The sequence below is a fragment of the Octopus bimaculoides genome, chromosome 22 (assembly GCF_046866305.1).
Source record: "Octopus bimaculoides isolate indiv1 chromosome 22, ASM4686630v1, whole genome shotgun sequence".
Lineage (NCBI taxonomy): Eukaryota > Metazoa > Mollusca > Cephalopoda > Octopoda > Octopodidae > Octopus > Octopus bimaculoides.
In genome coordinates this window covers 6,823,124-6,895,212 of record NC_142949.1, presented here as the reverse complement: position 1 = coordinate 6,895,212, position 72,089 = coordinate 6,823,124, and the positions used below count along the sequence as shown (strand labels likewise).

The window sequence follows — 72,089 nt, the reverse complement described above, 5'->3', positions numbered from 1 at the left end:
AGTTCTTTACTGAATTCAGTTGCTGACTGGGGAACTACAACTTGCTCCTTAGCTGATGTTCGGAAACTTAGATTCTTACTGTACCTGCGGAGTCTTTTGGGGATAACTTCCAATTGTGGCTGTAGGGAAAAACAATGAAATTGTGTTGTATTGAATATTCTGGTACATCTTTCTTCTGTTCTCTACAAACCCTATATGATTGTACTGATTACTTTTTTTTTACATAACCTTATCCAGTTAGCATCTCTCTCTCTCTCTCTCTCTCTCTCTCTCTCTCTCTCTCTCTGTTTGTATCTCTAACTATCCATCTTTTTTTTCTATCTATCTATCTATCTATCTATCTATCTATCTATCTATTTATTTGTCTATATATCTATCTGTCTGTCTGTCTATCCATCCATCCATCTGTCTGTCTATCTATCTATCTATCTGTCTGTCTGTCTGTCTGTCTGTTTGTCTGTCTGTTTGTCTGTCTGTCTGTTTGTCTGTCTGTCTATCTGTCTATCTATCAGTCTGTCTATCAGTCTGTCTATCCATCCAACCATCCATCCATCCATCCATCCATCCACCCATCCATCTATCTGTCTGCCTGTCTGTCTGCCTGTCTGTCTGCCTGTCTGTCTGTCTGTCTGTCGGTCGGTATGTCTGTCTATCTATGAATCTATGTATCTCAATATTACAAGACATCTGAACTATTAGCTTCTTCCACTTACTGTTTCTCCTCAACAGAAACATGCATTATATGCCTAAACATCAGAAATGAATCCTTAATAATAATAATAATAATAATAATAATAATAATAATGATAATAATCATAATTTAGTATCTATTTTCCATGCTAGCATGGGTTAAATGGTTTGACAGAAACTGGTAAACTGGAGAGCTGCACCAGGTTCCAATCTGATTTGGGAATGGTTTCTACAGCTGGATGCTCTTCCTAATGCCAACCACTCCAAGAATGTAATGGCTGCTTTTTACATGTCACCATGTCACCAGCATAGGTGACAGTTACATGACATGACTATGGTTATGTTTTCATTTGGCTCGACCAGTCTTCTCAAGCACAGTATATTGCCAAACGTCTCGATTACTTATCACCTCCATCAGGTTCAACCTTTGAAAGGTGCTTTTTATGCGCCACTGGCATCAGCCACCTTGATGGGTCTTCTTAAGCATGGTGTCTTGCCAAAGGTCTTAGTGACTTGTCATCATTTCTGTGAAGCCCAATGTTTGATGATCCTGCTTCACCATCTTCTCCCATGTCTTCCTGGGTCTACCCCCTTCTAGCTTTCCCCATTGGCATTGAATGGAGTCTATTTTCTGTATATTTTTTAGCGTTTATTGTGCCTGTGCACTTTGCACCCATGCATAAACTATTTTCATTGTTAACCTTCCTCTGATATTGCTGCACCTCTTATGTGTCCACAGCTTACACTGGGTACATCTTATAGAGTTTCTACCTATGCCTTTTCTACAGATCGAACAGAGCCATCTACCTGAGGAGATATGTGATTTGTCCACTTTCTTACTTACTAAGATTTTGGTTTTTGTTAGGTTAACCCCAACTAACCATCACAAGCATAGACCTCTTTCTGAAGCAAATTCAAAGCAACTGTATTTCACAAATAAAACTTAACCTAATGAACCCATTGTAGGCTTCACAGACATTTTGCATGGGCAATGGTCAGATGTGGCTTTCCTTGGTCTCAAGTGAACACTCACCATCATCATCGTCGTCACCATCATCATATAGAATTAGGGATCTTCAGTGTCTGTCTTCTGTCTGTTTGTGTACTCAATATGTGTTATACTTTGTTTTTTTTCTTTGTTTTTTTGTCGTTTGTGAATTTACAATACAGTTTTTCATTTATCAAGTAACAGAATGTAATGCACCCTGGCTTTTATTAACAGTCATTTATTTACATACTTTCATACACACACACACACACATACATGCAATGGACTGACGTCTTTCAGTTTCCATCTGCCAAATCCACTCACAAAGTTTTCGTCAACCTGGCCCAGGGCTGTGGCAGAAGATTTTTCCCAAGATACCAGGCAGTAAGATTGAACTCAAGACCGTGTGGTTGGGAAGAAAGCTTCTAAACTCCTTACTGCACTTGCATCTACACAGCCACCCCTGCACTTGTGCAGCTACACCAACACTGACACAGACAGACATGCAAGCGTTCAGAATAAAGTTTAGTTGTTCTTACCTTCGCTTCCTCTTGAATTTTTACTGTTTTAGTTTTCAACTTCATTACATCAAAGGCTTTCTTGCCAGTTCCAGATGCGAGTGTTTGGACATTTCGAGCTGTTAGTCTTTTACTACGTTTCTTCTCTTTCTTTCGAAAGTACGCATGCTGCAGTTATGAAAACAATATAAATAAATAATTAATTGATTGATTATTTTAAGACCAATCGAAATATATTTGAGGGAAATTTGAATGCGTAAATAGTTATGTGACACTGGCATCGGCCATGACTACAATCTCACTTGGCTTGATGGGTCTTCTCAAGCATGGCATATTACTGAAGGTCTTGGCCGCTTGCCATTGCCTCCGTGAAGTCCAACATTCAAAGATCATGCTTCACCATCTCATCCCCTGTCTTCCTGGGTCTACCTCTTCTACAGGCTCCCTTCACAGTTAGAGATCAGCTCTTCTTTACGCAGCTGTCCTCATCCATACACATCACATGACCATCCCAACGCAGTCGTCACCCTTGCACACCACACCTGATGCTTCTTATGTCCAACTTTTCTCTCAGGATGCTTACACTCTGTCGTGCATGCACATTGACATTACACATCCAGTGAAGCATACTAGCTTCATTTCTTACAAGCCTACACACGTCCTCGGCAGTCACAGCCCATGTTTCACTGCTGTGTAGCATGACTGTTTGCACACAGGCATCATACAGTCTCCCTTTCACTCTAAGCAAGAGACCCTTTGTCACCATCATAGAAGCAGAAGTAGTCTCAGGTAGATTGGTATCAAAAGAGTCAAAGACATTTTCTGGAATTAAACAGCATAGAATTTGAAAGACTGAATGTAATGAATTTAGATAACTTACCTTTCCTGGTGCTGCTGGATAGCCAAGAGATTTGTAATATTTTTTGGGGTGTTTCATATCCATTATAACACCATGTTGATTTAAAATGATATTTTCACCAGAGAATGTTCGGGAAACAGACGGCTGATGTTTATCATTGGGATACTGTAGTTCCTGGGCTCGAAATAAATTCGGAAAGCCTATGCCAACTAGAGGTTCATTTAGTTCTACCAGCGGACTTGCTGGGGTGTATATACGGAAATTTGGTGGCTTACTGTAGCCGTGAAACTTTCTTTCAAGAGATACAGGCTACAATTAAAAAACAAGGATAATAAATAAAAGTTAAAAAGCAATTAAAAAAACATTTAAACAATGTTGGGTGTATTAAATATTCTTATATGTCTTCTATTTTGCACTTGTATTGAGTACTGTTTTAATCATATCCACTGTGCCTCTACCAGCCCCAAACCCACACTGAGATTCAGGCAACACTAAGCTGGCAACGGAATAATTTAGTCTAAGATAACCCTTCCAAACATCTTCCCAGCAACACAGAGAAAGGGAGATAACCTCTATGGTTGTCACATTCACATTTGTTACCTTTGTGCATATAAAGATGGACAATAGAAGCGTCTTTGAATTCCTGTGGGACTGATCCTGATTCCCAGATTAAGGAGAAAAATTTACATAGCTTGTTCAGCAGGAGACTGCTACCACACCTATATATCTCGGCTGATATGCCATTGTTCCCAGATGACTTTCCATTCCTGAGCTTTTTATGGCTTTTTTTAATTTCAGCATTTTTAATGGAGCAAATGACAGTTCTTCAAGGATAGGCTTTTGTGGTAGGTTGATGATCAGTTCTTCATCATCAATTGAGACCATATTCCGAACATTTGAAAAGTGCTCTACCCAGCGCTTCATGATCTCCTTTTTATCTGTCAGAAGATTACCCTCAGTTGAAGGTATGGGAGTTGAGCTGCCAGACACAGGTCCAAAAACACCCTTTAAATTCTGGTAGAATGACCTAGAGTCACATCTGTCTGCAGCAAACCCAATACCTGCCTCTTTTTTTACTTCCTGAGGCTTATCCAGAAAAAAGTGTATCCACCATCAACTTCCTGATTAGTCTGCTAATTTGGTTTCTGAAAGAGCTGCTATTCCGATGTTTCTTTTTTTTGTCCTTCAAGAAACAGGCAACCAAAGCAGTCCTATGTTCTATATTTTTCTTGCTGTCCATTCATTGTAATATATACACATCATATATCTGATGTGTATATATTACAATAAATGGCCCAAATTTGTACAATATATATATACATATATATATATATATATATATATATATATATATATATATATATATATATTTGATTAATAAATTCAAAAAGGGGATAAAACTCTTTTACAAGAATTTTATCAAGAAGCCAGTGTGTAAAAAGATTCATCAGGGAAATTTCTATTCCCACCCATCAGGAATCACTCCCATCAGGAATCACTGCAGAGATGCTCAAAATATCTGGCAGTGTTGGCTATAGCCTAGTCACCCGTATTACGAACCAGGTGATACACGAAGGAGTCATACCCAATGACTGGTGTAGCAGCATCATAGTCAACTGCTACAAAGGTAAAGGTGACGCTTTAGATACAAATAATTACAGAGGCATCAAGCTGTTAGATCAGGTTATGAAAGTTACAGAGAGGGTCATAGCCCAACTAATTAGGGTGCGAATCAATTTAGATGAGATGCAGTTTGGGTTCGTGCCAGGTAAAAGCACTACTGATGCCTTATTTCTAGTGAGACAGTTGCAGGAGAAATACCTAGCTAAGGATAAACCTCTGTACCTGGCTTTCGTTGACATGGAGAAAGCCTTTGACAGGGTCCCCCGATCCCTTATCTGGTGGTCAATGAGGAAACTTGGGATAGAAGAATGGTTAGTGGGAGCTGTGCAAGCCATGTACAGAGATGCTGCCAGTAAGGTGAGGGTTGGAAATGAGTACAGCAATGAATTCCGGGTAGAGGTAGGGGTCCACCAAGGTTCCGTCCTCAGCCCCCTCTTATTTATCATAGTCCTCCAGGCAATCACAGAGGAGTTCAAGACAGGTTGCCCCTGGGAGCTCCTCTATGCTGATGACCTTGCCCTAATTGCGGAGTCACTATCAGAACTAGAGGAGAAGTTTCAGGTGTGGAAGCAAGGTCTAGAATTGAAGGGCCTTAGAGTCAACCTAGCTAAAACCAAAATCCTAATAAGTAGGAAGGTAGATGAAATACAAACCCCTTCAGGTAGATGGCCCTGCTCAGTATGTAGAAAAGGAGTAGGTAGTAACTCTATAAGATGTACCCGGTGCAAGCTATGGACACATAAGAGGTGCAGCAACATCAAAGGCAGGTTAACTAGCAAGTTAGTTTTTGTTTGTGGCAGATGTTCATGTGCAATAAAGACTGTAAACAAACAGGAAACAACTTCTATCTCATTCCAGGGTGAAAAACTAGAGGTAGTCGATAGCTTCCGCTATCTGGGCGACCAAGTTAGTAGTGGGGGTGGGTGCGCTGAAAGTGTAGCTGCTAGAATAAGAATAGCCTGGGCAAAGTTTAGAGAGCTCTTACCCCTGCTGGCGACAAAGGGACTCTCACTCAGAGTAAAAGGCAGACTGTATGACGCATGCGTATGAACAACAATGCTACATGGCAGTGAAACATGGGCTGTAACTGCTGAGGACATACGTAAGCTCGCAAGGAATGAAGCCAGTATGCTCCGTTGGATGTGTAATGTCAATGTGAATACCCGTCAGAGTGTAAGTATCTTGAGAGAAAAGCTGAACATTAGAAGCATCAGTTGTGGCGTGCAAGAGAGACGATTGCGCTGGTATGGACATGTGGTGAGAATGGAGGAGGATAGCTGCGTGAAAAAGTGCCACACCCTAACAGTTGAGGGAACCCGTGGAAGAGGTAGGCCCAGGAAGACCTGGGCTGAGGTGGTGAGGCAAGACCTTCGTACATTGGGCCTCACCGAGGCGATGACTACGGACCGAGACCTTTGGAAATGTGCTGTGCGTGAGAAGACCCGGCAAGCCAAGTAAGATCGTTGCCAGTGCCCCTGGACTGGTTCTTGTGAGAGTGGCACATGAGATGCACCATTTTGAGCGTGGCCGTTGCCAGTACCGCCTGACTGGCTCCTGTAGGATTTTCGAGCGAGATCGTTGCCAGTGCCCCTGGACTGGCTTGTGCGGGTGGCACATAAAAGACACCATTTCGAGCGTGGCCGTTTTCGTGCGGGTGACACGTAAAAGCACCCACTACACTCTCTGAGTGGTTGGCGTTAGGAAGGGCATCCAGCTGTAGAAACTCTGCCAAATCAGACTGGAGCCTGGTGTTGCCATCCGGTTTCACCAGTCCTCAGTCAAATCGTCCAACCCATGCTAGCATGGAAAGCGGACGTTAAACGATGATGATGATGATGATGAAGGACTGGCTCTTGTGCGGGTGGCACATAAGATGCACCATTTTGAGCGTGGCCGTTGCCAGTACCGCCTGACTGGCTTCCATAGGATTTTCGAGCGAGATCGTTGCCAGTGCCCCTGGACTGGCTTGTGCGGGTGGCACATAAAAGACACCATTTCGAGCGTGGCCGTTGCCAGTATCGCCTGACTGGCCTTCGTGCAGGTGACACGTAAAAGCACCTACTACACTCTCTGAGTGGTTGGCATTAATAAGGGCATCCAGCTGTAGAAACTCTGCCAAATTTAGATTGGAGCCTGGTGTTGCCATCCGGTTTCACCAGTCCTCAGTCAAGTCGTCCAACCCATGCTAGCATGGAAAGCGGACGTTAAACGATGATAATGATGATGATGATATATATATATATACACACACATGTATATACACATCCATCTATCTGTCTGTATGTATGTATATACACACACTTACCTTTTCTGGTAACTTGACTTCATTGGGATGTGACACAAATTTAGTTTCAGCTTTAAAATCAAATGCAGATGTCGGTGTATCGTCTTTAGTACACATCTCTATACTTGGAATTTGGCTATATTTTGTACTCTGCCTTGGAAGATATGTTGGCTACCAAAAAAAAGAAAGAATAATAAACAAAAGTCGCACTAAGCAGCAATGATAATATATATGTAAGCACACAGTTTTATTTTTAATCATTACAATTTAATATGCCTTGAATGAATTAATTCCAGCTTGACAAAGCTTTGCGTACACCAGCAAATTTATTATTTGCTTTTTTTTACATATTAGAACAGCTGTTCTTAGTAAGCTATGAATGATAGATTTGGAGTCTGTACCTGGTAAAGTGTAATGATGCAGAAACATGTGTCCTACAGGTTAAATGACTTCATTCACAGCCAGGATTGGTGTTTTAACATGCATTGTCTATCAGCAGAATTTATCTTTGGAAACAGTTATTGCAGCAAAGGTTTTTCCACATTTGAGTGTAAACTAACATGTTAAATATAAAGGTACTTAGCTTTATGTCAAGTATGTTAAATGATTTTACACATTTTCTATTCTGTACTAACTCTACACAGACATACTTGTACTGGTTACTGTTTTGAAATAACTAAACCCAGTTACTCTCTCTCTTTCTCTCTCATCCTCTATCTATCTATCTATCTATCTATCTATCTATCTATCTATCTACCTGTCCATTTGTCTATTTATCTGTCTATTTGGCTGTCCCTTCGTCCATCCATCCATCCATCCATTCGTCCATCTGTTTATCTGTCTGTCTATCTACCTGTCCATCCATCCATCCATTCATCTATCCATCTGTCCGTCCGTCCGTCCAGCCATCAACCATCCATCCATCCATCCATCCACCCATTCATCCATCCATCCATCTATCTATAAATGATGGACAACACAAATGGAAATCATTGGACCATAGGTCTGCTGGATCAGAGCTGCCTGGGATTATACAACAAAAGCACCTAGGATTCTGGGTCTGCTGACAGACGATGGCTAAGCTGGCTGAAACTTTGAAGTCACTATCAACAACATTTTTGCTTAAGAATAATAAATTTGTACTCTACAAAAGTACAGAGTAACCCATCAGATTAATGTAAAATTGTTTATAACTGAGCATAAAAACAAACATTAATGTGTGTATGTGTGTGTGTGTGTGTGTGTGTGTGTGAAGGTGCGTAATCGTCAGGGTTTTGCACTCACGATTGCGAGAATGTGAGTTCAATACCAGGACCGGGTGATGTGTTGTGTTCTTGAACAAAACACTTCATTTCATTTTGCTCCAGTCGACTCAGCTGGCAGAAACAAGTAATACTGTGATTGAATGTGTGTGTGCGTACGCACGTGTGCGTGAATGTATATCATCATCATCATCATCATCATCATCGTTTAACGTCCGCTTTCCATGCTAGCATGGGTTAGACGATTTGACTGGGGACTGGTGAGCCAGATGGCTGCACCAGGCTCCAATCTGATTTGGCAGAGTTTCTACAGCTGGATGCGACATCACTGGTGCCAAGCTGTATCAGCCCCTTTGCCATTCCTTTGGATAGCATCAGTGGCATGAAGAGGGGAGACTGGCTATGCATGGGTGACTGCTGGTCTTCCATGAACAACCTTGCCCAGACTTGTATATTTGAAGGGGAACCTTCAAGATGCAACTCCATGATCATTCATGACCAAAGGGGCTCTTTACCCTATATAACAAAACATGGACCTGGAAATTTTTATGGGTATTAGTTACTCCACCTTCCGGTTTTGTTATACAATTACTTTGTAAATAATATTTCCATAACATTCAGTTTTAATAGATATTTTGCACTAACATCCAGCAGCAACTGAGACTACATATTGGATTGTAATAACGGAATAAGCAAATGTGCTTCAAGAGGAAACAGCTGGAATTTACCCTAACTACCTACATTAACTAGGTGCAGGAGTGGCTATAGGCGCAGGAGTGGCTGTGTGGTAAGTAGCTTGCTTACCAACCACATGGTTCTGGGTTCAGTCCCACTGCGTAGCACCTTGGGCAAGTGTCTTCTACTATAGCCTCAGGCTGACCAAAGCCTTGTGAGTGGATTTGGTAGATGGAAACTGAAAGAAGTCCATCGTATATATGTATATGTATATACATGTGTGTGTGTTTGTGTGTCTGTGTTTGTCCCCCCAACATCGCTTGACAACCGATGGTGGTGCGTTTACATCCCCGTAACTTAGCAGTTCGGCAAAAGAGACCGATAGAATAAGTACTAGGCATCTAAAGAATAAGTCCTGGGTTCGATTTGTTCAACTAAAGGCGGTGCTCCAGCATGGCCACAGTCAAATGACTGAGACAAGTAAAAGAGTAACTATATGTATACACATTAGCGATTTGCTAAATCATCCATAGATTTCTATGGCGTTGAAATATATGCTGGAAGTGATCGTCTAAGAACTGCTGAGTCAGGCTGATCCCTGATCCCACTGAAGAGGCTACAGCGAAAGCCGAAACTGACTGAGCAGTCTGGGAATATCTTGACCACTGTTTTTGGGGTGATTATGGTCCCTGTCAGCATGTATGTGTACAATTATGTGCTTTGACTGCAGTATTAGAGCATTTAGTTCTTATTTCTAGCAACGGAGGCGTTTCTAACACCTTCAGTCATGTTTAATGATGTTTATAGTTTTCCTTTTTGACACACATTGCTTACATTAATTATACATATATATATAATAATAATAATATTAAGGATAAAAATCCAAATTTACAGGTAAAAACTCAATTAAAATCAATTTATCAAAAATCAAATTAAGTTTCATAGTATAAAATATATAAATATATAGTTTTAGTGTAGTCGTTTTATTATATTTTTCTTATGATTTTTACTTTGTATTATATTATACTTATTTGTCGTGCATTTACTTATTAATTTTTCTATATGTGACAATGGATTTTCATGAATGAGTTCATGAACTTTGGTTCTTTTCTCTAAAACTATATATTTATATATATATATATATATATATATATATGCCAAGTAAGATCGTTGCCAGTGCCCCTGGACTGGCTTGTGCGGGTGGCACATAAAAGACACCATTTCGAGCGTGGCCGTTTTCGTGCGGGTGACACGTAAAAGCACCCACTACACTCTCTGAGTGGTTGGCGTTAGGAAGGGCATCCAGCTGTAGAAACTCTGCCAAATTAGACTGGAGCCTGGTGTTGCCATCCAGTTTCACCAGTCCTCAGTCAAATCGTCCAACCCATGCTAGCATGGAAAGCGGACGTTAAACGATGATGATGATGATGATATATATATTTACATTCTGATCACTTAACTTGGAGCTGTGTGGACGATACTGAACTCGCAAGGTGCCTCAATTTAAGTACCTAATTCAACTGAATCTTAATTATATCGTTGTTTAACATCTGCTTTCCATGCTAGCATGGGTTGGACGATTTGACTAAGGACTGGTAGACCAGGAGGTGACACCAGGCTCCAATCTGATTTGGCAGAGTTTCTACAGCTGGATGCCCTTCCTAACGCCAACCACTCCGAGAGTGTAGTGGGTGCTTTTTTGTGCCACCGGCACGAAGGCCAGTCAGGCGGTACTGGCAACGGCCACGCTCAAAATGGTGTATTTTACATGCCACCTGCACAGGAGCCAGTCCAGCGGCACTGGCAACGATCTCGCTTGAATGTCTTTTCACGTGCCACTGGCACAAGTGCCAGGAAGGCAACATTGGTAACGATCAATGGCCACGCTCGAAATGGTGTATTTTACGTGTCACCTGCACAGGAGCCAGTCCATCGGCACTGGCAACGATCTTGCTTGAATGTCTTTTCACGTGCCACTGGCACAATTACCAGGGAGGTGACATTGGTAACGATCAATGGCCACGCTCGAAATGGTGTATTTTACGTGTCACCTGCATAGGGGCCAGTCCAGTGGCACTGGCAACATCTCGCTCAAATGTCTTTTCACATGCCACAAAATACTGAAAGGATCTTCACCTCTTATATCACACCTTTCTTCCTCCTTTAACGCCGATGTGATGTAATTTCCTGGGAGAGAAATACTTTTGCGGCTGAAGATAGCTTTGTATTGTAAATTATACACTGATATAAAGCTTGAAACACGTGTACCGCAGAATCCTTTGTATTTTTGCTGTTATTTTTTGGATTTACAATTTATATATATATATATATACACATTTATATATTTGTTTTGCAAGATTCTTGATGTGAATTCGTGTGTTGAAACAGATATTGTTGTATTTGGGGATGGTCATGTTACCAGTTTAGCCAATGAAAACCCACTCCCTATATATTTGGTGTACACTTGCTTCAGCTTTATATTGTATTAATCGTATTTCGGCCAGAGTTCTTTCGTCACACTTCTGTGACCTCATCAGTGGTCCTTTGCTTTCTTCTTTCCTTTTTGTGTGTCTCTCCTTACTAATGATCAGCCATTTTGTATTCCTATTGTATGTGTCTTTATTTGTGCATGTGTATATCCCTGTGTGTGTGTGTGTGTGTGTGTGTGTGTGTGTGTGTGTGTCTGTTTGTATGTATGTGTGTGTCTGTTTGTGTGTGTGTGTGTGTCTGTTTGTGTATGTGTGTGTATCAAGAGTTACTGAAGCAAGCAGGTGAGCTTCTTGAATCAAGAACATTTGTCATACAATGACAACGAGCATATTCCACTCAAAAGGCTTTGTTTAGCCTAGGGCTATAGTAGAAGACACTTGCCCAAAGTGCCACACTGTGGGACTGAACCCAACTGCATAATTAGGAAGCAAGTTACTTAATCATACTATGTCTATGTAATCTCAAGTGTCCTTTCTTACTGTTGTTGTTAAACCCCAGGTCAATCCTGCTCCAGTAAGTCTATGATCGAAGAGTCCAACTGTGGCCCTCCTAAATTTTATACAGATATAAAGTATCTATGATTAAATTTATTTGTTTATTGCACATAGGGGGCTAAACATAGAGGGGACAAACAAGGACAGACAAAGGGATTAAGTCGATTGCATGAACCCCAGTGTGTAACTGGTACTTATTTAATCGACCCCATAAAGATGAAAGGCAAAGTCGACCTCGGTGGAATTTGAACTCAGAACATAATGACAGACGAAATATCGCTAAGCATTTCGCCCGGCATTCTAACAATTCTGCCAGCTCACCATCCTAAAATATAACCTATGATTATATTATCTAATGCAGTGGTTCCCATCCTGGGTTCCACGGACACCTGGTGGTCCACAAAGATAGTACTGGGGGTCCACGAACAAAATTCAAAATTTCATATATATATATATATACATAAGGATAAGCATATTAAAAGGGGTTCATGGGAAAACTCATTTCAATAAAATAGGAACTACTGATGGGAACCATTGATCTAATGTATCCCTTCTCATTGTTGTTTGGGCACATGACAGCCTTCATCCAGCAGATAAATGATCAATGACATTCCAAATATGACCATCCCGTCTTTTATTCATCTATCTTTTATTTGTTTCAGTTTTTTTTTTACTGCGACCATACTGGGGCACCACCTTGAAAGGTTTTAGTCAAAGAAATTGACCGCAGGACTGAATTTTTAGGCCTGGGACATATCGTAACAATTTGAAATAAACTGCTCTCTTTGGACTGATGTAAATTGTGCTAAAAACTGGTTTATTCTTTATGTTGGAAATCTGTATGGTTAGCTGCTTCCGAAGAGAGCAGTTTATTTCAAATTGGATGTAATGTTTCCATTGATCGATTAAATGGAGCCATTCGAAACGGTCATAATGCACTGGACATCCTTGTTACTTATTTGCTTTATATATATACATATATATATATGAAAAAAAATAAAAAAATAAAAATGGGGTTTGTATGATCGTGTATAGAGGAATATATTATTTAAAAGAGTTTTTATGTTTTATTTATATTCTTATAAAATTAATGTGGGATATAGAATATGGAATATATAATATAAATAGTAAAATGAAATGAAGTATTGAATGTCTTATTGAATATATGAGATATTGAGTATTAAATATAGAGTATTAAATATATAAGGACTAGTATACTTTCCTGCCTCATGGCAGTCATATATATATCATCATCATCATCATCATCATCGTTTAACGTCTGCTTTCCATGCTAGCATGGGTTGGACAATTTGACTGAGGACTGGTGAACCAGATGGCTACACCAGGCTCCAATCTGATTTGGCAGAGTTTCTACAGCTGGATGCCCTTCCTAATGCCAACCACTCCGAGAGTGTAGTGGGTGCTTTTATGTGCCACCGGCACAAGGGCCAGTCAGGCGGTACTGGCAACGGCCATACATATTATACACATACTACATATATATGTATGTATGCATGCATGTGTGTGTGTGTGTGTGCTTTCATTTCATGTTGCTCCAGTCCCCCTTTTGATCAGCAGAGGGAACATTGGCCTGCTCCTTCTAGCCAGCAGGGTGGTGTCATTTGAAGTCTAAAACAAAGCACAAGCGCATTGTGACCAGTGATGTGTAACAACATCCGATAGCTTGTTCAGTCATCTGACCACATGGTCACATGACATATATATATATATATATATATATATATATATATATATATATATATATATATATATATAGTGAAGGCGTGTGGCTCAGTGGTTAGAGTGTTGAGCTTACGATCGTGAGGTTGTGAGTTTGATTCCCAGATCGGGTTGCATGTGTTGTGTTCTTGAGCAAGACACTTTATTTCATGTTACCCTAGTTCATTCCGTGTAGAAATGAGCTGCGACGTCACTAGTGCCAAGCTGTATCGGCCTTTGCCTTTCTCTTGGATAACATCAGTGGCACAAAGAGGGGAGGCCAGTGTGCATGGGTGACTACTGGTCTTCCATAAAAACAACCCTAGATTGTGCTTTTGCCAGAGAGGCAACTTTCTGCCCAGACTTGTACCTAGAGAGGACCCTCTTAGGTACACCCATGGGCATTCGTGACTGACGCAGTCTTTCATATATATATATATATATGACAGGCTTTGACATAGTTTCTGTCCACCAGATTTGCGCACAAAGCATTGGTTGGCCCAGGGCTATAATAGAAGACACTTTCTCAAGGTGCCACACAGAGGGACTGAACCAGAAACCTTGTGGTTACAAATCAAGCTTCTTAACTACACACCAATGCCTGCACCTCTAGCAGAATATTTCAAAATAATAATCAAACTTTTTAAAAATAAAATTAAACAGGGGATCAGACTAAACATCACCACGGGCCAGACCAGCTTCAGGATCCTGTATTTGTAAGGCCTGTTTTAGGGCACATCCAAAGAAATGCTTCTTGACATAAAGCTCCTCACCATTTCACTCATTTTCAAACCTGCCAAAATGCTCTGTATTATTTCTCTACATGAAGGCGGTAATCTGGCAGAATCATGTTGGGCAAAATGCTCAGCAACATTTTGTCTGTCTTTACGTTCTGAGTTCAAATGCTACCGGAGTCAGCTTTGCCTTTCATTCTTTCAAGGTCGATAAAATAAATACCAGTTGAGTACTGGGGTTGATGTAATCGACTCACCCTCCCCACTCCGAAATTGTTGGCCTTGTGCCAAAATTGGAAACCAGTATTTCTCTCCCATTTCTACTACTACTAAGAGACTTCTCTGCCCCTTGGAACTGCCTGGTTCCCTACTACCTCCACTGGGATACTCTTAACTCAATTAATTTTCCTTTTCCCACCTATATCATGCCTACCCCTCTCTAGGCCATGCACTAACTACTAAACCTAGTTTTCTGTTTCCAGAGTACTAGTCTTTGGAATTTCCTCATGCGAGTGGCACATTTTTTTTACATCTATTAACTAAGTGAAATGTTAATCATATTCTGGTTCGACATGTATAGACAAAGTGAAGGGAAAATAGGTCACCTCTCCCCAAGGTGCACTGCTTTGACTAATTGGAGTTAATGTTAGTTGCAACTCTAATCAGACTGTGACTCTGAATGCATGCTAGCTACATATATTTTATCTTTTATCTTTATCTTTTAATTACTATTGTTTCAGTCCTCAGATAGCAGCCACGTTAGAGACAGAGGCAGTATTAGCAAACATATATGTAACAGAGGCAGTATTAGCAAACATATATGTAACAGAGGCAGTATTAATACCAAGAGGTGATATTTATTCCCATTTAAACATGGATGTTCTGTTAGAACAAGCTATACTGCAGTATTTACCATGAGAGATTCTCTCATATAGGCCGTTGGTGCAAAATGCACTCTTGTTTATATCACTAGCAGGAGAAATAAATTCCCACCTCCTCCAGCGCTCAACCTCTAGAAATAGCAGCAACTTAATCATATTGTGTGGAGGCGCAATGGCCCAGTGGTAAGGGCAGCGGACTCGCGGTCAGAGGATCGCGGTTTCGATTCCCAGACCAGGCGTTGTGAGTGTTTATTGAGCGAAAACACCTGAAGCTCCACGAGGCTCCGGCAGGGGGGGGGCACCCCTGTTGTACTCTTTTGCCCCAACTTTCTCCCTGTTTCTTGAGTAAATTTTCAAATTTTGGCACAAGGCCTGTACTTTTGGGAGAAGAGGTAAATTCATCACATCGACCCCAGTGATCAACTGGTACCAATTTTATCAACTCTGAAAGGCCGAAAGGCAAAATCAGCCTTGGCGGAATTGGAACTCAGAATGTAAAGACGATTGAAATGCCACTAAGCATTTAGCCCTGCATGGTAACAATTTGACCAGTTCGCTGATATTAATGATGATGATGATAAAAACGTTGAGATAAAAAATGAGTTGCAGGAACGTCTTTGATTACAGGTCTGTTCAATCAGAGTTGGCCTAGGAGAGGAACATGTCTAAACAACAACATTCCTTTGTAAATTCCGTCCAAGTGTTTTAAATTCTTTATTTCCATTAGACAGATATTTGTCCTCATCTTGTTTGTTGTTAACACAACGTTTCGGCTGATATACCCTCCAGCCTTCATCAGGTGTCTTGGGGAAATTTTGAACCTGGGTTCCCATTCCTAAGGTATTTTTCGAGGTTATTATTATTATTATTATTATTATTATTATTATTATTATTAGGTCACTGCCTGGAAATGAACTCGTTATTTTGGGGTTAAGAGTGGGGGCTACTAACCCCAAGATTCCGAGTTTGATTCCAGGCAGTGACCTGAATAATAATAATAATAATAATAATAATAATAATAATAATAATAATAACAACAACAACAACGAAAACTACCTTAGGAATGTGAACCCGGGTTCGAAATTCTCCAAGACACCTGATGAAGGCTGGAGGGTATATCAGCCGAAACGTTGTGTTAACAAACAAGATGAGGACAAATATCCGTCAAATGTAAATAATGTGCATAATTCCTCATCTCTTAAATATAGAACTGTGTTTTAAATTCTATAATAGAAATATAACGATAGTTAACATGGATGATTAGAACAGATATGAAAATTCGGTCTGAAATTAAGCACAGAGACAGTAACTATCGCTCTACCTTTTTTAAATTATACATTTTCTTCAAAGTTACTTCCGTCCGAAAAAATAAAAGAATTATAACAAGCACCAATATTTGATCTTAGAAAGCCTATTTCGAATGGAAGATGATGCTTTCTGGACGAAACTTTGAATCGGAACAAACTTCTTTTCTTTTCTTTCAATTGAACCCATTCTTCATAATTCCTAATCCCCCTTTTGTTTTTTCATTTTAGTTTTTTTTCCCAAATAATATCAATATTGGGTGAACCGTTCCATTTTCGGCCAAGGGAGGAGGGAACATCTGTGCCGACATCAAACACTGGACACGTTGCTATAGTAATTCTTTCTACCTCATCACCTCCACTCTCTCTTTCTCTATCTTTCTATCTGTTACTTTCATTCTTTCGCTCGTTCTCTTATTCATTTTGTCTATCTATTTATTTCCATCTCACTTTCTCCCTCTATCTCTCACTATATTCATCAGTCTCTCTTACTTTCTCCCTCTCTTTTTCTCCCTACTACCTTCTCCTTCACTGTCTATTTCTATCACTTCCTATTTGTCTCTCTCTCTCACCATCCCTTTTTTTATCTCTCTATCTTATCAATTTCTTCCTCTCTGTTAGACTACCTATTGATCTCTATTACTTTCTCCTTCCCTCTTCATTTCTCCGTCTTAATGTACATCATTCTCTTTCTCTTTCTAGATAGATAGATAGATATATGTATATTGCTTTCACTCTCCTTGTCTCTTATTCTTTCTTCCCCTCTCTGTATCTGTCATTTTTACTCCCACTCTCCCTCTCTTTACCTCTATCACTTTCTTTCTCTCCCTTCCCTCTGACTTTCTCTCGCTCTCTTTACCTCTCTCTCCCTTCCCTCTCACTTTCTATCCTTATGACGTCACTACCGGTTTCGGCCTTCATTCATGTCAACTAGTTCCTCTCCATCATGGTAAGTTCTCACTCTGATCAAACTCGAATATTTTTCTATCGATATTTCACATGAACTCAACTTAAACTTAATTACTCCAAATATTCTAATTAATTATCAAACTTCAATTAACCCCAATTCCAAATATTTCACTACTAATTTAACCATAACCTCTTTTTTTCAGCAGTAAATTCTCCAATTAAACCGAAACTGCTTCAAATTGTTACACGTTGCATAAAAACACACACACACACACACATACATTCTTTTATACAGATCTGTCTTGATAATGTCGATGTTGATGTTATACTACACTAACCAACCTTAATCCAGCAGATTAAATGATTTTAATGTAATCGTAGACGTTACAGAAGTGACCATCACGATTTTTATGCAGGCAGCGTATCTAGAATCGAATGCATACATCTTATAATAACACAAGTACAGTTGTTGTTTTGCTCCCCCCCCCCACTCATCGGGTCAGCTGTGATTAAGGAGACCTACGACCAAAGGCATTCCATACATGACCATCCTGTTTTTTTAAGGATATGTTGCACTATATAAATGTAGGAATCGGAAGAAATATTTTCAAGGAAATAAATTGTAAAGAAGTGAAAAAGTTACGGAGCGGGTAAATGTTTCGAAACTCGGCTCGTGTGTGATTCGAGTGAAGATTTGTGTGCTATTTCTAGCAGGTCGTATACTATTGATGGCGAAAACGCATAACCGGTGGTTAGGGTTAGGGTTACACTGAAAACGGGTGGTGTGCATATTCTTTACCTCCACCCTATTGTTGTTATTACTTAGCTTTAAGTCAGCCTCGATCGAACCGACCCATAATTTGATATCGTTCCACCCGTGACCATTCGTTTTATATATATATATATATATATAAAGGATACTCATTCTTCCTGTTTCTTGAGTAAAGCTGCAATGGACTGGCGTCCCGTCCAGCTGAGGGGGAACACACACTCCATAGAAACTGGGAAACCAGGCCCCTGAGCCTGGCTAGGCTTTAAAAGGGCGCATTAATAAATATATAAAGGATTAGTATCGAAAGATCGCCTATATATATATATATATATAGAGAGAGAGAGAGAGAGAGGTGGGGGCAGAGATTAAGTTAGCCAGTGTTACTATTTTTCAAGTTAGTAAGATGTGAGTTGAAGAAGATTTGGTCGCTATTTCTTGTACGTTGAATGACTGCGTTGGCCATTTATTTGGTCCCACGTCACCTCTGGCACGACAGACATTCCAATTAATGCCCTATGACCACTACGTGTAATGAATCTCGTTTAACCCTAAATCAGCCCCACTCCAACGAAAACTGGACGAAAGACGCTTCAGCCACGACCACCAGGCTTTTATTCAGACATAGTATACCTAGGACTACATTATCAAATGTGACCTCCCTTCCCAGGTTAACTTTGGTCAAGCTGACCTGTAATCAAAGACATCCTACCTGTAACCAACCTGCCTTTTTTCTCAAACATAGTTTAGTTTGGGCTACATTTATCAAATATGTCCTGTTTTTTTTTATTAAGACGGTTGTGTAGTTTGAGGGCATTTTGGCTGTTATATCTAGCAGCTGAGGTTATCATCTGTAGTCTACCCTCTTATTATATTTATTCATGTAACATCAGTTTATGTCCCCTTTTCCATGCTGGCTTGGGTTGGGACGGGTTTTTCTGAGACAAAATTTGCTTTCATTTCGCAGGTGGCTGTGTGGTAAGATGCTTGCTTCTCAACCACATGGTTCTGTGTGGTGCCTTGAGCAAGTGTCTTCCTTGGGCTGACCAAATCCTTGTGAGTGGATTTGGTAGACTGAAATTGAAAGAAGCCCATCAATTATATATATATATGTCCCGTCTAGCTGGGCAGGGTAACACACCATGGAATCCGGGCCCATGAGCTTGGCTAGCTTTTAAAAAGGGCGCATAAATAAATAATATCTAATACACACGTTTTCACATGCACGTGTGTGTAGATGCAGGCATGACTATGTGGTTAATAAGCCTTCTTTTTAAATGCATGGTTCCAGGTACAGTCCCACTGTGTGGCACCTTGGGCAAGGGTCTTCTACTATAGCCCCAGGCTGACTAAAGCCTTGTGAGTGAATTTCATAGATGCAAACTAAAATATCCTGTCATATATATATGCACGCATGTTTGTTTCTCTTTGAGTTTTATTCAAAGCTAGTCACTAACAAAGCAAAGAGACATCTCAGTGTTTGTAAATATGTGGTTTGAGTTGAGTTGTTGTATGAACTCTCAATGCATACAACTGTATGTCTCTATTTGAAGAATCTTTGGAATGTCTGACAAATTTTCACTGTGCCACTTGTTGTTGGCACTCCGTCGCTTACGACGTCGAGGGTTCCAGTTGATCCGATCAACTGAACAGCCTGCTCATGAAATTAACGTGCAAGTAGCTGAGCACTCCACAGACACGTGTACCCTTAACGTAGTTCTCGGGGATATTCAGCGTGACACAGTGTGACAAGGCTGACCCTTTGAATTACAGGCACAGCAGAAACAGGAAGTAAGAGTGAGAGAAAGTTGTGGTGAAAGAGTACAGCAGGGTTCGCCACCATCCCCTGCCGGAGCCTCGTGGAGTTTTAGGTGCTATCTCTCAATAAACACTCACAACGCCAGGTCTGGGAATCGAAACTGCGATCCTATGACCGCGAGTCCGCTGCCCTAACCACTGGGCCATTGCGCCTCCACTCTGTGCCACTTATTGATTGAATTTGGAGAATGAGCATCAGTTTCTTATTTTGTTCTTTCTTTGAAAAAGTTTTGTATTTCTCGGATTTTGTGTAAATTTGTAGATGCATAACCTAATGCACCTATGATGATAGGTACAAATAAAAGCTTATAGCCAAGGTGCAAGGGCTGTAGGTTCCACATTAGTTTACCATAAATGTTCTCTTTTTTTCTGGATGTTTGATGGTACATTTACGTCCATTGGGCAGCTGACCAATCATTTTTATGTCCACTTTACATACTGGCATGAAATGGACAGGTCATTGTGGTCCTAGATATTTCTTACTGGGTGCTGCAGCTGCTGCTCCCAATAGACAGATGTTCACGTGTGCCATTTGGCCTGCTTTCTACAGCTGGATACCCTTACAAAGTGTACTGGATGTGTTTTCTCATGACACCAATAGTAGAGAGGTTGATTAAAGGGAGCTCATTTGCCAACCACTTTACATTGAATTCTGGGTCCATTTCTCTGAAATTGTTTCACTCTCCGGTCACTTTTGAGTGGGGGCTGGATTTGAATTCTGAATATCAACCCTTTAGCATTCAGTTTACTCTGTCAAATGCAATGCTTATTTATTCACAGTGTTTTGAATTAAAATCCTGCATTATTCTATAGCTTTGCAGTTTCAATGATGTGATTGTGTATTTTTAGAATTACATTGTAGGATAGGTGTGAGAGGCTGGATGTGGCCAGTTTGAACATAAAACAGGTTGAATATCTTGGCTGGATATAAGTGGTTTAAATGCTAAAGGGTTAAGTGCCATAACTAAATACCATCATCATTATCATCATTCAGCATCCGCTTTCCATGCTGGTATGGGTTAGATGGTTTGAGTGGAACTGGTAAGCCGGAGAGCTGTAAACCAGTCACCAGTCTGGTTTGGCGTGGTTACTAAAGTTGGATGCCCTTCATAACATAACCCCAACCACTCCAAGTGTGAAGTGCAGTGGATGCCTTTCACGTGTCACCAGCACTGGTCATGACTATGATTTCACTTGGTTTGATGTCTCTTTTCAAACACAGCAAATCACCAAAGGTCTCGTTCACTTGTCATCACTTCTATGAGACCCAACATTTGAAGATCATGCTTCAGCATCTCATCTCATGTCCTCCTGTAATGCAAAGTCTAAAGCAGACGACTATGTCAAAGAACTGTGGTGGAATGTCTTGACTGGGTTATCAAACCGATTATTAAGAGCTCAAAAAGTCAAATCTGCTGCCACCAATGAGTCTGGGATTCCAGTTCATGGAGTTGTTGGAAGTTGCCTCAACCCTTCACCAAAATTCATCATTTAGTTTTACTTCAGGTTTGCCTTAGCATTTAATCCAAAGACTGGTGATAAACCTAATCATTACGCAGATTAACTGTTTAGCATTTAATCTAGCCATATTCGACCGAAATATTCTATCTTTTTTATGTTGAAGCTGGCCAGACTGGACTCACTCCAACCTTACAATATCATTCTAAAAATGAGCAATTACCTCATGAAAATATCAAAGCTACAAGATGATGCATGATTAATTAAAGGCATGTGAATAAATGCTCTTTTACTTGTTTCAGTCATTTGACTGCAGCCATGCTGGAGCACCACCTTTACTCGAGTAAATCGACCCCCATGACTTATTCTTTGGAAGCCTAGTACTTATTCTATCAGTTTCTTTTGCCGAACCACTAAGTTATTTTTGAGAGAATTATGCGAACGCTAAAGGGTTAACACTTTTACCTGATCTTTGGGTTCCTTTAGCAGAATCCAGTCTGTTGAGGCCAGGTGTCAATTCCATCCATCAGTCTCAGAAGTTCTACCATTCCTCTGACTTAGTCATTTAATGAAAATCAATGAAACTCCACCATATTTTGGAAATTTATTTAAATTCCACCATGTCTTGTAATTAACCGACTCCGCCCTGTTTTGTAATCATGTAAATTCCACCATGTCTTATAATTATGTAAACTCTACTGCGTTCTTGTAATGAGCAAATTTCACCTTTTACTGTAATTAACAAGCTCCTGCAAGTCTTGTAATTAACGAACTGACCATGTTTTGTAATTAACTCACTCCATCATGATTTGTAATTGAATCAGTTCACCAGTGTGTGTTTCTTCTTATTTTTCAGACAACGCTGGAATCAATGAGCCGTTTTGTCAGCCCTATCAACCCGGCTGTCTTCCCCCATTTGACAGTTGTGTTGTTGGGGATTGGAATCTTCTTCATGGCTTGGTTCTTTGTGTATCCTTTTGAAGAATTGCAGAGAGCAATGTCGGTAGTGGTTGTTGTGGTGGCAGTTGTTAATGTCTCTCTATGTATTGACACAATTTTAATGCTGTACTGAAACTACAAAATATAAGGCAGCGAGTTGGCAGAAACGTTAGCATGCCAGGCGAAATGCTTAGCGGTATTTCGTCTGTCTTTACGTTCTGAGTTCAAATTCCGCCGAGGTCGACTTTGCCTTTCATCCTTTCGGGGTCGATAAATTAAGTACCAGTTACACTCTGGGGTCGATGTAATCGACTTAATCCCTTTGTTTGTCCTTGTTTGTCCCCTCTATGTTTAGCCCCTTGTGGGCAATAAAGAAATATGAAACTACAAAATATAAACATCTGCACCACCACACCTGAAACGTACCTGTTATGACTCTTCATCTCGATTTCAATGGACGTGAAGGTATTTAGAATGCCCAAATATATTTCTGCAAATGTGCTAAGCAAGGGGGTCAGTAGGGCTTCATTTAAGTGGCCCTTCAGAAATTTAACCCCCTTATGATACTCCCTGGGAATTCATGGTATGAAATTCATTGTCATTGCTCCAATTTGGTTGCCAATGCCATATATTTAGTTTAAAATGCAGTAAAAGTAGGAGGTCGGTGGGGCCCCAATTAGGCAGCCCTTGAAAAAATAGACCCCCTTAGGACATTCCCTGGGATTATGGGAGTTGCTGGTTTAAGTTTCGTTATTCTTGCACCAACAGTCTTGGAGGAGTTAAACATAAAAACATAACGGACAGAGAAACATCACTCAAATTTATAATAGGATGACATTGTAGGCTAAGTGTGAGAGGCTTGATCTGGCCAGTTTGAAAACATGAAACAGAATATTTAGGGTGAAATTGGCTGGTTTAATCCCTTAGCATTCAGATTATCCTGTCAAATGTAATACATACTCATTCACAGTGATTTGAATTAATCTTGCTTTATCTCATAGCTTTGCAATTTCAATGGTGTGATTATCTTTTTTTCTTAGAATGACATTGTAGGGTGGGTGTGAAAGGCTGGATCAGGCTGGTTTGAAAATGATACAGGTAGAATTTTGGGGGCTGGATATGGCCAGTTTAAACGCTAAAGGGTTAGTTAAAAGAGAAGCAAACCTTAATAAAATTTCTTCTAGGATTTCCCAATTTTCAAAGGTGATGGTCACTTTGACCAGTTGTCACCAGGTGGGATCTCTGAACAAACCACCCAAACCTTTCATACTGTCAAAAGTTGCTACAGTATAGCCTACATAATTAAGTCTCATTTCACAATTTAATTTTTTTAATTAACAAATGCTTTTTATTAGATAATTATTGGCTTTTAATGTAATGGTTTTATAAAACTAACACTAAATATCTGTTTTCTTCAAGTTATTATTTTTTTAAAATATATTTAAATGGAATTAATTAAACTGTTTCAATATTTTGTAAAACATCAAATAACGTTTTTTTTTTTCTTCTTTTTTACAACCATTTTTACAGAAATTGTAAAATATTCCTGTTATATTTCTCTGACATATTTTCTTACAAATGTTTGCAAGAATAATTTTCTGTGTTGTTTTCCAATCATTTTTATGAAAAAAAAAACATACACAGATAATATAAAATGGTCCACTATATACATAAACACACACACACACACACACACATATATATATTTAAACACATACGTATGTACATACATAATATATATATATATATATATATATATATATATATATATATATATATATATATATTTAAACACACATGTATGTACATACATAATATATATATATATATATATGTATACACACACATACATACATAATACATATATATATATATATATATATACATATATATATACACATACACTCATACATATGTAATATATATGTGTGTGTGTTTACATAAATATACACACACATGTATATAATTTATATACAACAGTAATGGTGGATTTTCTTTCAAATATTAACAATGCTGTTTTATTGCAGATGAATATCTTTTTGTCTGTTTGTTGTTGTTTTTGCAAAGAATTATATGAAGTGGGGAAACAAATAATCTACTGAATAATCAACCATTTTAATACAGATATTAAATTTTTTTTTTCCTTTATTCTCTGCTGTGCCAACATGGCTTACAGATATTGAAGATATAAAATATAATCAACAATGGGTCTTTGGGGGTTTTTTTTGTTGTTTTACCATTTTTTTTTTATCCCTCACTAAAATATAATAGAATTGAAAGAAAACATTGACATTTGTTTACAAACGTATTGTGAGGAAAAGAATTGATATATTTCAGTGGAATAAAAGATTAAAGTGAGGAAATTTGAACATTAAAAGCAATCAGACAATCCATTAGTCTGAGAGAGATGGAATTTCATTAATTTATCCTGATGTTGACAAAAAAACCAAGTTTTTCACAGCAAAAATCTGCAACACAAATATTCGTGTGGAGATATCATCATCATCATTTAGTGTCTCCCATTTTACAATTACAAGAGTCAGACAGAATTTGTTGTTGTAGATCTTTTTTTACAATCGGATGCCCTTTCTGTCACCTACCTTCATCTGTTCTCCAAGCAGGTAATAAATGTTTCCCCCATGACCTAGACATGTTTTTCTTGGAGGACTGGAAATGAACAAACTCACTTGTTTGTTGATGATAGGCATTTACAACCTTTAGGTGATGTCTAGGGTACACACAAGCACATACACACATGTACACACACACACATATATACAGTGGGCTTCTTTCAGTTTCCATCTACCAGATCCGCTCACAAGGCTTTGGTTGGCCTGGGGCTATAATAGAAGATACCTGTCCAAGGTACCACTCAGTGGGACCAAACTCAAGACGACATAGTTGGGAACGACAGAGAAACAGCAGAAACCTTCTTCACAATCTCTCAACACAACAAATAATACACCTCCTTCCCTCCAGATATCAACACACCCAAATAACAACCTGAGCTCACCTAAACCACGCATAGAACTTCCCAACACAAGGCCCATGTGCATAACCCCACATACCTGTAAATTCATTAAAGCTCAGTTTTTCAGGCCAATGAGGTGAGATCTTGGGAGGGAATCCCTCAGGGATTTTTATTCCTTGAAGTGAAGCCAAAATCAATATATGTTTATCAATTCTCATTCTTCTACCTGTCCTGTCTGCTCTCGTGAAGGTGCATAGCTTTGTAGTTTAGGGTATTTAGATCAGGTCGTGAGTTCAATTCCCGGCGACACGTTGTGTCCTTGAGCAAGACACTTTATTTCACATTGCTCCAGTCCACTCAGCTGGCAGAAATAAATAGTAGTACCTGTAATTCAAAGGGGCCAGCTTTGTCACATCCTGTGAGTTGCTGAATCTCTCTCAGAACTATGTTAAAGGTATGTGTATCTGTGGAGTTCTCAACCACTTTCACATTAATTGCACAAGCTGGCTGTCCCATTGATCAGATCAACTGGAACCTCCATTGTCATAACCGACAGAGTGCCAGTTATTATATGAAAACATTAAAATATTAATTATTATTAATTAATATTTACTTCTTTCTTTTGTCTTAACATTGATTGCAAACTGCAAGCAAATATCATTACAAAAGACTATAATGAAACATTTCTATAAAGATTTTTTTAACCCTTTCACTGCTAAATTGAATTTCATGATTATTGCAGTTGCAATTTTAAATATCTACCAAAATATATAGAATTGGGATTTTCTGCAAAGTTGTATATCTTCATTGAACTTCACACATCTCAACAGGAAATAGTTTTAAAAATGATATTCCTCAACAAAAAATAGATCGATATATAAAACTGATTTCCACAGTGAAAGGGTTAACTATATTTCCCTTTTACCTTTTGTTTCACTCACTAGACTGTGGCCATGCTGGAGCACAACCTTGAAGAATTTTTAGTCAACCGAATTAACTCCAGTACTTTTCTAGTCTCTTTTGCTGAACGACTAAGTTGTGGGGATGTAAACACACCAACACCAGATGTCAAGTGGTGGTGGTGGTGGGGCAGACACAAAGACACCCACATGTATCTATGATGGACTTCTTTCAGTCTCCGTCTACCAGATCCACTCACAAGGCATTGGTTGGTCCAAGGCTATTGAAGAAGACACTCACCCAAGGTGTCACGCAGTGGGACGGAACCCAGAACCATGTAGTTGGGAATCAAGCTTCTTACCACACAATTATATCTGTGCCTCACCATCACCATCCTTTAACGTCCATTTTCCCTGCTGGCATGAGCTGGGCAGTTTGACCAGAGCTGGCAGGCAGGAGAACTGCACCAGGTTCCAGTCTGATTTGGCTTGGTCCCTATGGTTGGATGCCCTTCCTAATGCCAATCACTTTACCAAGTGTGCTGCATGATTTTAATGTGGCCCCAGCGCAGGACTCTTGAAGGCTAATCCTCTTCACCAGGTGGGGAGTGATTTTAACACTTCTGCTGTGGAGGACAGGTCGTCTTGAGTACAGCAAGGTGCCAGCTATCTCAATCCACTGTCACCTCATCTGAAAGGTTCAGCATCCTGAGGTCGTCCTTCAGTACTTTGCCTCTTGTCTTTCTGGATCTCCCTCTTCCACAAGATCCATCCACTTTGAGTGAATGACACTTCTTTATGGAGCTGTCAGAATAATTTAATTTTTCTACAGAAGCCCCAAAGACATAACATCACCATTTCATGATAAAACCATTTCTGTTTTCTTTTTTTTACATAATAAAATAATTTAGCCAGTCTAACAGTTTCCAGATTTATGCTGTCTCTGGAAGCTGCTACGCTTAACTCCGGATATGTGAGGAACAGTTAGGTGGAGGGACTGAAGCTATCATTTCTGGCATGCCCTTTCACATCTCAAACAAAAATTCAGTGCTCCAAGTCCCCAGAACAGTGTTTCTCAACCATTTTTCTTACCTATGGATCCCTTTTGACGCCTGTTTTATTCAGATTGACCCTCATGGCCATTCGATGTTTAAAAAAAATCTTATATTTTTATACTTAAGGGAATTATATAAAGAATATGTAAGGGAAAAAATTGTTGAAGTATTTTGTGTATTGTAGGAATATAAGGAATTTATTGCACATGAATTTTAACAATAAAATCTTTTATGGACTCCCAAGAGTCGTAAGGACCCTTGTTGAGAATCACTGCACCAGACAAAAGAAACAAAAAAAGGGACTATCCCCAAATTCTGGCTGGCATTTTTTACCCAGCAACATGTCTCCTGCAAGACCACTATCCGAACTATGGAAGATAATTTCATGCATTGCACAGCACTTTAGTTAATCTTGTTTCCTAAACTACAGTTAATCCTTCTGATCCCCTGCCAAAATTTTCAAAATCCTCTTTTCCTCCACTTCATATCAATGAGGGTTTTTTGAGCAGTACCCTCCTGAAGAAAATCTTTTGTTCCCCCTACTTTCCTGCCAAGTCCACATTGCACACACTTGGCAAACCTCCTGCAGTTCTATCCCCTTCTGACCTTCTAAGTACACACACCAAGTACTTCTGTTTACTTCAAATCAGCCAGACCCCCAGCTTCAGTAATATTGCTTGCAAACCTAAAGCTAAACTTTCCTACATCACTGACCAATGGGCTGAGAGAAATTTGTTGAAAGTAGTTGTCACTCTTGACATTAATAAAATGTTTTGACCATGTTTCGTATAGAAATTTCTTATCAAAACTACCCACCAACAGGCTGCACCCATTCCTTCTTAAATTCATAGCTTCCTTCAGATCACACAACATAAAACCAAAAACGAAATCAAATGGCTAAAGTTATCTCCCTTCGTATCTGTTCTTCCATAGATTCAATTCAGATAAAAATCTCCAAGTCGTTCCTCAATCCACTTTTTTTTTTTTCTTACTCTGGTTTTTGCTGTCTTCTCTGCACAACAGATACAAATTTAACAAATTTAAATCTCCCATGTGTCAAGCTTTAGAAATTAAATTTCAGCTCCTGGTTATTGCTACATGTGTATTGTTCCTTAACTTAGCATCAGATATGAAGTCACATCAACCAAATTCTCACGAGACATTTACAAAGAGCTTCTGGTATCATTATTTGCCTCTGTTTTCATGGGTTTTGGTGTTTTGTTCCTGTTACTCTGGGTCGGAATATATGTATGACATTTTGACAGGTAAGAATCAATGTTTTTTACCTGCTTTCTTTCATTCACTTCACCCTTTTGATACCAACCTGTGCTTGGTTCTACAATGCAAATTCACCATTGTAAAGTAATCTAAATTAAAACGTTTCATTGAAACTTCTTGGTAATATATTTTCAAAATCAATTGAAACAAAGACATTATCTTTCAATGGACATACAGTAACAAAAGAGTTACGAGTTTATATTAAATTTATTTTACTATAATAAATAATTTATTTCCCAGTTTAGGCTGAATGACTCTTATTTTCAGTTTTTGTCTTATTCAATAATATAAATAAACACACAATACATTAAAAAAAATCAGATTTACTTCTGTTTTTCATGCTGGTATGGATTGGAAGGGTTGTCATATTTCTAATCATTTCTTATTGAGAGCTTTCATAGACTAACACTTGAAGCTTGGTTTCTACAACTACATGCCCTTCCCATCACCAGTCACTTTACAGTGTGTACTGGGTGCATATGTATACCATGGACTCACCTGTTGTCTACAACAAGTGAAGGTTCTGCAGTTTCTTGCTGAACAACCTGCACAGGTGACTTGTTTATAGTGATCAAACGTATGTGCTGTACACCAGTTCACTCCCTCTATCAAATTGACATTGCTTGAACAGGTGCATGGTATGCCACATATCAGGTGTCGAAGTGATCGAAGAGCAACCTGAGATGGTGAAGTATCTTGCTCAGGCACACAAAGCACCACTTGATCCAGATATTGAAACCACAACCTTGCAATTGTGAATGCAACATGCTTGACAACTAGGCTATGCACCCTCACTTATGTACATACTTACATAAACTGCACTTTACATTTTGTTTACTTGTTATTCTGCATATTGAATCCTTCAAATATTTTCTCACACAAAGATATGTATGTATACATACTCTTCAATAACTATAAATACACACACAGAGTCTGGTGCAGTTTGCCAGCCCTGGTCAAACCATCCAACCCATGCCAGCATGGACAATGGACACTAAATGATGATGAATGATACTGGTGCCACGTTATAAGTACCTGTTATACTCTGTGAAGTGGTTAGTATTAGGAAGATAATCCAGCTGTAAAAACCTTGCCGAAACAGACTATGGAACTTGATGTGGCCCCTGGCCTTGCCAGTTCTTGTCAAGCCATCCAACCCATGCCAGCATGGAAAAACAGACATTAAATGTTACTGATGATGATTATTATTATTATATAGATATATACAGTAAATGTATATGTGTACACTTCAAATGTTTCCACATACCACAATGTATGTATGCATACATTTAAAAAAATTTATTTACTTATTTTTATAAATAATGATTTGTTTTATATTTTCAGAGATCATTCTGATGGATGGCTGATAGACTGGAGTGAAAAACATTCAACAAAATTCATTCAATAAAATCTATACTGTTTCTACATACTCTTCTTGACTGTGTCATTACTTTACAGTGTGTATATATATGGATGTATGTGTGTGTGTATTTTTAATGATGGTATTAATTAACATCCATCAATGACCATCTAATTAAGCCCCATGTTAATCACCAGGTGAATTACTTTGCAATGGTGATGTCATGCTGGTTATATAATGGTAACTTATTTTTGTATTATTAATGTCAAATAAGGTGAAGCTTGCAGAGTTGTCTGTGACATGGAGATGAGACGAGCCTCTGTCACATTATACTGCTCCACATGTTGGTACAATACTGTAACACTGCTTCACATGTCAAGCAAAACTTCATGAGAACATGTTCCATGGCCAGATGCCCTTCATGATGCCAACTTGATTTTAATGGTTTTCGCACATTGAATCAGCAAGCGGAGTATTTTGTTTACGGGGTATATAAATGACACCCATGTCCAAGTAGTGTTAATGTTTGTGTGTGTGTATATATATATATATATATATAAAGAATAATAAGTGGAGCAAAACGCATATAAACAAAAGTTCCTTTAATTCCTACATATGTTTCAAAATATATGTGCACTCTACTCCAAAGAAGTAAGAGGTGCTGGAATTGCACATATAAACCGAGATAATATTAATATATACATAAATATATGTATATATATATATATATATACGACGTAAGCTCGCAAGGAATGAAGCCAGTATGCTCCGTTGGATGTGTAATGTCAATGTGAATACCCGTCAGAGTGTAAGTATCTTGAGAGAAAAGCTGAACATTAGAAGCATCAGTTGTGGCGTGCAAGAGAGACGATTGCGCTGGTATGGACATGTGGTGAGAATGGAGGAGGATAGCTGCGTGAAAAAGTGCCACACCCTAACAGTTGAGGGAACCCGTGGAAGAGGTAGGCCCAGGAAGACCTGGGCTGAGGTGGTGAGGCAAGACCTTCGTACATTGGGCCTCACCGAGGCGATGACTACTGACCGAGACCTTTGGAAATGTGCTGTGCGTGAGAAGACCCGGCAAGCCAAGTAAGATCGTTGCCAGTGCCCCTGGACTGGTTCTTGTGCGGGTGGCACATGAGATGCACCATTTTGAGCGTGGCCATTGCCAGTACCGCCTGACTGGCTCCCGTAGGATTTTCGAGCGAGATCGTTGCCAGTGCCCCTGGACTGGCTTGTGCGGGTGGCACATAAAAGACACCATTTCGAGCGTGGCCGTTTTCGTGCGGGTGACACGTAAAAGCACCCACTACACTCTCTGAGTGGTTGGCGTTAGGAAGGGCATCCAGCTGTAGAAACTCTGCCAAATCGGACTGGAGCCTGGTGTTGCCATCCGGTTTCACCAGTCCTCAGTCAAATCGTCCAACCCATGCTAGCATGGAAAGCGGACGTTAAACGATGATGGCACTAGAATAAGAATAGCCTGGACAAAGTTCAGAAAGCTCCTACCACTGCTGGTGACAAAGGGCCTCTCGCTCAGAGTGGAATGTAGACTGTATGATGCATATGTGCAAACTGCCATGCTACATGGCAGTGAAACGTAGGCCATGACTGTTGAGGACATATGTAGACTTGAAAGAAATGATGCTAGTATGATGAGCTGTATGTGTAAGTGCCCTGAGAGAAATGTTGGACATAAGAAGCATCAGATATAGGGTGCAAGAGAGATGACTGCGCTGGTATGGTCATGTGCTGTGTGAAGAAGTGTCACACCCTAACAGTGGAAGAGGGAGACCCAGGTAGACCTGAACGTTGGGCCTCACAGAGGCAATGACAAGACCAAGACCTCTGGAGATATTCTGTGTTTGAGAAGACCCGGCAAGTAAAGTGAGGTCACAGCTGTAGCCTATAACCCGCCCATTTAAAAAGTACCTTTGAATCATCGGGTGACATGCCATGCTTGAGGAGACCTATTGAGTCAAGTAAATCAAAATCAAAATGGAAATTGTAGTTGTGGCCGATGCCAGTGCTGCCTGACTGGCTCCCATGCTGGTGGCACACAATAGGCACCATTTATGCATGGGTCATTGCCAGTGTTACTTGACTGGCTCTCCATGCTGGTGGCACCTAAAAAGCACCATCTGAAAGTGGTCAATGCCAGATGGAGAGGAGAGGCAGGTATGCAAGGACAGCTGATGGTCTTCCATAAACAACCTTGCCCGGACCTGTGCCTCAGAGGGGAACTTTCTAGATACAATCCCATGGTCATTCATGACCGAAGGGCTCTTTACCCTTTTACTTTTTTTTATTTTCATCAGCAAATTTCAATCATGAGACATTGGTCAAGTTGAGGCTTTAGTAAATAATGCTTGCTGAAAGGGCCATGCTGTGGGTTCAAACTCAAAACATCCTTTGTCTGAGAAACGAATTACATAATTATAATCAATATTAATTGTATATATGTTTGCTTGCTTGATGGGGCTGGAGTCACTGCAGGTTCCAAGAGGTACCATCATGTGTTGAGCTGACCAGGTCTACCAATGCTCCCCATTGTTGGTGGTGCCATACCAATCCTTCTGCATCTCTTCCATGATAATGTCAAGCCTCTGGAAATTTTCCTTAATCAGGTCCAGCAATCTGGTGCAGGGACTACCATGAGGCCTCTTCCAGCCCACAATCACTATACTGAACAAGAGTAAGGACATGGTAGGATGATCTGGCTGAAGGCAGAGGACATGTCTGTATCTGCAGTGGATGGCTATGAGGCAGGAGGCTGCAGGCTGGTGTGTGTGTGTGTGTGTGTGCGTAGTTCTTTGTTGGAAACATAATGGTACCATCTAATGTTCTCAGGGCATCTGAGAACCATCAATTATGAAAGCCATCGACCCTCCTTGCCAGGGTCTTCCTGAGGGGCTATGTAGCTATGTTTCTGCTCCATAGAGAACAGAGGTGATCGACGCTTGGTACCATTTGATTCAAAAGACAAATGGAGGAATATTCAAACAGAATTCAATATACGATGTGCAATATAAAGAATTAGTAATTCACCAGCTGAGTATATACGATAGCAATAATATATACATTAGTTTCAAATTTTGGGGAGTGGGGTAAGTCCATTACATCAACCGCAGTACGCAACTGGTACTTATTTTATCAACCCTGAAAGTATGAAAAATAAAGTTTGACCTTTGCAGAATTTGAACCAAGAATATAAAGACGAACAAAATTCCACTAAACAATTTGCTTAGCGTGTCAACACTCCTGCCAGCTCACTGCGTTATCAATTATGCATATATCGCTATGGTTCCATACAATTATTTCAATATTGCACAATACACATGCCAGTGTGTTTGTATCAATAATGTATCAGTGACTCTCACATCTGTAGAAGAAAACAAATTTGCAGGTCACCACCAAGAAATAATCTTCAATAGAAATGCAAATAACAAAACTAATTGCACAGCTTTTGAAGTTATCCCATCTATTAAGAGCCCAATGAATTCAAGCTTCGTTCTGTTTTCCTTTAACTTGGTAACATATTTTCTATTAAAACATTGAAGATTCTCGTTACAAATTTTGGTCCTTAATTTCAGCTTAACCATTTAGCATTTAAACTGACCATAACAGCCCTAACTACTCTACCTGTTTTATGTTCGAACATGCCAGATCCAGCCTTTTACACCTACCCTACAATGTCATTTTAAAATTAAACAATCACATCACCGAAATCTCAAAGCTATGAGATAATGCAGGATTAATTTAAAACAATGTCAATGAATAAGGATTATATCTGACAGTAATCTGAATGCCAAAAGGATAAACCAGCCATATTCAACCCAGATATATTCTACTTGTTTCATGCTCAAACCAGCCAGTCTCACCCTCTCATATCTACCCCACAATCTCATCATCATCATCATCGTTTAACGATTTGACTGAGGACTGGTGAACCAGATGACTACACCAGGCTCCAATATGATTTGGCATAGTTTCTACAGCTGGATGCCCTTCCTAACACCAACCACTCCGAGAGTGTAGTAGCTGCTTTTATGTGCCACCGGCACCAACAATCACATCATTAGAATCTCAAAGCTATGAGATAATCCTTTCTACTACAGGCACAAGGCCTGAAATTTTGGGGAAGGTGGCCAATTGATTAGATCAACCCCAGTACGTAACTGGTACATATTTTATCAACCCCGAAAGGATAAAAGGCAAAGTTGACCTCGGCAGAATTTGAGCTCAGAATGTAAAAGACAGATGAAATACCACTAAGCATTTTGACCAGAAAGCTATGAGATAATGCAGGATTAATTCACAACAATGTCAATGGATATATATGTATATATACCCATATATATACGACGGGCTTCTTTCAGTTTCCATCTACCAAATCCACTCACAAGGCTTTAGTCGGCCCAAAGCTATAGTAGGAGACACTTACCCAAGGTGCCACGCAGTGGGACTGAACCCAGAACCATGTGGTTGGCAAGCAGGCTACTTACCACACAGCCACTAACTATCTATATCTATCTATATATATATATATATATATATATATGTATATATATATATATGTATATATATATATGTATATATATATATGTATATATATATATATATATATATATATATATATATATATATATATATATATATATATATATGGCGTTAGGAAGGGCATCCAGCTGTAGAAACTCTGCCAAATCAGACTGGAGCCTGGTGTTGCCATCCGGTTTCACCAGTCCTCAGTCAAATCGTCCAACCCATGCTAGCATGGAAAGCGGACGTTGAACGATGATGATGATATATATATATATATATAAATTAATTTCAACTAGGTGCAATGTAATACCATAAAGGAAAAATTTAATCATTTACTAAGAGCAACTAAGAACGCCAAAGCACCTACATTGCTAGAAATAAGAGTTAAAAGACTTTTAATGCTGTAAGAGCACAACACATATGTATACACAAACTGACAGGGGATCTAACCATCCCATGACTGTCTGGAATCACCAGACTAACCTTAGTTTTGCCTCTTCTGTATGCATCGTCAGTATTGACTGCCCAAACGGTTGATGGATTGGTCAGCACCATCGGCCAGGGTATATACATTTACCATAAAAATCTTATGGTTGATTTAGTAAAATGCTAATGTGTATACTAAAAATTAATATCAACAGCTAAATGCAACGTAATACCATAAAGGAAAAATCTAACCATTATATATCCACACATGCATACATACATTTATGCGTGTGTTTATGTATGTATGTATGAATCATTTCTCCCACTTGACAATCAGTGTTGGTTTATTTATGCTTTATGTCCCTATAAGTCAGCTGACTGGCAAAAGCAACCAATAAATTTAAGTCCTGTGTTGATTTGTTCAACTAAATTCTTCAAGGTGATTCTCTCATGTGAGACAAGTAAAATATAAAAGAACTCATGTGTTAAACTCATGTGGCATCATCATCATCATCATTGTTCAATAACACTTCTCCATGCTGATCCCATGGTCATTCATCACCAAAGGGGGTCTTTACCCTTCATGATGGCATAGGTTGAACGGCTTGACAGGAGCGGTCAAGTCAAAAGACAGCGCCAAGCTCTACTGTCAGCTTTAGCATGGTCTTCATGGCCAGATGCTCTTCCTAAGGTCAACCACTTTACAGAATGGACTGGATGCTTTTTATCATCATCATCATCGTTTAACGTCTGCTTTCCATGCTAGCATGGGTTGGACGATTTGACTGAGGACTGGTGAACCAGATGGCTACACCAGGCTCCAATCATATATATATATAGGGTGTCCCAAAAAGATGTACTCTTTGTGTTCAAGTACATGTTTATTGATATACATACAATCCTAAAAAGTTAAATTAAATTCAGGAAAATAAATTGTTGTAGAAACGATTATTTATTGTCGTTTAGAATTATTTAATATTCTCTCTCATTCCTGCGTGTTCGCAAATGTTCAAACTGCCTCTCTTCATCTTCCAAACAAAGCCAATAACGTCCAAAAGTGGATTCGACAACATTGCCAAACATTGCATTTGGAATTGCATCGTGACTATAGTAGAAAGCAGTGAAACTGAACTTAGAACCATATGGTTCGGAAGTATACTTCTTACCACACAACCATGCCTTCACCTGCATATATATTTAAACATATGTGGATGTATATGTATATATGTTTATATGTATGCCTTTGTTTTGAGTGTGTGTGTTTGTGCATGTGCCAGTATTACGTGTGTGTTAAATGTCCATATAAAGCTGTGTCAGGTTTAAAATCAAAATCAAATATATCATATTTACTCTGTAAATAATCAAATATTGATCACTTCAGTCAGTAATGAGGTGAGATAATGGTTAAGTCTTCTCAAGGAATATCTTCAGATAGAAGGACATAGATAGCGGGTTCAATCCATTGAAAGTTAATCCTGTTAGCTATACCCTGGAGTCTAATACAATAATAGTCTAATCCAGTCCCATCAATCGTATATAGATGGGATTAATGACAGGACCATTATGGAATCTTGAGTGAAATTCCCTAATTAGAACAATGGCAGACGTGATAATATGCTGAGCATTAGAAGTGAACAAAACTACCCCAAGCATACCTATACACCAAACACTACTAAAAAATACAATAAGATGAGCCCCAGATATGGGGTGGCCACCATGGAAGAAGGAAATTCTCTAATGTTAACCACACAACACAACCCTTTCTACTATAGGCACAAGATGTGAAATTTGGGGGAGGGGGATAGTCGATTACATCGACCCCAGTATTCAACTGGTACTTAATTTATCTATCCCGAAAGGATGAAAGGCAAAGCCGGCCTCGGTGGAATTTGAACTCAGAACATAACAGCAGTACTTCAGCCCATGTCTTCTTGGGTCTCCCTCTTCCATTAGTTCCATCCACTTTGGGTGATCAACACTTCTTTATGCAGCTGTCTACGTCTATCTGCATCACAACACCAAACCAGCACAGTCTTCTCTCTGCCCAACTTTTCTCTCAACACACTAAAGCTCTATCGCACATGCACACTTACATTACACATCTAGCAGAGTATGCGCACCAAACAATTATCGACTCATTCCTCTTATATTACATGAAATATTCCATTAATTATAATAAACTTAATTGCATTCTACATTCATTAATTTCATGTCTCATTAACAATGTCATTATATATGAAGCTTTCAATTACTGATACAGTTGCGAGAATATAAGAAAAGAAATGGCACTGTGACACACACCAAGCAATTTTTAATTTATTTCTCTTATATTACGTGAATTTTTCCATTTGCTGTAATATTATCGTCATCATCGTCATTGTCGTCATCGTCATCATACTCTCTTTACTCTTTTACTCTTTTACTTGTTTCAGTCATTTGACTGTGGCCCTGCTGGAGCACCACCTTTAGTCGAGCAAATCGACCCCAGGACTTATTCTTTGTAAGCCTAGTACTTACTTATTCTATCGGTCACTTTTGCCGAACCGCTAAGTTACGGGGATGCAAACACACCAGCATCGGGTGTCAAGCGATGTTGGGGATACAAACACACATATATATATATATATACATATATACAACGGGCTTCTTTCAGTTTCCGTCTGCCAAATCCACTCACAAGGATTTGGTCGGCCCGAGGCTATAGTAGAAGACACTTGTCCAAGGTGCCACGCAGTGGGACTGAACCCGGAACCATGAGGTTCGTAAGCAAGGTACTTAGCACACAGCCACTCCTGCGCCTGTGCATCATCATCATTTAGCATCCATTTTCCATGCTGCCATGAGTTGGACGGTTTGGACTGGAACTGGTAAGCCGGAGAGCTGCAGTAGGCTCCAGACTGATTTTTGGCTGGGTTTCTACAGCTGGATGCCCTTCCTGCTGCCAACCACTCCTTTATAAATATCAAAAAAATAAAAGATTATAATAATTCCAATATATAACCACGAGATTCTTCATTCTGGTTCACCCTTCACCTCCTCAAAACCATATTTCAGATGAACCACATTGCCAATATGTTTACTCATTTATTTACTAACAAATATCTTTAATTTTTCATTTCTTACTCATTTCAGTCATTAGACTGTGGCCATGCTGGGGCACTGACTTGAATTTATAACTGAATAAATTGACCCCCACCACTTATTTTATATTTTTTATATTTCATATTTCTTATATTTTTATATTTTTTATATTTTATATTTTTTATATTTTTATATTTTTTATATATTTATATTTTTTATATTTTTATATTTTTATATTTTTATATTTTTTATATTTTTTTATATTTTTATGTTTTTATATTTTTAGATTTCTTATATTTTGATATTTTCTATATTTTATATTTTTTATATTTTTATATTTATATATTTTTATATTTTATATCTATCATATTTTTATATTTTTTATATATTTATATTTTTATATATTTATATTTTTTATATATTTATATTTTTTATATGTTTATATTTTTTATATTTTTTTATATTTTTATATTTCTTATATTTTGATATTTTCTATATTTTATATTTTTTATATTTTTAATATTTTTATATTTATATATTTTTATATTTTATATCTATCATATTTTATATATTTTTTATATTTTAATATTTTTTATATTATTATATTTTTTATATTTTTATATTTTTTATATTTTTATATTTTTTATATTTGTATATTTTGTATATATTTTTATATTTTTCATATTTTATAATTTTTAGATTTTTATAATTTTTATCTTTTTATATTTTTATATTTTATATTTTTCATATTTTCATATTTTTTATGACACCTGAAGAAAGCCGGAGGGTATATCAACCGAAACGTGTTAACAACAAACAAGATGAGGACAGATATCCATCAAATGTAAATAATGTAAATAATGTAGATAATTCCTCATCTCTTAAATATAGAACTGCAATGGCATTTTGTATGGAACTTAAAAATCCTGATTTAATCAACTAAAGAGTTGGAAAAGCACCAATTCCGAAAGTGGTCCCTAATAGGAGTAGTTGTCTCCCTTGTTTCCGTTTTAGCAACACCTGTGTGTGTGTGTGTGTGTGTGTGTATGCGAGTGTGTATTTGCGTGTGTGTGTGTGTGCACATATGTGTGTATGTGCATGTGTGTATGTGTGTGAGTGTGCCTGTGTATGTATGTGGGAGGAGGCATTTGTGTGTGTATATGTGCATGTGTGTGTTCACATATGTATGTGCATGTGTGTATGTGTGAGTGTGCTTATGTATGTGTGTGGGGGAGGCATGTGTGTGCACATATGTGTGTATGTGCGTGTGTGCATATGCATGTATGTGCATATGTGCGCTTATGCATATGTGCATGTGTGTGTATGTGCAAATAAGTGTGTGTTGGCATATGTGATGTACATATATGCATGCGTGTGTGTGTCTGTCTGTCTGGGCATATGTGTGTATGTACGCACGTGCATGTGTGTACTTGTGTATACGTGCATGCATATTTGTGTATATGTGTGCGTGTGTGGGGGGCATATGTGTGTATGCATGCACACGTGTGTGAATGTGCACATGTTTGAATGTGTGTGTGTGTATGTATGTATGTATGTGTATGTGTGTATGTGTGTGTGTGTGCATATGTTTGTACGTGTGAGCATTTACATACCCGTCTCACCCTTGCCCCCATCAAGTAAACATTGAAATGTGCCTTTTACATAATTGAACTTTGTCCTTCTGTTCACAAATTCTTTTCCCAACAACACAAACAGATGTTTCAATTAAAAAAGGAACACAACAACAAACAACGACTGCATGTGTGTGTGTGTGTGTGTGTGTGTGTGTGTGTGCGGGTATTTGTACTGTTTGATTGGTTTATTGTATTGTATTGTTGACATCAACTATATATATATGTGTGTGTGTATGTGTGTATGTTTATAGCTATACCAACATTCAAATACGCATAAACCATCAATCTTCCATATACATATACATCGATGCACACACACACACACACACACGCACACATACACCACACAAACAAACAGCCAATTATGTGAACACGCAACACACAACACATTCAAAACCATTCAATAATAGAAGGCGGACGTTAAACGATGATGATGATGATGATGATGAGGATGAGGATGAGGATGATGATGATGATGTTGATGGTGTTGATATATATATGAATATATGTATGTGTATATATATATATGTGTGTGTGTGTGTGTATGTATGTATATTTATACACACACACACAAGCACACATATGCACACACACATACTCACACACACACACACATGCATGCATCACACATATACTATCCAATAATGGCGCCATCGATTTCAAGTAATCTTTATAAGTTTATAAAAACATTTGTGAGTCTTTAATTGAAGAAACGCCAGAACACAAAGAATAATTTCAATAGAAGGAACTGGTGAATTATGGCGGAACACAAATTGCTTGTTTCTTTGATTCTGACCATTCTGAGTTTGGGTTTTGTCATCTTGGTGGAAAGTCAGGCAGAATGTAAGATAACAGAATTCTTATTTTGCCATTGTTTGATATTTGTATTTCTGTGTATGTGTGTGTGTGTGAATAGGTGATATATATATGCTTGTGTGTTGCAAGAATTCTGATTTGAAATCGTGTGTTGAAACAGATATGGTTGCACTTTAGGACGGTCATTGCATTTATTTTCTTTTGCCAAATAAATACACACCCTGTGTATTTATACTTCACTCATTTATTACTGTTCTTATTCTACACACACACAAACACACAAATATAACTGGCTCCCATCCTGGTGGCACATAAATGTCACTCACTACACTCTCGGAGTGTCTGGGTGAACATATAACAATACAAATCATAAACTGTAACATTCAGTCTGCTATACTGAATCCATACACACATATAAAATATCCAAGGGTATATTTTTGGCCTCTGAAGATGTTATGCTCAGGTCATACAAGTATAAATTTATTATTTACTTAATATTAATTGAAACAGCTGTAAGGGATGATTATTTTCTTTTTCTTCTTTTATATGAATATAAACTATTTCATTTTTTTTTTCATTTTATCTAGTTTCAGCTCATGAGCTGCGGCCATGCTGGGGCACCGCCATTTTTTTTACATATACACCTATTATTTTAAGGAAATTAATTCCCTAAAAATACTAAGTATAAAATACTAGGTATATATATATATATATATATATATATATATATATATATATATACACACACACACACACGTATACAAACATAAAGACAGACAGACAGATAGATAGATAGATAAATACATACATATATACATGTGTGTATGTATATGTATATATGTATACATGTAAGTGTGTATAAATGTGTGTCTGTGTGTGTTTGTGTGTGTGTGTGTGTGTGTGTGTGTGTGTGTGTGTGTGTGTGTGTGTGTGTGTGTGTGTGTGTCTGTGTGTATCATCATCACCATCTTCATCGTTTCTCATCATTGCTTGTTTCATTCAATGTTAGGAATTATTATCCATTATTAAATGTCTGATGGTTTTAGTTTACAATCTACAAAAAAAATCCTATCAAATTCTTCCACACTCATTTCCTTCATTTTTTTTTTACTCTTTTCTGTTTAGCTTCCATCAAATTCTTCAATGTCCACTTCATCTTCTGCTCATCATTGATTCAATTTAACTCTAGCATCAGTTAATATTTTTCTCTGATATTTGTTATTCAATCAAATCACAAACATTTGCATCATGTATTTCACAGAAACTATTCTTAACTATTTCTTTAAAGAATTCCTTCTTGTCAATGGAACTCAATGAATTCATTACAATAAGCAGATGAGATATATGTTTCCAAGAGGTTCTCATGTTATTCGTCGTTGCTACTTCACAACATTATTCTAATTTTTACCTTTTACTTGTTTCTCTCCTTCAACACTGGCCATGCTGGGGCACTGCTTTGATGAAGGGCTTTTAGTTGAATAAATTGACCCCAGTGCTTTTTTTTTTTTTTAAATCCTGGTATCTATTCTTATCAGTGTCTCATACCAGACTGCTAAGTTAGAAGAACATAAATAAACCAACACTGGTTGTCAAGTGGTGGAGGGGAGAAACACAAACACAAAGACTCCCCACCACAGACACACACATCATCATCATCATCATCATCATCACCATCATCATCATTCAAGATCCTTCTTCCATGCTGGCATGGGTTGAACGGTTTGACAGGAGCTGGCTAGGCAAAGAGACTGCACCATACTTCTGTGTCTGTTTCGGCAGGGTTTTTATGGCTGGATGTCCTTCCTAACACCAACCACCCTGCAGAGTGGGCTACATATATATATATATATATATATATATATATATAATTAAAACATTAGGGTAAAAAACTGGATATTAATTAATATCGATTTATTACCAGGAAGCAAGCACATTAAAAGAATCAGAGAGATTAAAAAAAAATTATCTGAGATCTCAAAGGATTATTGTATATGTATATATAAAGAAGGTGGAGGCGCAATGGCCCAGTGGTTAGGACAACGGACTCGCGGCTGGAGGATCGTGGTTTCGATTCCCAGACTGGGCGTTGTGATTGTTTATTGAGCAAAAACATCTAAGCTCCATGAGGCTCCGGTAGCGGGGGGGAGACCCCTGTTGTACTCTTTCGCCCCAACTTTCTCTCATTCTTTCTTCCTGTTTCTTGAGTAACGCTGTGATGGACTGGCGTCCCGTCCAGCTGGGTGGAACACATACGCCATAGAAACCGGGAAACCGGGCCCATGAACCTGGCTAGGCTTTGAAAGGGCATGACATATATAAAGAAGACCACTAGGTGGACTGTTAATGTGCTAGAAGAAGATCACATGTAATGTGTCTACTAAGACCTAATAGTTCTCAAATGAAATTCAGCGTATGCAGGCAAGACAATGAAAATTACATAAATATAAATTATCCGTGTACTATCGTTTCGAAGTCAACATTCTCTTACCGAAAATATCTGTTTCTCATCAGCACGAACTGTAAGGTAAATATAATTCTCAGAATCTTGTACAAGTTGTTCTCCACTAATGGTCACGCCATCACCACTCACTGTCTCTTTCACTCTCTCTCTTTCTCTTTCATTCTCTCTCTCTTTCTCTTTCATTCTCTCTCTCTTTCTCTCTTACTTCCTCTCTGTCCTCTCTCTCGCTTTGCCACTTCTTTGAAGTGCGACACACACCACAGATACGTACAAAGACACAAAAGTTAGCATATTCATATTATTGATAAGGCGGTGAGCCGGCAGAAACGTTAGTACTCAGGGCGAAATGCTAAGCAGTATTTCATCTGTCTTTATGTTCTGAGTTCAAATCCCACCGAGGCTGACTTTGCCTTTCATCCTTTCAGGGTCGATAAATTAAATACCAGTTGCATACTGGTCAATGAAATCGTCTGACCCCGTCCCCCAAAATTTCGGGCCTTGTGCCTATAGCAGAAAGGATTATTATTATTATTATTATTATTATTATTATTATTATTATTATTATTATTATTAAGGCGGTGAGCTGGCAGAATCGTTAGCTTGTTGGACAAATTGCCATGTGGAATTTCTTCTAGCTCTTTACATTCTGAATTCAAATCTCATTGGGATTTTTCCCTTCATTCTTTTGGGAAGGAGGGGTTGATAAAATAAAGTACCAGTTAAGTACTGGGGGTCAATGAACTTGACTAATGCCCTCTCCCTAAAACTACTGGCCTTTGTCCCAAGATCTGAAACAAAAATTATTTTTGTTGTTGTTCTTGTTTTTATCAATGATGATGAGGATGATGATGATGATGATGACGGCATCATCACCATCATCATCATCACCCTCCTCCTCCTCCTCCTCCTCCTCCTCCTCATCATCATCATCATCATCATCATCATCATCATCATCAGTGCTAATATTATTAATATTTTACTCTTTTTTTCAGGTGATGATTGTTTGAATGGTAAAAATGATTGTTCAAATGTGTTCCCATGTGGTAACAATGCTCTCTGCTTCACCAACGGGGTATTTTACTGCATTGAACCCATCATAGGTAAGTAGACTCTTCCAATCTAATACAGCAGGCTGTTCCATTTTATATAGACAAGGGAGTGCTGAAAAGTCCCTGGGTTTGGATAAAAGAATATACAGATAGGATCAGTTAATTATGATTTTATTCAACATATTCCCCTCTCAGATTCACACACTTATTGCAGTGGTCCCTCAGTCTTTTTAAGCCCTGTAAAAAAACTTGGAAGGTTGGGTCTCCAACCAGGCCTTTTGCAATACCCTTAAAGCCAGAAACTTTTCAGCACACACACACACACACACACACACATTACATAACTGGCTTCCGCACAGTTTTTGTCTTCCAAATTCACTCAGAAGGCATTGGTCGGCCCACAGCTATAGTAGAAGACACTTGCCTAAGGTGCTGTGCAGTGAGATAGACTCCCCCCCCCCACCGCACATGGTTGCTAAGAAAGCTTCCTAACCTTAAAGCCATGCCTACTCCTAGTGAAAGACAGTTATTCATTATCAATATCTAAGGTTGTTGCATTTTTTCCTTCCAGATGTTTGTGCAGTACCAGATGTGGAAACTGCCTGTCTACCCAACTGCGGTTCAGGGTGGATACCCCTATTCAATACGACATGTAAGGCTGGTGTGTGTTGTGTTAAGGTGCCAACATGTAAGTGGTTTGTTTTATTTCTCACTTGGTCTGTACTACTGCAATATTGTAACAGTAGAGTGGAATGGAGCAGTGAAGTGTGTGTGTATGTACGTGTGTATGGTTGGACTGCTCTTGGGCACCACTGGTAACATGTAACCCAATACAACCTGTCGCTTGGTGGGGTCATTGACGACTAAACTGGCAACCCCATCAAACTTGCTCGGTGAGGAGGGTGATTGTTGGACATCCTGCACGACGGAAAATAAAACCTGTCAAAGGGCGGAAGAGCTCATGAGCAGTTAATGGCCATCCAACAATATGTGTACATGTGTATGTATGCATGCATATATGTATGTATGTATGTATGCATGCATGTATGTATGAATGTATGCGCGGGGACGTGGAAATACCTGGGTTGGTGTCCAGGCATGCGGTTGGCCCACTGGGAGTGAGAGGCCCCTCTGTTGTTGTCACATCTCTCTAGGAGAGGGAAACTCTAAGAGAAAACCTGCGACACTGACAATATTCAATGATGCTGAGTAGTTCTTCTTTTCAAGTTTATGTTGTCCATGTTCAGAGAGTGGGAATGGATTGGTGCAAGTCCTTTTCCCAATATAAAAAAACATCATGTGCAGGCATCGCTTACAAAATTGTAAGACCTATCACAAAAATGGCTAGTCATAGCCTTCGCATGTTTGGGACTTTCAATATTCGAACAACGAGTTTGCAGCCATCATGTATGCATGTTTATGTAACATACACACACACACACACACACACACACACACACACACACACACATATATACATATATACATATATATATATATATATATATATATATATATATATATATGTATGTATGTATTTATATATACATATATATAAACATATATACATACATACATATATATATATATATATATATATATATATATATACATACGCTAGGAAGGGCATCCAGCTGTAGAAACTCTGCCTGATCAGATTGGAGCCTGGTGCAGCCTTCTGGCTTGCCAGTCCTCAGTCAAATCGTCCAACCCATGCTAGCATGGGAAGCGGACGTTAAATGATGATGATGGTCATGATGATGGTGATGATGATGGGGATGATGATGATGATGATGATGATGATGATGATGATGATGATGATGATGATGATGATGATGATGATGATGATGATGATGATGAAAGATAAATTAAATAGAGAGATACTATTAACAATCCAATAATTTATTTATATTACAATATTACATGATATACTATGAATATAATATAACATAATATTATATAACATAAAAGGCCAACAAATTGTTTCAACTTATATATCTATATTTATATGGTATTCAACTGACGTACCAGTGAATTGGATGCTTAACACACCTCTTTGAATGATCTCTTTTCCTCAATTTGTTACTATATATATACATATATCTATGTAAGAAACATTTTTTTTTATTTACAGAAACAGAAAAAACAATAAAGTTGTAAAGAAGTCAATGAAGATTATAAACTCCAGAAAGTAAAACTCTGACTTAAGCTGCAAACTCATGAGAGTAAGGATTCCAACCAGTATTGTAAAACAACGAAAATAAATATTTATGAAAATGTACATGAAAATAAAAGTTCATCAAAATTTCTTTTGTTTTAGAAAATTACTCTTTTTAAATCTCACAACAAGAGATATTCAACAACAATACTTTGGAGTAAAGATTTTGGCCAACATAACATGGCAGTCCTGGTTTAGGACGAATGTTGCTGCCCCAGGAGACATCGTCTCCAGCTAGCTATACCACACGATCTGTGTCCTTATATTTTCAAACAAGGGAATCTAGCACCCCCACTCAGCTCAAAACAATATCTGTGTATCGCGATTTCCAGGTTATAACCAGCTGGAGACGATGTCTCCTGGGGCTAAATTACAGCAACATTCATCCTAAACCAAGACTGTCATGTTATATTGGCAAGCAATCTTTATTCTTTTGTTTTATTCAAAACTTTATTTATTTATTTCATTGAATTATTTAGCAAAGTATATTGGAAAAATATATTGATGGTTTATGGAGTACAAACATAATTTGATGTATGAGAGAGTTGATTAAGAACGTCACCCAGTTTAACAACCCGTAAGTGTGTCTTTAGCAGAGTACCCATGGCTGTAAATACTAAGATCAAGTCATTGATCTGAGGATAAATTCCTACTTTCTATGGGTCTTGGAGGCCGCAGAAAAGAGCCATGATGTTGCACTTCTTCTTCTGAATAAACTATAACAAAGATATATATATATATATATATATATATATATATATATATATATATATATATATGAGTATATATATATACATGCACACACACAAAATGAAAATGAGTGCTGAACGATGTATTGTGGGAATGAAATGGAACTGAGTATCAACATTTCCAAGTTCATTGCTGGAACAATTGTGGCGATCTCGACTGCATGAAACTATTGGTTACCTTGTTAAACCACACATACACATATATATATACATATATAGTTCACATTTATAGAAAAACCAAGAGGAAGACAGGTGTATCAACAACAAGCAACTGTATTAGTTTGACGGTCAGGAAAAATAGAAATGTCTTTTACGTTTCAAGCCTACTCTCTTCAACAGAAAGGAATAAGAAGAAATAAACAGAGAGAGAATGAAAAAAACTTGTTAAGTTCAGAGGTCCAGCATGGCGAATATATATGTATGTATATGTGTATATATATATATATAATATATATATATATATATATATATATATATATATATATATATATATATATATATATATATATATATATATATATATATGTATGTATGTATGTATGTATGTATATATACAGGTTCAGGCGTGGCTGTGGTGAGAAGCTTACTTCACATCCACATTGCTCTGGGTTCAGGCCCAAGTGGGTGGCATCAAGGGCTTGTGTTTTCTGCTATAGCCTCAGGCTGACCAAAGCCTTCTGAGTAGATTTGGTAGACAGAAATTGAAAGAAACTCATCGTATATATAAACATATATATATATATATATATATATATATATATATATAAAGCAAAAATTAGTTAAAGGAAATTAACCAGAGTGACCGGTGGCATGTATTTGAACACCATAGATTAATACAGGTGTATCAGATACCATATAACATAAATTCTTAATTCATGAAAATTGTTTCTGTCGCATAATAATTACCAATGGCTTATGAAGACCAGCTTCATATGAATAACGGAGAGAATCTCAAGAATCAATTTGACATGTCCTCAAGGGAAAGAATTGTCTTATCGTCTGGAAATAAGAGGACAGTCGTGGACGCAGGTTTCTGCCTCTGTAGTACAACATCAGTGCAATAATTGCCCTAATTTATCACCAGCTGCAAGGGACATAGACACACTCACACAAACACACACACACACGTGCACACGCATACATACTCACGCACCCACGCATATATGAAATGTATTTATTGCAAAAGACATTATGAACAAATAGAATTTTGTGATTCTAAGATGAAATTCTAATTAACAATAACAACCTGCCAGCTGTTTTTTTTTAAAGGTACCATCATCATCACCATCACTACTACCACCACCATCTTCTTCATCATCATCATCATCATCACCATCATCATCACCATCACTACTACCACCACCATCTTCTTCATCATCATCATCATCATCACCATCATCATCACCATCACTACTACCACCACCATCTTCTTCATCATCATCATCATCATCACCATCATCATCACCATCACTACTACCACCACCATCTTCTTCATCATCATCATCATTATCACCATCATCATCACCATCACTACTACCACCACCATCTTCTTCATCATCATCATCATTATCACCATCATCATCACCATCACTACTACCACCACCATCTTCTTCATCATCATCATCATTATCACCATCATCATCACCATCACTACTACCACCACCATCTTCTTCATCATCATCATCATTATCACCATCATCATCACCATCACTACTACCACCACCATCTTCTTCATCATCATCATCATTATCACCATCATCATCACCATCACTACTACCACCACCATCTTCTTCATCATCATCATCATTATCACCATCATCATCACCATCACTACTACCACCACCATCTTCTTCATCATCATCATCATTATCACCATCATCATCACCATCACTACTACCACCACCATCTTCTTCATCATCATCATCATCATCACCATCATCATCACCATCACTACTACCACCACCATCTTCTTCATCATCATCATCATTATCACCATCATCATCACCATCACTACTACCACCACCATCTTCTTCATCATCATCATCATTATCACCATCATCATCACCATCACTACTACCACCACCATCTTCTTCATCATCATCATCATTATCACCATCATCATCACCATCACTACTACCACCACCATCTTCTTCATCATCATCATCATTATCACCATCATCATCACCATCACTACTACCACCACCATCTTCTTCATCATCATCATCATTATCACCATCATCATCATCATCGTCCCCATTACCATAACCATCATCGTCGTTGTCGTTGTCGTCGTCATCATCATCATCATCGTCGTCGTCATCACCCTTACCACCGCCTCCACGTCTACTAAAACTGTCAGCAGTAGCAGTAGCATGTTCTTCTTTATTGTTATCATCAGCATTCCAATATTCACCACAACCACTACCACAACTACAATCATTACCACCACCACCGCTCCCACTACTACTACCACCACCACAACCACCACCACCACCACCACCACAACTACAACCAACACCATTACCACCACAACTACAACCACCACATCACCACCACCACCACCATCACCACCACCACCAACAACAACAACACTACCACCACCACCACCACCACCACCACCACCACCACAACTTCTACAACCACCACCACAACTACAACCAACACCATTACCACCACAACTACAACCACCACCACCATCACTACAACTACACCACCACAACCACCACCACCACAACTACAACCACCACATCACCACCACCACCACCATCACCACCACCACCAACAACAACAACAACAACACTACCACCACCACTACCACCACAACCACCACAACTTCTACAACCACCACCACCACAACTACAACCATCACCACTACCACTACAACTACAACCACCACCACTATCACTAAAACTACACTACCACCACCACCACCACCACCACCACCACTACCACCACCACTACCACAACTTCTACAACCACCACCACCACCACCACCGTACCCCAGTTATACAGACAATACTTATATCACATGTTCCTACCTTAAACACCGGCAAAATAAATTAATTTTGCTTCAGTCAATCACGTGACATGCCTTCTATGGCCTTCCTCCTACACCTGCTTCTCCTCTGCCTACCCCGCCTTCTTCCTTATGGCCCACCTCCTACTCCTACACTTCTTTTCTACTCTGCCTCCTTCCTTATTCTGCTCCTCCCACCCCTACGTCTTACTTCGTTTGACCAACAACTGTGCAACAACAGGGTAAGTCATTTATTTGTAACAATTTATAAAGTCAAAATCATGAAACCAGCATATATGTATATATATATATATATATATATATATATATATATATATACATACATATATGTGTGTGTGAGTGTGTGTACATATATAGCATGGTCATATATATATACATATATATATATATTCATATACACACATGCATATGTACATACATATGCATATATATATGCATGTATGTTATATGTACATACACTCATACTCACACACACATATATACATTATATATATATATATGTATATATATATATATATATATATATATATATATATATATATATATATATATATATACATATATATATGTATATATATATGTACCTACATATATATATAGGTATGTATGTATATATGTATATACATGTATATATATGCATTTACACCTCTATACACATGCACATATGTATATATAGATAGTATATGAGATATGTTTGTGTATGCATGTATTTGTAGGTATGTCTATATAGATATGTAATACCCACATAGTATGTACATATTTATGTGTGTATGTATATATATATAAAAGGTATACAAGTATATTACATTTATATGTGTGTGTGTGTGTATGTAAAATAGCATCTGTATACAAAATGTTGTAATTTCCATAAACACATTCTTTGGCCAATGAGAAACCTCGGACTGTTTGACGTCACAAGATCTGATCTGATCTTACATTAGAAATAATTCTTTGTTTTGCAATCATTTATTGGTTTGTTTGTTTGTTTGTTTTTGTTTTTTACTTGTTATTTCAATTTATTTTGTTCGTTTGTTTGTTTACTACTTTTTTCCCCCCTTCATTCCTATTCATGGTGTCTTTTCAAGACAGTTGCTAAGAGACTCCCAGCTGTGTTGAAGAATTATTCCTGCAAGAGGCCATCCTTTTTAATTTGGATCTGGATTTCAATATGACAAGCATTCAAGTCTTTTATATTGTCTTTACAGAACATGACAGGTTTACAAATTTGAATATCATCATCATCATCATCATCATCATTATCATTGTCAAGGTGGTGAGCTGGCAGAATCATTAGAATGTTGGGCAAAATGCTTAGTGTGGCCTTTCGTCCATCTTTATGTTCTGAGTTCAAATTCCACCGAGGTCGACTTTGCCTTTCATCTTTCTGGGGTTGATAAAATAAGTACCAGTTGAGCACTGGGGTCGATGAAACTAAGTTTACATCCTTTCCCCAATCTTATGGCCTTGTGCCAAAATTTGAAATCATTATTATTATCATCATTATTATCATTATTATTATTATTATTATTATTATTATTATTATTATCATCATTATCATTGGCGCAGGAGTAGCTCTGTAGTATGTAGCATGCTTACCAACCACATGGTTCCAGGTTTAGTTCCACTGCGTGGCACCTAGGGCAAGTGTCTTCTACTATAGCCTTGGGTCGACCAAAGCCTTGTGAGTGGATTTGGTCGACGGAAACTGAAAGAAGCCCGTCGTATATATGTATGTGTATATATATATATATATATATATATATATATATATATATATATATGTATGTATGTGTGTGTATATGTTTGCGTGTCTGTGTTTGTCCCCCCAACATCGCTTGACAACCGATGGTGGTGTGTTTACGTCCTCGTAACTTAGCGGTTCGGCAAAAGTGACCGATAGAATAAGTACTAGGCTTCCAAAGAATAAGTCCTGGGGTCGATTTGCTCGACTAAAGGCACTGCCCCAGCATGGCCACGGTCAAATGACTGAAACAAGTAAAAGAGTAAAAGAGTAAAAGAGTAAAAGAGAGTATGTAACCACCATGAGAGGCCACATTTTCTTTACTTCCATAAACAAGTCTTTATATCTTCTTAGCTGGTCAAATTCTTTTGGCACACTATTACAATCACCAGGGATACTCCTATCAATCAATTCAACAGTCATTATTGTTTCTGTTTTTAACAACAATATCCAGTTTATTAGCTTTGATGGTCCTGTCTGTATATACAAGTAAGTCTCAAAGAACTGCTGCATTTTTTCCCTTAGTTACAGCCTCAGAGTAATGCTTATACTACTAGACTGCCAACATATTAACCAGTGTAGATGTTGGCCAACTCTGTCATGTCTTGATTTACTCTCTATTGGTGCTAAAACCTTACATCCAAAGATTAAGTGGTTCATGGTTTCAATCTTATGCTAGAATTGGCATCTACTCCATTATTCATCAAATTGGCTTAGTAGTTATGAGCCAATAAGCTTTGATCTTCAGCAGCTGAGAGGAAACCTTCACTTTCTGCCTGTAACTCTGAGCTTCATAGCCACTGATGGGAGTGCTTCCAGTTGTTTCTTACAGACCACATATTTGCCATGCAGGGGTTTCTACTCCCACCTACAAGCCAATTGTTCATTTGCTTTTTTCTTTGCCATTAATTTTACCTTTTTGACATCAACAGTTCCCATCATTATTGCCATTATCATTATCATTATCATTATTATTATTATTATTATTATTATTATCATCATCATCATCATCATCATCATCATTATTGAATGATAGAGTAAAGCATGCCATCAAAGTGACGCTGGGGTACAAATATACGAAGCCTAATATACCCATCATGACTACCTGTCTGACGAGGGAACACCAGGAACATGCACCACAACCATATGTGCATGACTTGGTGACCTCATAATCAAAGTAAACAGTGCATGTCCTCGCAGGTGGGGCCCAGTTAGAATTTTCTTCAGGTCGAGTAGCCCATCCCGCTCAAAAGGTTCCTGAATAAGGTCTGTTTAAGGATGAACAAAACACCCACGTTTCCAAAGGTGAATTATTCAAACCCCAAAGAATTCCTCACAACACATGGCTATGATGCTCCCCAACTATTTCTGCTCATGATCAGAGATGCACATATCGTCAGCCACCAAGGGACATGCTCAGCTGGTTAAGGTCAAACAACTGACAAACAAATCTGTGGTATTGAGCAGAATATTTGCTGTAGCCCATCTTTTATACCAAGACAAAACACATACATGATAACACTTCCAATCAGTTAAGATCAGAAGTCATGAGAGCCACTAAGGTAGAAGCTGGGCAGAATTTTTACAACACAAAATAAAATAGTTTGTTGTATTCCTTCTATGTTTTTGCCTTCTTAATTCAAAGTCAGCCAAGTTCGTTTTTGCCTTTCATCCCTCTGAAGTTGATAAAGTGAAGTACCAGCCAACCAAGTGCTGGATTCACTGGTATTAACCAAGCCTCTCCCCTCAAAATTTAATGTGTGAAGCATAAACAGGGGGTAGAATCTTTTGAGCATCAAGAAAGATGTTTTGCAGCATTTATTTTGGTTCCTTACATTCAGGGTTCAAATCCTGCCATGGTCAACCTTGACTTTCATTACTCCAGGGTCAATGGAATAAAGTACCAGTCATGTACCGAGGTCAATGTTGTCAACCAGCATCCCCTTTCCAAAATTGCTGGCCTTGTGCCAAAATCAGAAACCGAAGCCTGTGAGTTGGCTGAACCATTAGAACGCTAGGAAAAAAAGCTTTGCAGTATCGTTTCTAGTGCTTAATATTCTGAGTTCAATTTCTGCTGAGGTCAGCTTTGCATTTCATCCCTCCAGGGATCAGTCAAGTACTATGGTCTATGGTATTAACTACCATCAATACTCATTATTGGTAGCTTGTGCCTAGATTAGAAACCATCATCATCATCATCATCATCATTATAATTATTATTATTTTTATAATTATTATGTTGTTTTTTTTTCTTCTTTCTTCAAATTTTCTTCCATTTCTCGCCGAGTGTTTTCCGTACACCTAGGGCAGAGAAACTCGTTCTTTGTATTCCCAGTTTACACACGCAAATTCACAGGTAAAACATGTATTTAAGAGAAAAAAAAAAAAAAAAAAATTCATGAATGGATGTTGTTTTCACAGCGATAATGCTCTTCTCAGTACATGAGTCGTTCCAGTTAGCACGATTTTTTGCACTTCCTGTAGGGATGGTATCATTTTCAAATAGGTTTCAGTGCCTTTTTTTATCATTCCTAGAGATCCTACAATCATTGGTATGGTAGTCGGCTTGAGGTGCCACACTTTTTCAATTTCTATTAGCAAGTCTTTATATTTACTGATCTTGTCAAATTCTTTCGCCGCTATATTATGATCGCAAGGAATACTCATGTCAATTAATAAACATATCTTCTTTGGCTGATCTTTTATGATAATATCCGGTTTATTAGCTTTTATAGTATTGTCGGTATGTACGGGGAAGTCCCAGAGAATCGATACATTTTCTCCCTCGGTCACAGCTTCAGGATGGTGTTTATACCATTTGTCAGCGGTTTTGATTTTATAATGCTGACATATTGTCCAGTGTAAATACTGGCCAACTCTGTCATGTCTTGCTTTATATTCTACAGGTGCTAAGACTCTACACCCTGAGATTAGGTGGTCTATAGTTTCAATCGCATCGTTACAAAATCGGCATTTTGGGTCAGCTCCATTTTTTATCACATTGGCTTGGTAGTTCCGGGTTAATAAGCTTTGGTCTTGAGCAGCCAATATGAAACCTTCACTCTCTGCTTTTAGTCCTGAACTTCGTAACCACTGATGCGTGTGTTTCTGGTCGACATCAGCTTGTTTGCTACGAGCCACATACTTGCCATGCAGAGCTTTCTCTTCCCATCTGCTAGCTAATTTTTCATGTGCTTTTGTCTTTGCAATTAATTTTATTTTCTTTGCAGCAGCAGTTGGCGCATTTCCTTCAACCTGATCAAGCTGGTGGGTATCTAAGAGTTCGGTAGCAAATTTTTTGCTCTCTTTCAGAATAGAGTGAAGTTTTTTCGGTCTTTCATGTTTTTTTTATTATTATTATTATTATTTTTATTATTATTATTAATATTTATTATTATTATTATTATTTTTATTATTTTATTTATTATTATTTTTTTTAATTATTATTATTATTATTATTATTATTATTATTATTATTATTATTATTATTATTATTATTATTATTTTATTTATTTTTATTTTATTTTTTATTATTATTATTAATATTATTATTTTTATTATTTTATTTATTATTATTTTATTTATTATTATTATTATTATTATTATTATTACTAAGGCAGCAGAATCGTTAGCATGCTGGATGAAATGCTTCATGGCATTTCATCTGTCTTCACATTCTGAGTTTAAAAAAAAAAAAAAATCAGAGGTAAGTTTGGTAATGGCTAAGAATTGTTTAAATTATAACACTGAGTAAAGTACTGTGGTATTGAACTATTTGGTCAACATTGGTTAACTCTAGTGAACATTAGTTAACAGTGATTGAGTATGGTTAACTGGCTAATAGTGGTTAACTGCAGTTAACCATGGTTCACTGAGGTAAACATTGGTTAGCAATGGTTAAATAACTTTGTAACTCAACGCAGACAATTATACAAATAAATTAAACAAAATTTGTTAATTAAGTCAGATGGTATTTTATTTCTTATCAGTCTTCATAATTTCTTTCTTATCTCTTGATTCAACCAACTTGATGGACTCTGGTTTGTTTGGTTTAGTTTGGTTTGGTTTGGTTTGGTCTGGTTCAATCCGGTCTAATCTGCTCTGGAAAATATATGAACATAAAACATAAGAAGACATAAACAAACGTTGTTGGCAGGCTTGGATGAGTGTGGTTAAGAAACTTGCTTTGCAACCATATGGTTTTAGGTTCAGTCCTACCCTGTGGCACTTTGGCAAATGATTTCTAATATAGTCCCAAGTCAACCAATGCCTTGTATGTAAATTTGGTGAACTGAAACTGTGAGGAAGCCTATCACACACACATATATATATATACACACAGACATGTAGGAAGTAAATAGACACCTTTAATTTTCAAAATTTCTGATCTAAGCATCTTGATATATTTTCAGTGGTGTAGAATTTACAATGTAATTATTCTTTTCCATTCCAGGTGCCATTATATTAAACATTTGCAAAGAGTAACCATGCCACGCACAAAAAATTCAACAGAACAAAAAGATTTTCAAAGAGGTTGTATTGTTGGGCAATCTGAGGCTGGTCTTAGCCAGCGAAAATTTGCTGAAAATTATCAAATTCCTCTTGCTACTGTTAATAGAATTATAGTGCAATTCAAAAGCCAAGGAAAGGAATCAACAGATTCTCGTCCCAGCCGACCTGGGCCCTCAGATGATGATGATGATGATGATGATGATGGTATTCTAACTGTATAAACAATAATACCCTGTAGTGTATCTATACGGTGTATATAATTACAACGTTGTATATCTAATTATTCAAACAGTATTATATTGTGATGTTTAAGGTAGCAAGCTGGCAGAATCGTTAGCACGCTGGGCAAAATGCTTAGTGGTATTTCGTCTTCCACTACATTCTGAGTTCAAATTCTGCTGAGGTCAACTTAGCCTTTCATCCTTTTGGGGTCGATTAAATAAGTACCAGTTACGCACTGGGGTCAATGTAATCGACTTAATCCCTTTATCTGTCCTTGCTTGTCCCCTCCATGTTTAGCCCCCTGTGAGCAATAAATAAATAAATATTATATTGTGATGTGTTCAGGGATAAAATAGTGTTACACCATTGTGAATTTGCACTCATGTACTCAGTCTAAAAGTAGAAATGAAATATTAAACGAAAAATAAATAGAAATAAAAATAGAAATGAAATATTAAGCAAAAATACAAATTTTGCAGAAATTTTAGATGAAAAAAGATTAAAATTACCTTTACTTTCTTTCTTTCTTTATTTTCTATTTGTTCATTGTTGTTAAAGCTTTTTTAAGCAACAGTTTGCACCATTGCTACATGGAGGACCCATAAGGGGTATCCAGCCTGCTTTGGCACAAGAAACTGTCAAACATCCAACAATCATACCTACAAGGTTTTTGGTAACGTCTGGACTCAAGCATTCCTCTGTAAATCAGAAATAGAATTGGTAATTAACAGGTAGATATATTAATTAAAAGTAACATTATGTATTTCTATCACTAATTACATACTAATCATAGCAATAACTACAGACAAAAGACAAAACAAATTTACTAGTGGTGGTGGTGGGAGGGGGACTTTCAGCTTTACTATACGTTTGTATATTTGAATGCAAGATGGTCATTGGCTAAGTCATTAGAGAGTCAGATATATTCCGTGCTGCATGGAATTTGGTCAGTGAACAGGTCATGGTCTCAAAGCGACGAAAATATTTTGGAAAATTAAATTTAAATGTTGAAGTGAATCTAATGGTTTTTGTGTGTTTCTTAAATGCGCTGAACAAATTGGCTTCATAATTGTTAATATTAACATCATTTAAATTCTAAATGTATTTGGATAGGGTGGTAGTAAAGCATCTTCCAAAGTACCTGAATGCATACATATGTTGTGAGAATCTACTCTTAAACGGATCTTTAGTAAGTCCTTTATAGCTTTTTGCATCATTGTTATTTACAACAGAGTTTTTAGTTCAATAAACTAATGCCTTAGACAAACACATGCTACTGAGGAGGCAGATATTGAGTTGGTCACTGGTATCACATCTGGTATCATATCAAAATCCCATCTGGTATCATATTTAATGTCATATCTGGTGTCACATCCAATACTTCAAAACCATGTCAAAACAAAAGGAACTTACTTTGTGCTGGTGTTGTTGGTGCTGGTGCTGTAGTTGTTGGAACAGTTGTTGGAACAGTTGTTGGAACAGTTGTTGGAACAGTTGTTGGAACAGTTGTCGGAACAGTAGTTGGTGCTGGGGTTGTTGGTGGTGGTGCTGCCTTTTCAACGCAGTGAAGTACGTTGTTTATAAAACACATTTCTACCAAAAGTTCATTGTTACAGTTTGGTGCAGTTTTGGTGCATGACATATTTGGCAAGTAACAACTGGGGCCTGAAATATAAAAAAAAATAAACATCATCATTACGGTCATCATTGTTGCTATCATCATCATCATCACTAGCACCACTAACTTCTACCACCACCATCATCATCACCACATTACTACCATCATCACCATAACCATCATCATCATCATCATCATCATCATCATCATCACTAGCACCACTTAACTCCCACCACCACCACCACCACCACCACCATCACCACCATAACCATCATCATCACTACTACCACCATCACCACAGTTCTAAGTTCAAATTCTGCCAAGGTTGACTTTGCCTTTCATCCTTTCAAAGGGTCGATAAAATAAATGCCAGTTGAGTAATAGGGTCAATGTAATCAATTAGCCCTTTTCCCCAAAAATTTCAGGCCTTGTGCCTTATGCTTATAGTAAAAAGGATAGAGGATTACACATTGTTCATCTCCTTTTTTTTCTTTTCAATTTTATTACCCTTGTTTACACGCAAAACCCTCACAACTACACACACACACACACACACACACATTGTTTTCTCCTGTGCTGTCCATAATGCTTTTCTTCTTGTAAACCCATGTAGTTAATAAAGAAATTTTTATTATTATTATTATTGATTGTTATTATTATTATTCAGTAGTTTTATTTTTATAATGTGCTTTCACTTCACTACCGATCGCTGATCTGTGTGCCTTGGGTATGTGCTGTGGTTTGCTGTGATGCTCTTATGGTTACTGTATTGAAATTGTTTATTATTATTATTATTATTATTATTATTATTATTATTATTATTATTATTATTATCATCATCATCGCCATCATCATCTTTATTAAGGCAGTGAGCTGGAAGAATTGTTAGTAGGCTGGGAAAAATCCTTAGAGGCATTTCGTCCATCTTTACATTCTGAGTTCAAATTCTGCCAAGCTTGACTTTGCCTTTCATCCTTTCAGGGTCGATAAATTAAGTACCAGTTATGCAGTGGGGTCGATGTAATCGACTTAATCCCTTTGTTTGTCCTTGTTTGTCCCCTCTATGTTGCATCAAGTAGCTTCTAGTGACAGAAGCCTGAACTACAACGGGCTTTCCTACAGACGTTTCTGGTTACACGATGGGCTTCTTTCAGTTTCTGTTTGCCAAATCCACTCACAGGGCTTTGGTCGGCCCAAGGCTACAGTAAAAGACACTTGCCCAAGGTGCCACACACATATGTATGTATGTATTTGTTATTTGTGTCTGTGTTTGTCCCCCCACCATCACTTGACAACCGATGCTGGTGAGTTTACGTCCCCGTCACTTAGCAGTTTGGCAAAAAGAGACTGATATAATAAGTACTAGGCTTACAAAGAATAAGCCCTGGGGTCAATTTGTTTGACTAAAGGCGGTGCTCCAGCATGACCACAGTCGAATGACTGAAACAAGCAAAAGAATAGAAGAATAAAAAATTTGAAATAAAACCAAAAAGCAAGATTGATTAAACTACTTACACATTTTAGGTTCAATACACCTGAAAACCCCACTCTGGAAGCAGTAGCCCTTCACGTAGGGAGTGCAGTTTGGGGCCGATTTACTGCAGTCGAATTTGCCCGTGTAACAGTCATTACCTTGAGGAGAAAAGAAAATTTAAACTTTAATCTTAATTACCATATCATTCTTGAAGATTAATTCGTTTTTGTATCTACAGGCAGATATGGAACACATGTACATACACACACGCACACATACATATACACACACATACATACATATACACATACATACATACATTCGTGCATGCATACACACACACACTCACACACACATACATACACACATACATCCGTACACACATACATACATACATACATGCATGCATACATACACACATACATCTGTACACACACATACATACATACATACATACATACATACATACATCCGTACACATACATACATTCACACACACATACACATACATACATACATACACAAATACATACATAGAATAAAGTAACTTTAATGATAAACCTTCCTCAAATAGACACTCCATCTTCCAGAGAGATGATGGAAGATTATTAATTGAAGAATACTCTTCGATGCTGACCTTTTCTCCTGTTTATTTATTCCAATCTAACTCAACTTTCTGTGAGTAACTTGTTATGGCAGCGATGTATAGGGATTATGGAAACGTTTCCATGGTAACAAATCATTTTTTTTTTTTTAAATCATCAAAAATAGCTCTGGTGAAGCTGGTTGTCAGGAGACCACCCAAGACGAAGTCTCTCCTATCAAGACCACCACCGCTGTGATTTATTGACAAGGTTAATGAGAGACACAGCAGGAGGTTCAAGGTTCAATCTGCAGTCAACCCATGTTTCACAGTCTTCTTCTCCTTTTCCTTCTTTCTTTTGTTTTTCCATGCTTCCCTTGTTTTTTGGGTTTTTTTTTTTTTTGATATTGTTGTAGTTACTGTTACTGTTGTTGTTGCTACCACTGCTAGCGTTGATGCTGTTGTTGAAACTTTGTATCTGACCATATACTTGAATGTATATATATATATATATATATATATATATATATATATATATATATATATGTGCGTATGTATGCATATATGTGTATATATGTGTGTGTATATTTATATATAATATATATGTGTGTATGTGTGCGTGTATAATGGGTGATAAAGCGCTTGTACATATGTGGGATAAATAATTAGCAAGTGGTGCTGAGAGAGATCAGAATCTTAAATTCCTTCGTCAGACTCAGTTTGTCCAGAAATAGAAAAGTTGGCAAGAAGAAGAAAAACTGAAAATCAATGTGTATGTGCATATACATACATACATACATATATATACATGCATATACATATATATACATGCATACATATATATACAAACATATATACATGTACATATATACATACACATATATACATAAAAACATACATACATACGTACATACATACACACACATATATACATACATATATACATATATATTCATACACACACTTATATACATGCATATATACATACACACACATATATACATGGATACATATATACATACATATATATACATGCACACATATATATACACACACATATACGTACATATATACATACACACACATATATACATACAGACATACATACATACATACATACATACAGATATACATTCATACACACATATACATACATACATATATATACAGATACACACATACATACATACACAAACACATACATACACACGCACACACATACGTACACATATGTACATACATGCATACATACACACATACGTACACATGCACATCACATACATACGTACATACATACATACATACTTACATACATACATATGCACACTTATTGAATTTTGGTGGAACGTTTGCATAAAAGCTTCTGCCAAGTGCAAACATAACAGGCCAGATATTGTTATTTGGGACCGACAAGACAAAATACGAACTGTCACAGAGGTCAGCTGCCTTGCCAATGTGGATATCTCTTGAAAAAACAAAGAGATAGAGGATAAACAAAGAGATAGAGGATGTTGACTGGATGTTTGACTTTCATCACTCTTGGTACATGTCCTCTGATTGACATCCAAACACTCTGAAATATTCATATTGGAGCTTCCAGCATGAATGCCAAGCTATACGGTATGTCATTTCCAAATTTCTAGCAGAATGAATTGCAAAAAATTAAAAATATAAAATAGCGACAATTTACCCATTGCACCCTGTGTGTATATATATATATATATATATATATATATATATATAATATATATATATATATATATATATATATATATATATATATAAATATATATATATATATATATATATATATATATATACATTTATAGATGTTTCCAATCTAGTTTGGATTCTTTGCCATCAAATTTGAATTCTTTGCAATCAAATTTGAATTTTTCAAAGAGACTTTGTAAGACAAGTTAAAACAGAGAAAACGGTCAACAGACATGCGCTGAAGTGTTGCAAATGGTAGAAAGTAGGAGTCTTCATCCTCGCAAGAATATTCAATGACCACAAATCAATTCAAAGCTAGTTTCTCGAAATTGGTGCTGAAACCTTGAAAACAAAAGAGTTAAACTACATCAGCCGTAAGGGAATACAAGTCTATCTTATCTAACTCGTCCAGTAGAGCCCACTGTTACTCGAACTTCAATCTAACCCCAAGCTTGGGACAACAAACTCGGGTTGGATAAACTCGAATAGTAAGCTCTTTGCTCTTTATAACCGTTTTATGAAGTCACCTTTTCGTTAAAAAATTGTTCAATTTGCATCTCTTCAAAGCGAACGAACTGGTTCTTTTAAGGTCACTCTTGGGTAAAGTTCGAATAGAAAGCTTGAATAGCATAGTTCTCAAATGAAAACTTTGCAGCTATCAAGAACTTATGAGCATTACTTTTGCATAATACTATTATTAATAGCAATTCACCATACGTAGGCATAAAGGAAATTATACTAATCCTGATATAACGACCTGCCTGAATGCATCCATGTGTCATTTAAGACACGTGCGTGCCATGTACAATAGACAGTCTAGTTAAAAGACATACCATGGGGGGAGGGAGGATGTAGCATAAAGAACAACACTCACAACTGAGGGAGCTTCTATGTGGTCATTCAACCAGCTAGAAATAGCAGCCAAATCTCCTTCAAATCACTCCCTACCATATTGAATCAACAACAACAGCAACAATAACAGCCAGCAGTTTGAAAACAATTTACAACATAATTAGATTAATAAAATATGGAAAAAAAACCCCAATCAATCAATAAAGATCAATAAAATAATTCTTACAACTTTGACATTTGACCAAAGACAGGAACTGTAGAACTGCCACAAAGAGTAAGAGCGTTCGATTCTTAACCATGGTTCTTATAAAAGATTCTACAAATCTGTTATGTAATTTCTTGTGGCACTTAGTAAATGATATGGTATGTGAGGAGTCTTATATACTAAAACACTCCTCATTAAATACGTTGCTGCTGCCAGCAACATCACATTCGGTAAACCTGACATTATCCAGCTGGGAGAGACAGAAGTGTGGGTTGTTTGAGATGAAAGGACAGGTTGAAATTACAAGAAAAGCACGTAGGCTTTAGAAATCCTAATAGCTTGTTATTATTGTTTTCATTGTTGTTTGTTATTATTGTTTTCAAAAGACTGTCATAAGTCATTATCTGAAAATGTTGTTGTGTTACCGTTTAAACAGCTGCGCAAATCCTAGCAAATAGAAAACAGAAAATGTGATTAAATTATTTGTAAAGTTCCAAAATGGCAGATGTCCTGAGGGTGTTAGGGGAGAACTTCTGGTACTGGGATTATCAATATTTTATTATTTCAAATTGATCCTCAGGTCGTATTGTATAATTTAAGTGGTTTATTTGTTGAACAGATGAATTTAACGAGTGGAAAACAGGTTTTCAGATCTTGCATTAATTATGTGATGTTGCTCTCCCTCATGATGGAAATATCTTTTGAATGAGTCAGAGTTTAAAAACGACATAGAGAAAGATAAAAGAAAACACCAGACAGTCATTCAGGCTAAATAAACATTTCAGTCACTACAAAGACCGCATTTCATGTGAACAATAGTTGACTATCTCTTATCTATTATTGATTTCAGTCTGTTATTGCCTGCACTCATGTTGGGGCACCACATTGGAAGAATTTTAGTTGGACAAATCAACCCCAGTGTTTTTAAAAAGTTTTTTTGTTTCTTTTTTGAGGCCTGGTATTTATTTTATTGGTTTCTTTAGGTACACTGTTAAGTTACAGGGATGCAAACAAACCAACACCGGTTGTCAAACAGTGGTGGGAGACAAAAACAGACACAAACACACACATGCATGTACATACATATGTACATGCACTTACATACATACATACACACATACATATATACATACATACATACATACATGCATGCACATACATACATATATACATACATACATACATGTATATATATATATATATATATATATATATATATATATATATATATATACGGAGGCAAAGTGGCTGAGTTCCTTTCAAATGTTGGGCCTCACAAAGGCAATGACCAAGACCTTTGGCATCATGTTGTGCTTGAGAAGAAGACCCATGAAGCTGAGCAAAATTGCAGTCATAGCAGATACCGGTGCTACACAAATTGGCACCCATGCTGGTGGCACATAAATGAACCCCAGCATTACACAAATGGCACTTGTGCAGGTGGCACATAAAAGCACCTATTGCACTCTCAGAGTAGTTGTTGTTAGGAAGGGCATCCAGCCGTTGAAACCATGCCAAATCAGATTGGAGTCTGCCTGCTTATGACCTGTGCTAACGGAGTATAGATGTGGTTTTTAGAGACATTTGGTGTCTATTTATGGCATATTGGTGGAGTTTATCTGCACCCCTTAATATAATTATATCATATAATTATAAATTAATATAAATTGTTACCTACAAGGTTTTTATTTCATGCTGGCCACTTGATAAAATCATTAAAATGGCTTTATCCTTAAATTCATCATCATCATTGCTTAACGTCCGTTTTCCATGCTGGCATGGGTTGGACGGCTTGACTGAGGTCTGGAGAGCCAGCGGCTGCAGCAGGCTTCAATCTGATCTGGTAATGTTTCTACAGCTGGATGCCCTTCCTAATGCCAACCACTCCAAGAGTGTAGTGAGTACTTTTTACATGCCACTGGCACAAGATCCAGTCAGGCGGTCCTGGCATCAATCATGTTTGGATAGTGCTTTTTATGTGCCACCGGCACAGGAGCCAATCAGACACACCTGGCATCGACCACATTTGGATGGTGCTTTTTACATGCCACCGGTACGGGAGCCAGTCAGGGGGCACTGGCATCGACCACCATTGGATGGTGCATTTTATGCACTACCAGAATGAGAACCAGTCAGTGGGTATTGACCACAGCTATGATTTTCGTTTTACTTGACTCAACAGGTTTTCTCAAGCATATCATATCACCAAACGCATCAAGGGTACTTTATATATATATATATACATACATATATATATACATGTATGTATATATATATATACATACAGTCCCTAAAACAATTTTTCTATATGTGACAGTGGATTTTCATCGATGAGTTCATGAACCTTGGTTCTTTTCCCTAAAACTATATATTTATATATATTTAATACTGTGAAACTTAATTTAATTTTAATTTTTAATAAATTGATTTTAATTGAGTTTTTACCTGTAATTTTGGATTTTATCCCTATTATTATTATTATTATATATATATATATATATATATATATAAATTACAATATATGAAATCAAGTAATCCAGTAGTGTTCATAAAAGTAGCTCCTTAAAGTATCATTCTACAAAACATAGAATATATAGGGCGATACAAGAGAAATGACAGAGAAACATTTTGAAGGATTTTTGGCATTTTACATTTTGTATTAATGCTGGCATGTAAGTAATTTATCATTAAATATAATAATATAAATCATATACATGTCTTTAAGCTATGAAACAATTTGTTGTGAAATTAGAGTTTTTTTATTGTTAAATAAAATTTCGTCAAACTTTTTCTCTTTCACAATATTGGTCCTCTCAGAGCCATAGTAGAATATATTTGCTCAACGCTCCATGCAGTGGAACTGAACTAGGAACCATACCTGTGTCTATGGAAGCAAGGAGACAATTGTATAGGGTTGATACAACCAAGGAAGGACTGAGCCAAAATTTTAAATGTGAGCTGGGCCTAAGGGAAGGGACCGTTAAATTCTACTCTCAGATACCGCCAAATAGCAACAAACACTCACAAATTGGAAATCTCTCATGATATTGAATTGGAATTAATTTCAAGAATTCTACAAAGGTATAGAACTGTTCCATAAACTATATTAATCGAATTGAGAAAGATTAAGTGAAATTATTCGATGAATTCCTCACGTTTTTCATTGTTTATTAGAATTTTAATATTTCTATCAATAAAAAAACTGTCTGATTTCTGAATATTTCAATAGATGTTAGATATAGGTGTGATTTTTTTTTAAATGCTTTCATAAAATGATATTAACTTAAATATATTTGTGTGTGTGAGTCTTCATATGTACACACACACATGTGTGTATGTGTGTGTGTGTGTGTATATATATATATATATATATATATATATATACATACAAATATATATGTATATGAACACACACACATAATGTATATGCACATATATATAAATATATATGCATACACACACTTAAATCTAATAATTTTCATATTCATTAAACTTGTATCCATTATATATATATTTAAGAAATATTTAATACATTTGATATTCAATATGAATGAATTAATACACACACACACACACACACACACACACACACACACACACACACACACACACACATATCTGTGTGTGTGTTGTTTGGCAATTATGAGAATTACTTTTAGAAAGAAGGAGCTGGTTTATATCAAAGAGAAAAACCTCCAATCCTAGAATTTGTCTGTGTGGTCTCATCTGTTTTTTTTTTATTATTTGAATTCTTCTTGTAAGGAAAGAGCTGGTTTCTAAGATACAAAGTTCCATTGTTGGAATGTTAACAAAAACAATGTCACATTTTAAACTCGAGAGAAGTTTTACCGTTCCACTTAGAGATTGTAATTTTAATAATGATAATGATAATAATTATAATCATCATCATCATCGTGAGAAGGGGTTGAACGATTTGACTGAGGACTGGCAAGCCAGAAGGTTGCACCAGGCTCCAGTCTGATTTGGCAGAGTTTCTATAGCTGGATGCCCTTCCTAGCGCCATCCACTCCGAGGGTGTAGTGGGTGCTTTTACGTGCCACCAGCATGAAAGCCAGTCACACAGCACTGGCAACGGCCACGCTCAAAATGGTGTTTTTTACATACCACCTGCATGGGAGCCAGTCCAGTGGCACTGGCAACGACCTCGCTGGAATGATTTTCTAATGTGCCACCAGCACAAGTGCTAGAAGGCGACATAATAATAATAATAATAATAATGAAATTATTGTATAGTGTTCAGGTGGACTACAACTTCAACAAAAGTGCGGATAAAGCATATGCAGTATTGTAGAAATGTCTGGAAAGTGAACAGTGTATGAGTCAGATACATGCTTGCGTGTGTATGGAGGAGAGAAAATCAGGTGTAGGGTTGGCGAATCTCAGGAAGGATGGAAGCTTTGAAGGATGCATGAACATACTAACTGGTTAATTTCTTTATCTGAAAGCCTTAGCCTTTTCGGATTCTTACATAAGTATTTATTTGTGGAGGTGCATGGCTTAATGGTTAGGGGTGTTGGACTCATGATTGTAAGATTGTGGTTTCGATTCCTGGACCAGGTGATGCATTGTGTTCTTGAGCAAAACACTTCATTCCATGTTGCCCCAATCCACCCAGCTGGCAAAAAAGTGAGTAATCTTGCGATGGACTGGTGTTCCATACAGGAGGGGGATATATATGCCATGGAAACCGTGAAAGGAGCCCTTATGAATCAGCATAACTCAAGAAGAAAACTTTACCTTTACCTTTTTTTTTTTTACCTTTATGTATTATTTACTCACAAAACCAAGGGCACGAGTTATTGTTGGTATAAATCACCATTATCATCATCATCGTCGTCACCATCATCATCATCATCATCATCATCATCATCATCATTCTGGCACAGACGTTGCTTGATGTTTAACATCTCTATTATGTGTTTCATGGAGGCGCAATGGTCCAATGGTTAGGGCAGCGGACTCGTGGTCATAGGATCGCAGTTTCGATTCCCAGACCGGGCGTTGTGAGTGTTTATTGAACGAAAACACCTAAAGCTCCACGAGGCTCCGGCAGGGGATGGTGGCGAACCCTGCTGTACTCTTCCACCACAACTTTCTCTCATTCTTACTTCCTGTTTCTGTTGTGCCTGTAATTCAAAGGGTCAGCCTTGTTACACTGTGTCACGCTGAATATCCCTGAGAAGTACGTTAAGGGTACATGTGTCTGTGGAGTGCTCAGCCACTTGCACGTTAATTTCACGAGCAGGCTGTTCCATTGATCGGATCAACTAGAACCCTCGATGTCGTAAGCGATGGAGCGCCAACATGCTATGTGTTTCATACTCTGGCCAGCCAAAGCCAAAACAAAGGGGTAAAACACTCAATAAAAACTTCCAGAATGGAATAAAGACTTGTGTTAATGTGTGATGTAAGGTATCTGTGAAGGCACAAGGCTCAGTAGTTAGAGTGTTGGGTTCATGGTCATGAGGTAGTCAGTTCGATTCCTGAACCAGGCTCTGTGTTGCGCTCTTAGGCAAGACACTTTATTTCACGTTGCTCCAGTTCACTCACCTGTAGAAATGAGTTGTGATGTCACAGGTGCCAAGCCCTATTGGTCTTTGCCTTTCCTATGGATAACATCGGTTGCACGGAGAAGGGAGGTTGGTATGCATGGGTGACTACTGGTCTTCCATAAACAACCTTGCCTGGATTTGTGCCTCGGAGGAGAACATTCTAGCTGCAATCCCATGGTCATTCATGACCAAAGGGTGTCTTTACCCTCACCTTTTTAAGCTCTCTGAACACTTGTTGCAAGAGGCGTCCATTGTTATAACATCTATGGAAACAAGTGTAGGTCCATAGTAGGACTGAAAAATCACATCCATGCTGCTCATGTTTAACCCTTTAGCATTTAAACCAGCCATATCCAGCCAAAAGATTCTACTTATTTAACGTTCACACCAGCCAGATCCAGCCTCTCAAACCTACCCAACAATGTCATTCTAAAAAGAAACAGCTGCATCATTGAAACCTCAAAGCTCTGAGATAATGCATGATAAATTCAAAATGATGTGAATAAATAAGGATTACATTTGACAGAGTAAACTGAATACTAAAGGATTAAACCAGCCAATTCCACCCTAAATATTCTACCTGTCTTATGTTCAAACTGGCCAGATCTGGCCTCTCCCACCTACCCTACAATGTCATTCTAAAAATGAACAATTACATCATCAAAATCTCAAAGTTATGAGATAATACAGGATTAATTCCAAACAATTTAAATCACTAAGCTTTACATTTGACCAAACAATCTGAATGCTAAAGGATTAAGAGAAAAATTAAGGAATAGCAATTGCTTGAAATCCAGTTGTAGCCATCATGGATGTAGACAGCATCATCATCATCATCATCATCATCATCATCATCGTCATCATCATCGTTATCATAATTTCCTGCTGATGTTATTTTTTGTCCATTCAGGTATAGTTTTGATGTCTCATATCCAGGATAGTGCTCTGTCATATGATGTGGCCTCTTTTCTCTCAAGCCCAACCTCATGAGATCAGGGTTCATCACTTCTTTCTATGTCTTTCTCAGTCTTTTTCATCATCAGATTCTTTATATATAAACATATATATATGTATGTATGTATGTATGTATGTATGTATGTACGTATGTATATTTTTTAATATTTATATATATATATATATATATGTATGTATGTATGCATGTATGTACACACACACACATATATCAATAGTGTTTTAATGAATATGAATTTACATATATTATGCATTTATTTCATAATATATATATATATATTAGCGTTCAATATACACATAATTTTTCACGTCTGGCCATATAGCCTTTTCCGTTTGTTTTCCCGTCTTGTTTTCTTTTCCGTTTGTTTTCCTGTCTTGTTTTCTGTCTGCCACTACATTCCTCCATGGTACAAATTTAATTTGTGTATACAAATTTAATTTGTGGTCCGTGGGAAGAGCCATTTTAACGATGCGTCCTGCCCTAACTCTTCAAAATGCCTGTGTTAGAATGGGGGCAGCTGATGAAGGAAAATGTTCTCTACGTGGCCTGTGTGTTTTCTGTACTCTGGTTATTATTATTTTTTTTGTCTACGTTTTGTTTGCAATGTCCTGTACCCAGATATGCACCTATATATACAGGTAGATGTAGGTATGCACATACTTGTACATATATATGTATATACTCATTTATTATTTGTTTTATATATATATATATATATATATATACATATATATATATATATATATATATATATATATATATATATATATATATATATATATAGATAGATAGATAGATAGATAGATAGATAGATAGATATACACATATATACATATATGTTCATAGGTTTTATCCTTATATTTAATTGATAAATATTAAACTAGAATATATTCAGTGCTGAATTATTTTGGTTGTACACACGTGGCTGAGTTGAACAAGGTGCAGGGGTGGCTGTGTGGTAAGAAGTTTGCTTCCCAATCACATGGTTCTGCGTTCAGTCTCACTGCGGGGCACTTTGGGCAAGTGTCTTCTACTATAGCTTCAGGCCAACTAAAGCCATATGAGTGGATTTGGTGGACAGAAACTGAAAGAAGCCCATCGTATATCTACATATATATATATATATATATATATATATACATATGTATGTACATTATTAACATTTGACGGATATTCGTCTTCATCTTGTTTGTTGCTAACACAACGTTCCGGCTGATATACCCTCCATCCTTCACCAGGTGTCTTGGGAAAATTTCGAACCTGGGTTCTCATTCCTAAGGTATTTTGCGATGTTATTATTATTATTAATATTATTCAAGTCACTGCCTGGACTCAAACTCGGATTCTGAGTTCGATTCCGGGCAGTGAACTGAATAATAATAATAATAATAATAATAATAATAATAATAATAATGATAATAACATTGAAAAATACCTTAGGAATGAGAACCCAGGTTCGAAATTTCCCCCAAGACACCTGATGAAGGCTGGAGGGTATATCAGCTGAAATGTTGTGTTAACAACAAACAAGAGGAGGACAAATATCCGTCAAATGTAAACAATGTAAATAATGTAAATAATTCCTCATCTCTTAAATATAGAACTGTATATGCATGTATGTATATATTTGTGTCTGTGTTTGTCCCCCCACCATCGCTTGACAAGCTATGTTGCTTTGTTTATGTCCCCTGTAACTTAGCAGTTCGATAAAAGAAACCAATAGAGTAAGTACAAGGCTTACAAAGAATAAGTCCTGTGGGTCGAATTGTTTGACTAAAGGTGGTGCTCCAGCATGGCCGCAGTCAAATGACTGAAACAAATGAAAGAAGTAAAAAGAAAAAAGATAGAAATCCTTTCATGGATGTATAAGTGTAAGCATTTGTATATGCTCTGTGGATATGTTGTGTTCGTATGGTACCCATAAGTGTTTATCATCATCATCATCATCATCATCATCATCGTCATCAATCTGATTTGGCAGAGTTTCTACAGCTGGATGCCCTTCCTAATGCCAACCACTCCGAGATTGTAGTGGGTGCTTTTACGTGCCACCGGCACGAAGGCCAGTCAGGCGGTAATGGCAATGGCCACACTTGAAACGGTATATTCTACGTGCCACCTGCACAGTTCAGCAGCACTGGCAACGATCTTGCTCGAATGACTTTTCACGCTGGTAACGATCACGCTCGAATGGTGCTCTTAGTGCTCCACTGGTACAGGTGCCATCACGATTACGCTTTCGCTTGCCCCAAATTTATATATTTTCGGTTATGTTTGCACTGACAAATGGAGAGCGTGTTACAGCGCTGACCATGGAATCCTTTCGATATGCAACTGACCCTTTTAAAAGAATTTTTTTTTGTTCATTTCTTTGACTTCCCTGTGTGTGAATATTTTGATAAAGTAGTTTGACTTTAGTGCCTTTTTCCAACATGGGGACTTACTTATAGTAACAACCCCTAATGTACTAATGTATTTTTTTTAATTGTATACTTAGTATTAATTTTTTACCTTAATTGGTTTTACACGCTGGCTACTTGATAAAATCTTATATAGATTTTATCCTTATATTTAATTGGTATTTGTTGATATATATATGTATATATGTGTGTGTATATGAATATATATAT

At 37.5% G+C, this 72,089-nt stretch overlaps 3 protein-coding genes and 1 long non-coding RNA gene across 6 annotated transcripts in view; 2 read left to right on the top strand and 2 right to left on the bottom strand.

Moving 5' to 3' along the window:
• Positions 1-16,877, bottom strand: part of LOC106872670 (uncharacterized) — a 64,390-nt gene extending 47,513 nt beyond the window's left edge. The window contains exons 1-5 of one of the 2 annotated variants that reach the window (XR_008266538.2): positions 16,539-16,877; positions 6,984-7,133; positions 3,077-3,364; positions 2,218-2,364; positions 1-119 (exon numbers count right to left, since the gene is read on the bottom strand). The exon at positions 1-119 is cut by the window's left edge and continues 19 nt beyond it. Coding sequence is in view for 1 of the 2 variants with exons in the window: in XM_014919779.3 (XP_014775265.2) it covers positions 1-119; positions 2,218-2,364; positions 3,077-3,364; positions 6,984-7,133; positions 16,539-16,556 (722 nt within the window). In the remaining variant the exon portion in view is untranslated. The remainder of the gene's footprint in view (positions 120-2,217; positions 2,365-3,076; positions 3,365-6,983; positions 7,134-16,538) is intronic. The other variant, XM_014919779.3, reaches the window with a different exon arrangement.
• A 434-nt stretch (positions 16,878-17,311) lies between these two features.
• Positions 17,312-30,044, top strand: LOC149131388 (uncharacterized). The gene is made up of 4 exons (XR_016237993.1): positions 17,312-17,470; positions 22,332-22,444; positions 28,467-28,604; positions 29,962-30,044. It is a non-coding gene; the product is annotated as an uncharacterized LOC149131388 (long non-coding RNA).
• A 10,299-nt stretch (positions 30,045-40,343) lies between these two features.
• Positions 40,344-46,297, top strand: LOC106872590 (uncharacterized). The gene is made up of 4 exons (XM_014919664.3): positions 40,344-40,506; positions 43,933-44,040; positions 44,561-44,677; positions 46,124-46,297. Coding segments are annotated over exons 1-4 (312 nt in total). The 5' UTR covers positions 40,344-40,421; the 3' UTR covers positions 46,126-46,297.
• Positions 46,298-55,684: 9,387 nt separating this feature from the next.
• Positions 55,685-63,089, bottom strand: LOC106872497 (uncharacterized). 2 transcript variants are annotated; one of them, XM_014919550.3, is made up of 5 exons: positions 62,935-63,089; positions 59,602-59,718; positions 57,882-58,133; positions 56,978-57,166; positions 55,685-55,835 (listed from the first exon to the last, which is right to left on the bottom strand). In XM_014919550.3, exons 1-4 carry the CDS (start codon positions 63,005-63,007, stop codon positions 57,021-57,023), a joined length of 588 nt encoding a protein of 195 aa, XP_014775036.1. In that variant the 5' UTR covers positions 63,008-63,089; the 3' UTR covers positions 55,685-55,835; positions 56,978-57,020. The 2 variants fall into 2 exon arrangements, with proteins under 2 accessions (XP_014775036.1, XP_089195790.1); XM_089339664.1 differs by having other exon boundaries at positions 55,685-55,830.
• Between the last annotated feature and the right edge of the window lie 9,000 nt (positions 63,090-72,089).

What these genes read in the sequence shown, in the direction of transcription:
- LOC106872590 (XM_014919664.3), top strand. Translation starts at nt 40,422, where the DNA reads ATGGCGGAACACAAATTGCTTGTTTCTTTGATTCTGACCATTCTGAGT. An exon ending in GGTGGAAAGTCAGGCAGAAT is followed by an intron (nt 40,507 to 43,932) that starts GTAAGATAACAG and finishes TCTTTTTTTCAG; the next exon opens with GTGATGATTGTTTGAATGGT. An exon ending in CTGCATTGAACCCATCATAG is followed by an intron (nt 44,041 to 44,560) that starts GTAAGTAGACTC and finishes TTTTCCTTCCAG; the next exon opens with ATGTTTGTGCAGTACCAGAT.
- LOC106872497 (XM_014919550.3), bottom strand. Translation starts at nt 63,007, where the DNA reads ATGGTTAAGAATCGAACGCTCTTACTCTTTGTGGCAGTTCTACAGTTC. An exon ending in TTTGGTCAAATGTCAAAGTT is followed by an intron (nt 59,719 to 62,934) that starts GTAAGAATTATT and finishes TTTCTCCTCAAG; the next exon opens with GTAATGACTGTTACACGGGC. An exon ending in ACCAACAACACCAGCACAAA is followed by an intron (nt 57,167 to 57,881) that starts GTAAGTTCCTTT and finishes TCTGATTTACAG; the next exon opens with AGGAATGCTTGAGTCCAGAC.